Source organism: Corylus avellana, chromosome 1, assembly GCF_965113065.1.
Source record: "Corylus avellana chromosome 1, dhCorAvel1.hap1.2, whole genome shotgun sequence".
NCBI classification, from domain to species: Eukaryota; Viridiplantae; Streptophyta; class Magnoliopsida; order Fagales; family Betulaceae; genus Corylus; species Corylus avellana.
This window is the reverse complement of record NC_142490.1, coordinates 23,264,295-23,336,383: the sequence shown is the minus strand read 5'-3', so window position 1 is coordinate 23,336,383 and position 72,089 is coordinate 23,264,295. Positions and strand designations below refer to the sequence as shown.

General features: G+C 35.5%; 4 protein-coding genes across 4 annotated transcripts; 3 read left to right on the top strand and 1 right to left on the bottom strand.

Moving 5' to 3' along the window:
* The first annotated feature begins 14,047 nt into the window (after positions 1 to 14,047).
* On the top strand, positions 14,048 to 14,632 carry LOC148588132 (uncharacterized). The gene has a single exon (XM_088514278.1). It carries the CDS (start codon positions 14,048 to 14,050, stop codon positions 14,630 to 14,632), a length of 585 nt encoding a protein of 194 aa, XP_088370404.1.
* An 8,298-nt stretch (positions 14,633 to 22,930) lies between these two features.
* LOC132171962 (mediator of RNA polymerase II transcription subunit 19a) lies at positions 22,931 to 36,428 on the top strand. Its single transcript, XM_059583382.2, has 7 exons — positions 22,931 to 23,108; positions 24,581 to 24,648; positions 29,722 to 30,011; positions 30,192 to 30,389; positions 35,059 to 35,118; positions 35,249 to 35,347; positions 36,283 to 36,428. The coding sequence occupies exons 2-6, from the start codon at positions 24,618 to 24,620 to the stop codon at positions 35,291 to 35,293; spliced, it is 624 nt and encodes a 207-aa protein (XP_059439365.2). The 5' UTR covers positions 22,931 to 23,108; positions 24,581 to 24,617; the 3' UTR covers positions 35,294 to 35,347; positions 36,283 to 36,428.
* A 13,518-nt stretch (positions 36,429 to 49,946) lies between these two features.
* LOC132171402 (tyrosine decarboxylase 1-like) lies at positions 49,947 to 51,725 on the top strand. The gene has a single exon (XM_059582709.2). It carries the CDS (start codon positions 49,955 to 49,957, stop codon positions 51,524 to 51,526), a length of 1,572 nt encoding a protein of 523 aa, XP_059438692.1. The 5' UTR covers positions 49,947 to 49,954; the 3' UTR covers positions 51,527 to 51,725.
* Positions 51,726 to 66,409: 14,684 nt separating this feature from the next.
* LOC132171964 (tyrosine decarboxylase 1-like) lies at positions 66,410 to 68,181 on the bottom strand. The gene has a single exon (XM_059583384.2). The coding sequence runs from the start codon at positions 68,179 to 68,181 to the stop codon at positions 66,595 to 66,597; it is 1,587 nt and encodes a 528-aa protein (XP_059439367.2). The 3' UTR covers positions 66,410 to 66,594.
* Positions 68,182 to 72,089: the final 3,908 nt, after the last annotated feature.

The window sequence follows — 72,089 nt, the reverse complement described above, 5'->3', positions numbered from 1 at the left end:
TCTTTTAGAAGGGTAGGACGCTTGCAGCATTGATCATTTCACACATTCCTCTCTCTGTAAGGGATGCTATGTCAACTAGCTTGACATAGTCTCTTATCTCGAAACGCTCAGCTATCGATTCCTCATCTAGGACTATGTTTATAGCAAACCTTGCCATGCCAGCTCAACGAATTTTGAGTACTGTTCCACATTCATACTCCCCTACACTAGGTTCTAAAAATTCAATGGCCCTTAGTTGCGTTTGGGCCTTAATAAAGAATTGCATGCTATAATCTAATGTCCATCACCATTTTCACAGTGAGGTGCTTCATGATTCTCATTGCGAATGGAATATTGTCGTGGCACCATTGTTTCTTTATCAAACACCCAATCAACAAACTTTTTTTTTTTAAAAAAAAAACACAATTCATTCACAACATAACATAAATTGGCTTTTTGTATTCTATGGTGATAGTTGTTAGAATAATGGAGAGATATAGAAGAGCGGAAGAATAATAGGGAGAGCGGAAGCACACAATGGACTACATTGTATTGATATTCTTAATTATGATAATGAATACAGATGCCTCTATTTATAAAGAGGCAAATAACCTAATAGACTAAGGAAATGTAAACCTAGTAGACTAATAATACCTAAGGAAGTAAATAATAAATAAATAACCCTAACATAATATTCTTAACATCCCCCTTAAACTCAATGTGTAAACTTGAGTTTGAGTAAAAGAAAAAGGGAAAGAAAAATGAATTCGCCGAAAATGCTACTTGTGCCGAAAGAGTTGCCGGAGTAACGCCATAAAAGTTACTAGTTCAATAGTGGATTCTGCATTGAATTGAGCAATGCATTTAAGCTGGAGCTTGGTTCACTTGGTTGTAATTTGACTTGAAAACCATACACTAGTTCTGAAGAAGCTCGTCTGGTTGGCTGAGAAAAGCAAGGCCGGTTAAAAGGGGCTTGTTTGGCCCGTAACCCTTGGACCGTCTCGCCTGGTCGGCTAAGAAAAGTAGGGCTAGTTGAAGAGGTTAATCATGCGTAAAACCCTTGGACCGTCTCGCCTTGTCGGCTGAGCTAAAGTCTCACCTAAAAAAAAATTATAACTAGTAGACCGTCTCGCCTGGTCGGTTGAGCTAAGTAGGAAGAAAAAAGTGGCCAGTTGAAGATGCTAATTATGCCTGAAAACCCTGGCACCGTTGAAAGGTCTGACCCAAAAAATTCTCACTAGTAATGGATCAATGGCCTAGGAAAGGCTGCAGTGACCGGTGATGACAGCATTTGACAAGGCATAAGTGAGCCAGTTGAAAGGGGCTTGTTTGGCCCGAAAACCCATGGACCTGAGGAAAGATTGGTTTGACCCAAGAGTGCCTACCGCAAGAAGAATGTACCGGATTGAGCTGCGCCAAAGAAAAGGGCTGTGGAATCGAATTGAACAATGCTTGAACCGACTTGAACCGCATAAAACAAATGCCTAACTTTGGAGAAAAATCTTGTTTTCTGCCATACAGCGATGCCAAAAGCAAAAATAGACCACAAATTTGAAATCATAACAAAAAATTGAGTAGGAAACACCTGGTCACCTTTTAGTCAACGGTCAACACTGTAGAAAGTCAAAAGTCAAAGTAAGAAAAGTCAACTATGGCAAGGTGCTGATGTACATTCGCTGACGTGGTCAATGTGCTGACATGGCGGTGAAGCTGACGTGGAAGATCTAATTACGTGGCGCTGGATGACATGGCCTAGGGCTGACTTGGACAAGGGCTGACATGGCCGGTTAATGACCCCGGTGCGTGTGGTACACGCACGAAATGGGTGGAGGCACCGGAGCGCATGAAACTCATGCGCAGGAGCTACCACTGGCATGTGAAGGCGCGTTTGATGTTTGATGGCGGCGTTCTTGGTGGATTTCTGACTGGCGGCGCTAGATCTGTAAGGTGGAAGTGGAACCTTCTTGAATGAGCCAACGTGGCGGCTCGTGGAGGAGCTGCAGTGACGCGTGGGGAAACGCTTCATCTTTGAGTGGCACGTGGAGGCGCGTGGATCATCCAATGAGGTTGTGCTCAACGGCTCTAGACTTGTCTAGCCCTGATCTGTCGATTGGCGCTATTAGCAAGGCGATCGGCGCTGTGTGGCGGCGCATAAAGGAACGAAAAGATTCTTAGGCGAGTCTTACCGGCACGTAAACTACTTTTGGGACGCGCATGGAGGCGCGTTTACTGACAGACAAAGCCTTCTGGTGGCGTGTGTGAGCACCACCACGGAAGCCTAGATGCTTTAGATCTCTTTGGATTTGTACTTGGCGGCGTCTGAACTATTGTCAGCGGCAAAAGCATGTAGCTCTTGCAAGGGTAGCGACGGTGCAGGCAGAAACTGGCGGAGGCACATGGCGGCCTGTTGGAGGGCCGATGGCAATTCCAAATCAATAGACTGGCGCGATTTTGAGACTATGGGTAGTATAAATTTTGGCGGCTCTTAATGTAGGGCGATAAGACTAAAATTCGACAAAAGTAAAACAATATAAAAGACGATTAGTGAAGGCCACAGAAAAGTGGCTCGAATACCTTGTTAGGATAATGGAGAGATATAAAAGAGCGGACGAATAATAGGGAGAGCGGAAGCACACAATGGACTACATTGTATTGATATTCTTAATTATGATAATGAATATAGATGCCTCTATTTACAGAGAGGCAAGTAATCTAATAGACTAAAGAAAGGTAAACCTAGTAGACTAATAATACCAAAGGAAGTAAATAATAAGTAAATAACCCTAACATAATATTCTTAACAGTTTTCATACTTAGTTTATTATCAACTCGAAGACACACAACAGACTTCTACATGAAGTCTCCCTCTTTTAAAAAGTCCTACTATTTTATTTAGCAGGAGTTCTTCCCTTGTTTACTGTTTCCATATCAGTATCTTCCATAGGATTCCTCTCTACTTCAACAAAATCTGACTTGACTCCAATATTCCATTTAGTCTTTTCTTTAGAGGAAGAGCTAGGCATGTCTCAATATGGTATGGGGCTAGGGAATGCTTCTATCATCTTGAATTGACGATCGAGGTAGGGGTGTAAACGAGCCGAGCTTGAGCGAGCTTCCCTTATTTAGGCTCGGCTCATTTAAATTTTACTGGAGTTCGAGCCAAGCTCAATGATGAGCCAAAAACATTGAGCCCGAGCTCGAGCTCCTAATAAGTCGAGCCGAGCCGAGCCGAGTCAACTCACGAGCTGACTCTTATATTTAATTTAATTTATTTTTAATTATAAATTTAAACTTCAAGTACTCTTAAACGGTTCAAGAAGCGAGCTTGTATATGAGCATATGCTTAGCCTGGCCAGCCGAGTATGGAGCCTGAATCAATACTGCAAGGCACTTGGTTTCGAAGAAAGATGATATGCATCCTTTTATAATAAAAGGAAGCTATTAAAAAAAAAAAAAAATCATCAATTTTTAATATAAATATGAGCAACTACCAATTCGAGCCTTATATAAGTTGCTCACGAGCCTAACCGAGTCGAGCCGAGCTTACTTTGTTTAATATTCGTGCCAGTATTTGTGTTTACGAAATGATTCATTTAATAATCGAGTCGAGTACGAGCCAAACCCGAGCTTGCTCGCAAGGGTTTCGCTCACTTAACACCCCTGATCGAGGTCATTCCTTTGTTTCCTTAATTGGTCCAGCCAACCAAATGAGCCCCCTTGTTTCTTTAAGGATCCTATGTTAGAAGATGGGGTCTTGAAAGCTTTCTTTCTTCCTCTGTGCATTGACTTCCAAGCATGGTGCGTGCTATTCTTAACCATGATAGCTGTAGATAGAGGTTAATAACTCAACATTTATAATTTTTCAAACAAAGTCTTTTATAAATATTTTCAATAGCTCTTGAGTAAAATATTATCAAGAGAGGAGATATTTGGCCAAGATGCGTTCTGTAGCTTTATCATTGAACTTAAATAGAAAAGAGTTACACTTGTATTTGATCACATCAAGCTAACAAGATAAGCTTTGATGTGATAAGAAGATTTAAACAAAGAATAAAAGATAAAGAGATAATATAAAAGATTACAAACAATCAAAAGAGAAGTGATACAAATAAATAACTCTTATAAGAGATAAGTAAGAGTCCTAAAGTGATACAAATAAATAACTCTTACAAGAGATAAGTAAGAGTCCTAGCGCACTTCTCCTAAGTAGCAGCAGACTCCTTAACAGGCCCCCTCAAACTCATGGGAGGAGGAAGAATCATGAGTTTGTCACGCAATTCCAGAAACCGAGAAGAAGTTAATCCCTTAGTAGATGTTAGCACATTGATCAATGGTGGAGATAAACTGAATCACAATATCCTTGTGCATAACCTTTTCTCTAATAAAGTGATAGTCTATAGCTATATGCTTTGTCCGAGCATGATAGATAGGATTAGATGCCAATGCAATGGCTCCAAGATTGTCACACCAGAGCTTTGGTGGAGAGAAAAGGGAGATCCTCAACTCCTTTAGAAGCATGCGTAACCAATATAGCTCAGCAGTGGCAATGGCCATAGATCTATACTCCGCCTCTGTGCTTGAACGAGATACAATTGGTTGCTTTTTGGATTGCCAAGAGATTAAGCAATTGCCAAAAAAGACACCATAACCACTTATGGATCTTCGGTCAATTGGATCACCAGCCCATTCAGAGTCACAAAATGCTTCTAGATGAAGAGGTCCCTTAGTGAAAGACAAGCCATAATCTGAAGTTCCCTTGAGATACCTTAATACTCTCTTAGCTGCAGTAAAATGAGCTGTAGTAGGACAGTGTAAAAACTGACAAAGATGATTCACTGAGAAGGATATATCTGGTATTGTGAGAGTGCAATATTAAAGTGCACCAACAATATGCCTATACAGGGACTAATCTTCCAATGGTTCACCATCAAATTTAGTCAATCTTTTGCCCGAAGTGCTTGGAGCAGAATAAGATTTAGCTCCTATCATGTGAACTCGATGTAGAAGATCAATAATATATTTGGATTGATTAAGATACAAACCAGTAGAAGTACGATGTACATGTATGCCCAAGAAATATGGCAAATTTCCCAAATCCTTCAACTTGAATTCAATTTGTAGTTTTGAGATGAGATCATTAATGCTGGATAGATTATTTCCAATTATGATGATATCATCTACATATATAAGCACAAAGATGGTAAGAGAATCTCTATGAAGCAAAAACAAGGAAGTATCCATAAATGATCCTGTGAAACCGAGTTCAAGTAGAGCTTGAGTAAGTCTATGGAACCAGGCTCTTGGTGCCTGTTTTAAGCCATACAAGGCTTTGTGAAGCTTACAAACTGAATCAGGATATTGAGGATCAACAAATCCTCTTAGTTGTTCCATAAAAACTTCTTCATCAAGTTGTCCATGGAGAAAAGCATTTGATATATCAATTTGTTTCAAAGACCAATTATAATGAACATCTAATGCTAGAATCAATCTCATAGTTGCAGGTTTTATCACAGGACTAAATGTTTCTGTGTAATCTATACCATCTCTTTGTTCAAACCCTTTGGCCACTAGTCGTGCTTTATACCTCTCAGTGGTTCCATCTGGTTTTTGTTTGAATTTATACACCCATTTGTTTCTGATAACATTTCTGTTGTGTGGTCTTGGACAAAAAGATCAAGTGTGATTTTCCTACAAAGCTTGGAACTCACTTTCCATGGCAGCCAGCCAATGGGGATTTGAGGCTGCTTGAGTAAAGGTGCTCGGCTCACTAAAGGTAGAGATAGACGTATGCATGGCTTTTAGGGGATGTTTGGTAGAATAGTATAGCTTGAAATCAGTAAATGTTTTAGGTTTTAGGCTACCTGTTTGGGATCTAGTAACAATATGAGGTGAGCTTTGTGGATTAATCAAGGTAGGTAGTGAAGAGATGGAAGGAATATGATCTTCTAAGATTGGAAGAGATATGTCACAGGTAGGTGTTGATTCTGCAGGAGAATCAATGGTTGTAAGTGAGGTTGATATGGTTGTAGGTGAAATAGGTAGAGAAGGTGTAATAGAATCTGTTATCACAATTGGATTGGATTCTGTAGGTAAAGAGCTTGAAGTTGGTATTATTGCAATGGGAACAATTGGAGGGGATAATGGTTCAACAGAAATTGGTTCATTTGTGATCAAATCAGGTGAAATATTGTTAACTTCAATGAACTGAGAGAGTAAGGGAACAATACCTTGATTCAAAGAAGAGTCACTTGCTGAAGCCATGTGGGAGGCAGTACCTTGTGCCGGAAACAACTTATGATAAAAAACCACATACCTTGAGATAAAGACTCGTTTGGTGGAGGTATCTAGGCACCTATATCCCTTTGGATTTAAACAATATCCTAGAAAAATGTATTGTCTACTTCTGAATTCAAGTTTGTGTCTATTATAAGGACGAAGAAGAGGATAACAAGCACAACCAAATACCTTTAAATTACTATAATCTGGTTCCTTATTGTGAAGTTTAAAATAAGAAGTAGACCATTTTATAGTTTGAGTAGGCAATCGGTTAATCAAATAGACAGCAGTATGGCAAGCCTCAATCCAGAATTTAGAAGATAAATGAGATTGAGCAAGAAGTGTAAGGCTAGTTTCTATGATATGTCTGTGTTTTCTTTCTACTATCCCATTTTGTTGGGAAGTGTGAGGACATGTTATTCTATGAAAAATACCATGAGAAGAAAGAAAGTTTTTGAATTGATGAGATGTATATTCACCCCCACCATCAGTTTGGAGCTGTTTGATCTTTGTTGAGAGAAGATTTTCAAGTAAACTCTTAAATTTGACAAAACAATCAAATACTTCAGACTTTAATTTTAAAGAAAAAATCCATGTATATCTTGAAAATCATCTACAAATATAACATAGAATTTATAACCACTAACAGACACAACTGGAGATGTCTAGACATCACTATGAACTAATTCTAATGGAGAATTGGTAACATGAGTTGAATCCTGAAAAGGTAGTTGTTTGCTTTTGGCTAATTGACATGGCTCACATAAAGAAAAACTAGACTCTAAATGACTGACAGGTAGATGTTGAGATTTGAGAAGACGCTTGAGAACTTGAGAATTGGGATGTCCAAGTCTATTGTGCCAAGTGACTTCACCAGCTTTGACTCCAAGAAAGGCAGCATGATTGCTGTGTTTATTGACTCCAAGAAAGGCAGCAGGCTTGTTGTGTTTATTGATGAGAAATTGTTTCAGCTGAATTGGGTATAGACCATCCTCACTTGGCCCCTGCAATATTATCTCCCCTGAGAGGTTGTCCTTTACAAGAAAATAAGAATCTGTGAGTTTGCAGTTGCAATTATTATCCTGACAGAAACGATTTATTGAAAGGAGATTAGCTGAAACATCAGGACAATGTAAGATATGTTTTAAATGAACAATAGTGTTTTGGAGTTTGAAAGAAGAAGAACCCGTATGAGTGATGGGAAGAGAGCTACCATTGCTTACAGCAACTTGTTCTTCCCCATTGTATGGCTGTTGGATTGTGAGATTTTCCAAGTCAGCAGTGATATGGTTATTAGCCCTACAGTCAGCTAACCATTCATCATCTTCATGGAGAGCATTAGATTGAGCAGTTATGGCTGCAAACTCACTTGGAAGGTGTCTTCCTTGGTAGGCATAGTCCATGCGATGATAGCAGTCAAGTGCTTGATGGCTTGTCTTACCACAAATTTGACAAGGAATCTGATTAGTGCTATTAGAAAAGGTAGAATTTGTTCTACCTGAAATTGAAGCACGATTTGTTTGCTGAGGAGAATAGCGCTGACTAGCACTATTTGTTTGCTGAGGAGAATAGCGCTGACTAGCACTATTTGTTTGCTGAGAAGAATTGCGCTGACCACTAGGAGGCTTATGTGGTTGATTGCGTGCATTGTTCTTGCTGAATTTGGGCCTGTGAGTATTTGGCTTTTGAGAATAAAACGCAAATGAGGTGGTCTCATACTGTTTATTCTGCTGCAGTAGAAGACGTTCATGGTTGAGCAGGGCAGACTAAAACTGATCTAGAGGCATAGCATTGTTATTTGTAACAAGAGAGAAGGTAGTGATAAAGGCATTAAACTGAGGATTTAGGCCTCCAACAAGGTAAGAGATAAGGTCTTCCTCTTCAACTTTCTTTCCAACAAGAGCTAGTTCATCGACAAGGGACTTGGCTTCTTGTAGATACTCAAAGCAAGTCTTAGTTCCTTGATGAAGAGTTTGTAATTGGTGCCATAATTGACTGATGCGTGTCCTAGAAGGGCATGCAAAACGGGTAGCCAATGCAGTCCACACCTCATGGGAGGTATTCAAGCTGTAGACTGTTAGAACCACTTTCTCAAAGAGACAAGTGATAAGCCAGCTAAGAACATACTGATCTTTTCTTTCCCATATAGTAGCTTCAGGATTGATAACATCATCCTCTTCAGCAGTTTTGGGAAGGAATTTAGGTGGGCATGGTTCTGAGCCATCAACGATGTTCATAAGACCATGAGTACGAAGGATGGGACGAATCTGAAGGCTCCAGGCCAGGTAATTACGTTCACCCAATTTGCTAGGTGTAAAGCTAGTAAGATTGGGTATGGAGATAGTGTTTGGGGAAGAAGCCATTAGGTTGGAGGTGTTAACCTACAAATGGCTCTGATACCAAGTAAAATATTATCAAGAGAGGAGATATTTGGCCAAGATGCGTTCTACAACTTTATCATTGAACTTAAATAGAAAAGAGTTACACTTGTATTTGATCACATCAAGCTAACAAGATAAGTTTTGATGTGATAAGAAAATTTAAACAAAGAATAAAAGATAAAGAGATAATATAAAAGATTACAAACAATCAAAAGAGAAGTGATACAAATAAATAGCTCTTACAAGAGATAAGTAAGAGTCTTAAAGTGATACAAATAAATAACTCTTACAAGAGATAAGTAAGTGTCCTAGCGCACTTCTCCTGAGTAGCAGCAAACTCCTTAACAACTTGTGTTATACACCTTAGTTTCTAGGTATTGTCTATTCCAATGGCAGTCAGAGCAAAACGCTCTGATAACATACTATAACACCCTTGGTATTTGAACCAACAAAATCATAAGCAGGAACTTCAAGTTTGCACGCGACGCTACTACATCAAAGAAGAAATCTCGTAGTGAAATATATATATATATATATATATATATATATATATATATATATATATATATATATATATACTCTTTCCTAACACTTAGGAATAGATTACATAATACATGTGAGCTAACTGAATTACCTAGAATTATGTAGATAGAAAAAATTGTTTTAAATTACTTAACACATACACATTGCTTGTATCAAATATGTGCCACGTACAGGCCTCACTTAAAACACACATAATTAAACATTGTCAAATAATACATATCAAAAGAAATAGCATACAACAACATAAAAACAAACATAACATAAGGTTGTTTCCCAGAGACAACCATCAAGCCCGCAACAGATGGTTAAGTAACCATTGAAACTAGCAAAGAGATCCTCGCCCTTAATTTCAATCCCTGCATTATGCATTACAATTTATGTGAAATAGGCAAACAAGTGAGTCCCATGTTTTCCATAGAATAAAGATTGATGGTTTAGGCTTTTAAGGGTCGTTGTTTTAGGCTTTTAAAAATAAGGGAAAAATATAAAAAAGCTTTGCAAACTACCAGTCATTTGCAATATAAACCCATAATATTTAAAAGGTACTAAAGTAGCTCCCCAAACTACCAAAATGTATCCAAAAAACCACTTATTTTTTTTATATTCCTATAATACCCCTATTCTTTTAACGAATAAAATAATAAAATAATTGTAAAAAAAACCAAACAATTTTTTAAAAATTCAAAAAAACCAATGGGTGAATAAATACAAAAAAAAATGGAATAAATAAATAATTTAGGCCAACTACAGTGACTATTCATGTTGTATTAAAGTAAAATCAAATGTACGGTTCTTGAGATATTCCAAAAAAAAAAAATTAAAAAAAAAAAATTAGTTCTTGGAGTCAAATTCTGTTAAAAAATTATTTTTATTTGCCCATTGATTTTACTTTAATATGACATGAAGCAATTTGTGTTTTAGGCCAACTACAGTGACTAATTATTTATTTTTTCCCTTTTTTTTTTTGTATTTTTCACTAATTTTTTGTTTTTATACAATTATTTTATTATTTTATTTGTTAAAAGAATAGGGGTATTATAGGAATATAAAAAAATAAGTGGTATTTTTGATTCATTTTGGTAGTTTGGAAGGTTACTTTAGCACCTTTTGAACATTAGAGGGCTATATTGCAAACAATTGATAGTTTGGAAAGCTTTTTTATATTTTTCCCTAAAAATAATTAAAATTGATATATTGTTGTGTTCTATCACAATAATTGCGGTGAGCACGGAATAGAATAGGAAACCAAATTAACGGTCTGCAAAGGAGGTAAATAGAACTACTTATTAGGACTTGATACTTATTTTTAAGGCATGATATTGTTTGGTAATTGATCTTGATTATTTTATGAAATAATATGATCATTTACTTTTGACGAGTTTCAAATGTTTTAAGATGTTTTATTAAATGAAGATGTATGAAATAAAATGTTGTTAATTACTGCATGATTTATGAAAAGAAAGAAATGGATCTAGACTGATTATTTTATAAGATAATATGGTTGCTTAGTTTCCATGAGTTTTATGTTTTAAAATGCTTTTACAGTTTATGAAATGGAATATGAAGTGAATCATGATCTTGACATATTGCATACAAGTTGCATAAAATGAATAATAAGAAGTTAATATAGTGAGTGTAAGTCCCAAGCTTGGTGGAGTACAGTCCACCAGTGCCAAAAAGGAATTAATAAAAGGTTAAGATGGCTAGTCGAAGGGAGTACGGTCCCATATGAAGCTACACGTGGGGAGTACGGTCTCTCTTAGCAAGAGGTTATGTGATGCTCCAAAATACTAAACATGATTTATTAAAAAGTGATCGTTCCCTTGAATGTATAAAACCTTTTTAACCTTCAAAGAAATGTCTTATCCTCTGATCAAACCACCATTAGGAAATAGCCCAAAAAATCCAATCGTAGCTCTCTGGCCGAATGTTCAGTAGGGGATCATCGAATGTTCAACTATGTCCTTAGTACAAACGTTCGACAGGGGATCACCTCGAATGTTCATTGACCAATTTTAAACCATTGGGTATTAACCAAAAGTTCAACTTGCAACCCTAAAATTGTTGTGTACTAGTACACTGAACGTTTAGTGACAGTCTGAAAGTAATTTTAACATATTCTTCACCCTTAAAGAAGGCATCACGCATCACACCCCAATAAATACCTCCCATTCATCCCTAAGCATACCGTTACAACAGAAACACTAACCCTAGAATGATAGGAGATTTTCTTGAGAGAGAAGGAGAAGGTTTTGGGGGTAGTTTGCCATATTTAAGGTAAATTATTGTCCATTTACCCACCTTTCATGTTATTATTGTTGTTTTTATGTTCCTTGCAAGTTTTAAAGATATCATATTAGGTTTGTGTATCATTCCTCTTTGAAATGAAAAAGTGTTTTTCAAAGATGTTAGAAACACTCATTGTTTTCTTTAGTTTTCATAATATCATGTTTTACTTGCTTGCATGTACTTATTTAGAGCCTAGTTCGTTGCATGGTGACTTGAGGATAGAAGCCCAAGCATGCATTTCGGCCTTTTTCCACTACAAAAAAAACAAGATTTAGTGACATGATTATTTGGGGCGTTTGTTGCCAAAAAAAGGTCACAATTGATATCACAATGCTTGATTAGGGACACTTGGAAGACGTCAGCTAGGATGGCGACTGGAAAATATTTTCGAGGCGCTTTTTATTGAAAAACGCCTCAAAAAGGGGGTGCTTGCCTACTTGAGCGCCCCCAATAATTATTAATATATGAATTTTTTTTTTTTTTCCCATATGCCTTTAATTGTGTTTTAATTTTTTTTTTCTTGTTTGAAAAACAGATAACAAATCCAAATTCAATACTATACAATCCCATAATATATATATATTTGAATCAAAATTTTATTCAAATATTACAATCTCATATACAATCTCAATTACTCCCAATAAATTACAATTCCTCACAAAATACAAGTCTTCTTATAATTACATTCAAAACTCACTCTAAAACCAAAACTAAAAATACAAGATTTTCCTCTGTTGTCTGCTGCGCATGGGGGGAGTATCTGCAACAAAACACCCAAGAGCCAAAACACAACAAGCCGGTGTTCGTGGGTACCGTCTATGACGGTTGGATTGCAACAGATCCTGGACAGTGAGCAAAAAGATAGATAAATTCGGAGTTTGAGGGATAGAGAGAGAGAGAGAGAGGGAGAGAGCTGGGTGAAATTAATTTGCAGATTTGCAAGCAAGGAGCAAAAATTAAAATCGGAAAAATTAAAAAAAAAAAAAAAAAAAAAACACTTAAAAATGGGCAAGAACAAATGCCAGATCAGAAAGTTAGAAAGCGAGAGAGAGTACCTAGAAATTTAAGAAAAAAAAATAGAGCACTTGGTATCAAGGCAAGGGAGGAGATGGAGATGGAACTCCTCACAGGACTAGGAAACCCTTCTCAGGCGCAGTGGAGGTGATGGAAAAGCTTCTGCGAATTGGGTATATAATAGTCAATTATTTTATTTTTTGGGGCGCTTGGCTAGAAAGCAGCCCTAATTTGGGGCACTTGGCTACAAAGCGCCCCTAAATGAATGCAAAGCGCATCCAAGCGCCCTTATAATTTGGGGCGCTTGGCTAGAAAGCACCCCTAATATGCAAGCGCCCCTAATCTATTAAATTGGGGCCTGTCTTTTTGGAACGCCCCTCATTATTTTGGCATTTTATTGGGCAAGTGTTTCTAATATCTTTTAGGGTTGTTTGCACTGTAAAACGCCCCTAGATGGGGGCGTTTAATTAAAACACCCCTATATCAAGCATTAGTAAACATAATTTTCTTTTGTAGTGATCCGATCGTTCTTTCATTCTGGCCGAACATTCCCCCAAGCTCGAATGTTTGCTCCTTGGACAAAACGTTTGACCAAAGCCCAGAATGTGTAGAAGTAGGGTTTTGAGATATTTTAGCTAGTCGTATTTGATTAGGATCTTATGTGTCTTTAGTAAATTCTCTAATACTAACGATAATCATGTTTCATTATAGCAGAGATTCGAAATGTAGGAGGACTCGAAGGAGTCTACGAGATAAGTAAATACTTATGACTGCTTTCCTTAAAAACATGTGATATGTTAGTTGATTAAGCATGCGTATGATATGAACATATTTACTTTTTTTGCAACTTGGTAATTGTCTTAATAATTGATTAATGAGATGCATCGTATAACATGGTACACCAGTATGTGCGGTATAATGACCATATGCTTACTATATATACTTGATTCTATGGTCAAATGTGTGCGGGTGTATTATATGGGTCTTGGATCTAATGACTGTTTCATGACCGGCGTAGCCATGTTTGATTGGCGGGTCACTACATGATGTACATTATTAGTAGCGTGGGTCACCTGAGGTCAGACTTGATTGGGCTGCTAGTTTTGGACAGTAGGGTACATTGTACTACAAGTCTCTCAGGACAGCGCCAACCTTGCTGAGAATTGGTAATATCTCGGATAGACCATGATAGTTACGACCTATTAAAGCAATAGTTTTTCTGCATTAAAATTATAGGCGATTGCTACTAGACTTATACCTACTTCTTGTCAAAATAAAACCTTACTTTTATGATGTAATAATAGAGACAACACATAATTTAATTTTTTACTCGAAAATGCACGTTTATTTTATTCATAAATAATTGGCTCATTTCATACTCAATTATGAGATTTACTTATTATGTCTTCAGATTTACGCATTTATTACGGTTTGTAGGTTACTTATTTTTAGATTATATCTCTCATATCGTAACATCAAGTGAAAACCGGTAACTTTTGCATACGATTTTGTTGGTTCAAATATTGGGGCTCTTATGTCGCCAACTCACGTTGCCAACTCATATCATGGAGACTGCTATTTCCCAGCTTGAAAACTACAGCAAGGGGGAGCAAGGACGAAGGATGGTCAGTACAAAGCACCCAGAACCAGTGACCACGTCATGGTGCAAGCCTAATGCAGGTTTTATCAAACTGAACTGGGATGCGGCTGTTGATGTCCAAAGGCAACAAATGGGTATGGGTATCATAGCTCGTGACCATACGGGCATAGTCTTGGCAGCCCTAAGTGCTTCGAGATCTCACGTCGCTGACCCTGGCACAGCTGAAGCTATAGCGGATTGGAAACTGGCAGAAGTATGCACATCCTTGGGTTTTTCTAGAGTGATTCTCAAGGGCGACTCACTTGAGATAGGCAATGCTTTGAAAAGGGAAGGTCACTGTTGGAGCAGATTTGGAACTATGATAAATGAAGCAAAAATTCTCCTCAATAGTCTTCAGGAATGGCAGGTATGCCATGTAAAGCGTATGGCCAATAATGCAGCACACGTGCTTGCCAAGTTTGGGCTTTCGGTCCATGAAGATGAATTCTCGAATGCAGACTTTCCAGCCTGCATCCGTGATATTGTAATCTCTGATCAAGGAGTTCTTTGAGCTTTTGCAATAGAGTACCAATTCAAAAAAATAATGGGGCTCTCATCACCAAAGTGTTCGTGCTACTCTCTCCACTGTTGACCAATTTAAGCCATCCGACAGGAATCAGAAACAGACGGGGTGGAAGAAGGTGTAACAATCCTGCTCTTCTTGTAGGATCACTACATGAGTTAAATAATTTAATTTTAAATCTTACATTTCAGGAGAGTATGGCTTAAACGGAAACACCAAAATAATTTAATTTTAAATAATTAATTCGTGCGTAATTTTATTTCACATGACTAATAGGCGAAGAGTTAAAGGCAAACACCAAAATCATTAAAATCCGAAATTTGGATAACTGGAGAATTGATTGGTGGGCATTAATTCGGATTAATCAAACATATATAGGAGATATTGTTAGCCAAATCAGTTCTCATCTTAAGGTTGAATTACCGGCCATATATGGTCTATGATTTCATTAAGAAAGAACCACAACCATAGGATTTGTCACCTCAAAATGAGAAACATGCCGGATCCGGATCCTCTCAAATTCTTAGAGAATTCAAGTTTCTCAAATTATTAAATCTCCGTCCATTATATCTGAGGATTAAAACAAATACCACCTGTACTATGGCCTTATTAAGGAAACAAAATAACTCATTATATTCTCAAAATAAAAAAGCAACGCATAAATAGTCTTATTTTTTTTTAGAAGTGATTTATTTATTTCATTTCCATTTCAAAACAAAAAAACAATATACAACTCGTTTCCCTCTTGTTGTGCAAATTTTAATATACTCGCAAGTGCACGAATCGTTTGCAAATGCAAGGTCGAACCCGTGTTTTTGTGAATAACAACTTATATCTAAACTAATTAAATCTTATCATAGTTCCAAAAGGGTTTTGAATTTGAAAAATAAGAAAAATATAAAATAAATAAAATAGAAATAATCACAACATAAAATACTAAAGTTGGGGAATTCACACTCACCAAGTCGGAACAACACATTTCATGTTCATCAATACCATCTGAAGTTCTCACAACTTAAATCATATATATGTCTTACCATGCTTCACAATCTAATTAAAATATCTAATGTATCCATCCATTACACAAATCACAAAAGATATTCGGATTAAACCAAATCATCAATTGTATCTGTAAGACAAATCACAAAAGATATCTAATTTTATTTAAACAAAAATCCAAGCAAACAATTAATTGAAACTCTCCTAAAACATCACATGTATCCAGGAATCATAATAGATATCTAAGAGTAATCTCAATAATTGAATTAAGGTAAAACAATTGAAACTTAAAACCCATGAAATTGAATGAAATTAACTTACATGAAAGTGTTGTTCTTCATTGGAGAGGCTCCATCATCAATCTTAGTTGATAATTTAGCTCAACATGATTATCGAAAACTAAAACCTAAACCTAAAACTAAAATAAAAGGGAGAAAAACCATTCGGAATTGGTCTCCCGGCCCCCTTTTCTTGAGGCTTCGCCGTCTATTTATAGGGATTTCTAGGGTTTAAAACCCTAAAATCGGCGCTAGGGCTTACATGGCAGACGAGTGCGCTTGAGCGCATGGCCACTGCGCTCGATTGCACTCGAGCATGAAGCATCTTCTCCTGTAGCGCTGCACTTGGGCGCTTGATGCTTACTGGTGGCGTGGGTGCGCTCGAGCGCGGGATGGTGCGCTCGATCCTACTTTGATGGCACTTTTTCAGCTTTTTTCCAAACTCCGTATTTTTCACTTTAAATGCGCAGTTTTTCTTTAGAAACCTACAAAACACTAAAGTACCAAAACTGACACAAAACATCAAAAAATAGTAAAGTTAAAGGATTATTTTTTTATTTTTTATTTTTTGAGATAAAAGTTAAAGAATTATCAAATGCAAATTAAGAGGCCCAAATATGCAATATTTGGCACTCATCACCTCCCAAAACAAAAACAACTTGATGCTTCTTCTTCTTCATGTCAAAGTGAAAGAAAATTTTAGCTTTTTTAACTTCTTCCGGAAATTCTGAAAAAAAAAAAAAAATAAGAACATAATCTAGAAAAGAGTATTACACAATCCTCTTATTGGAAAGAATATTACATACATATGTTTGGAGAACATTCTCAAGAACGCCAACCTTTTCAATAAAAGAAATTTTGGAATATATATATAATCTTCTTCTTGAAAAAGTTGAATATATGTACGTTTGCTAGAGTGTCGTCCAAATTCAGATCTAGTAAGTTTATATTCACCTAGCCCTACGAATGATTTTATTTGTTGACATCAATGTGCTTGTCATTTATTTTCTTGAAGTGTAACGTTTTGAACTAGTTCAGAAACGTGGGAACAAATTCTGAGTTGTTTGGGGGCTTGGGTGTGACTCAAACCATGTAAGATTTTTTTCTTGAAGCTGCAATTTTATTTTATTTTTCAGAATTACTGGAAGAAGTTAAAAAAGCTAAGATTGATTTTTTTCCTTTTTTTTTTTTTTTTTTTTTTTTTTTTTTTTTTCACTTTGATATGAGGAAGAAGAAGCATAAGTTGTTTTTGTTTTGGGAGGGAAGCGAGTTGTACATTATTTTTTGTTTTGAGAGAAACAAAATAAATAAATCACTTCTAAGAAAAATAAGACCATTTATGCGTTGCCTTTTTATTTGGGAAATATAATGAGTTATTTCGTTTCCTTAATAAGACCATAAAAGGTGGCCTTTGTTTTAACCCTTAGATATAATGGACGGCTAGATTTAGGAATTTGAGAAACTAGAATTCTTTAAGAGAATTATAGGGGATCCGGATTTGAAACATACCTTAGGGATTTCAACCATAAGATTTCATTAAGAAACATGCTGGAAATTTCCTCCAAACTAGTTTAGAGGAAATATCTTCCAACCTATTTAAAATAGTGCCAAGTGTCTATAAATATTTAAAAAACATATTAAATTTAATCTAAGTTAGTAAACTACTATTAATGACGTTAAGATTTTAATGTGCATTTTAAATATTTATAGACACTTGGCACTACTTTAAATGGGGTGGAGAATATTTTCTTCAAGCTAGTTTGTAGAAAATTTCTGTCAATTGAAATATGCCTTTTAAGAGTTCTTTTTAGGCTTTGTTTTCATTAAAAACTACCATTTCCTTGAAATAGACAACCAAACTATCGTTTTAAGTTCAATTACGTAACACCCTGCTTAAATACATGACAATTACTTTAAAAATATAACAAAAATTTACAAACCCGAGACCTATAAATATTTTAAAAGATTATTTAAGAGTAAGATCCTCATCAAAATATAATAGTATATATACATGCATAAACAAGTTCTCAATAAATTGTATTAAAAAATGTTTTAACAATATAAATACTAAAATATTAATTTTGAGTCTCAAACAATCGTTGTATAGCTTTCATCATTCAATCGATATATCCTATCTCTAACGATCAATGTATAATTGCCATCGATCAATCAATCTATGTAAATCAAACGTTTTTGGGTTCCATTTTTTGTGCACAAGAGAAGTTCTATTTAAGGACCTAGGATCAACCTTAGGTCCCATTTCGCCTCATTTATGAGACCCACCCACATAGAAATTTTTTTGGGTTCCATTTTTTGTGCACAAGAGAAATTCTATTTAAGGACCTAGGATAACCTTTGGTAGACCCACCCCTACGCAGAGAAAGAGAGAGAAAGGAGGAAAGTGTAATGCCCATAAAAATTAACAAGTTAATTTTATTTGAAATAACTATCGAATTAGTATATAATTACATGAGAGTATCACAAAGAGAGCATAGCAGAGTGGGGGAGGGAGTTACGACTCCCTCCTCCCTACCCCCTTTTTTCCTTTTCCCTTCTTAATTCCTCCATTTTCTCGCTTCCACCATAGATCGATCAGGGCGTGTCTTGGGGTTGATTTTTTAGCGGCGCGTGGCTGGCCTGCGGTGGTACATGGAACACGTGAAGGTGTATTGGGGTTTTGTTCTTGTATTTTTGTTGTTTTTAAATAAGAATGTATTTTCTCTAAATCTACTTTTTGTAACGATGTATGTGGTGAATTTTTATTCGTTTTCTTAGATTTTGTTTTCAAGTAAGAATAACAGAATTAGTTTCTGGTTGGTCTTTTATTTTCTTATGTTTCTTTTTTTTTGGGAGTAAATTATATAGACCTATGACGGATGAGTTGTCAAACATAAAGAAGAATTGTCACTATGATAAAGGCATTGATTAGGATTGCAATTGATAAAGCACTAGTAGAGGAGATAAAAAATAAAAATAAAAAATAAAAAATAAAGGGAATCAAGGACCTAGCAGCGGATGGAGACGTGATTTGCCAGAATTTGCTATATATCTGAAACTGATTGAAACAATGACTTTTCATGAATATTGTCTTGTAATAGTTGAGGGACTATTGTATATATCCTAGATAATGTAATTAGAGATTATTCATCTTAGTCAACAAAAGCCCAAGAATCGTGCCTAAATTTTCATATATGATAAGAAAAGATTGTGATGTGGGTCAAGAAAAGATATGAAACAAAAGTCCAACAATCAGGTCCTTGCTTCCATTTATACCTTGAAGGCCTTAATGAGAGAAGATATGTGTGTTCAAAAGGAAAAAAAAAAATGTATAATATGATTCACTTCCTGATTTAGAATTATTCTACGCATGTCTCACTATTTCAATCATAACTTTCGGATCAAGCATCGGATTAAGATGAATGTTTTTATAGGGGAATGTTTCATATTTATTCATTGAAAATAGATTAAGAGTATAAAGCTCTTACATCAAAGAACATACAACTATAATAAATCGTAACCAAAGCTATGAGGTTACAACGTCATAGAGATAAATATAAAAATCTTACAATCAAGTCCTATCTATGACTTCAACATCCGCTAACCCATGTCCAAATTTCAGTTATAGAACATATCTGCTCTAGGCAGACTCAATCTAATACATAGATAGCCTATATTCCTAACTTTTATTTTTCCGGCCATAAAAGCAAAACCCTCACACCGAAACTAATACTTTTAGACCCAAAGGCCAAGGTAAAAACCTTCACCTCAAAGATCGCTCATGAAAACAGATTTAAGGAGAAGTCAAACCCTTATTTAAAAAAAATAATAATAAAATAAATAAAAAAACAATAAAAAAAAAAAAAAAAAAGCAAACAGCTACAACAGCCTAGGCGAGGGAGAAGAAGGGCACTGGCTGGCGTGTGGTAGACGAGATGGAGCTATTTTGCGCTGATGGGTAGCTAAGGAGCTGGGGAGCACAGTGGGCCGGCGCGTGGCTAAGTGAAACTAGTTGAGGAGACTATATCCAGATTTGAAAAACTAGATCTAAAGTCCAACCGATTCCGGAGAGGTGAAGAGCGGCGAAGGGCGGTTAAGGGCGGACGGAGGCAACACAGTATAAACAAAGGGATGGCTGGATCAACTTATGTCATTTAATGATGAACTCCGTTTATGTATAAGTCAATCATTATAGGATCGATCTTGTAATACATTTACTCTTCCTTGTACACGACAAGCGACCCACTTGACTTCTACCGCAGTAGCCCTTTCCAGAACATCTGGCACAATTCTTTTATAAGATTTCCTTTCACCGGAACTCCGATTGGCTTCGCGTATTTAACCTTTTTTCAAACAAACCTAGAACAAAATCTCTCTCTCTAGGCTCTCTAATTTTGCTCTCCAAAAAATACGTACAAATAAATGGCAAATTAGTTTGCTTAAATAGAAAATAAAACATAACAAAGCTGCCGTGTCCGGACATGGCTAATCTGGGGTCCGAACATGGCTAGGGTTACATATGCGTAACCTAGTGATGTCCGGACATCCAAGTCTTGTGTCTGGACAGGCCATATAAAATGGCTTGCTGGAAATTGGGTCCGGACCTCCCCCTCAAAATGTAGTTTCTGGAATTCAGGTCCGGACCCAGCTTCTGGCGGTCCGGACAGACATTCTGGAAATGTTGTCTAGTCTTGATCAACAGTTACGATTGACAGGCGTTTGTGGTCCGATTGAGCTAAATTTTGCAGGAACGTTCATGACACATGAATCTACATTATGAACGGTGGAGATTGCATTCTGAGTATTCTATATTAGTGTTTAAGCCTATGAACAGTAGCCTCTGCATTTTAAAATTGAATTAAGCCAACACAAGAACTAACATATAGGACGTACATCACTAGTAGCGTGCGCCACCCGAGGTCGGATTCGGTCGGGCTGCTAGTGTTATGGACGGTAGCGTACAATGGTTGGGGCATTGACATTGTATTACAGGTCCCTCTAGCGCCAACCCTGTTGAGAATGTGTAATATCTCAGATAGACCATATATACTAGTTATGACCTATAAAGTATTAGTTTTTTACTTTAAAACACTTAGACAATTGCCGTCGGGGGTACATCACCCTTATACTTTTATGGCATATTAACGGTGACAATATCTCCTTTCAATATTTATCAAAAATGCACATTAATAATAATGGACTCATGTCATACTCCATTGTGAGGTTTACTTACTAAGTCGTTAGACTTACGCGGTTATTACTTTTATAGGAAGCCTATTTCTAGAACCAAAGAGAGGTACGGTTGCCATTATAGACTTTGCTTTAAGATCTCCATGTTGTTATCATGTTTGCCTTATATTATTGTTAGTTGCTTCATGTCTTTAATTTAAGGATTATACTTGCCCCTGTAATGATTTATAGATTTTTTAGATTTATTTCACATTCTTATGCATTAATTGTATTGATTTTGATAATGCTTAGAGGGACGATTCTCTATTTAGCCACCAGTTGGTTAAACTAGAGTAATTGCCAATAACCCGGCCAAGCTGGTCAAGACCAATTTTGGGGGCCTTACAATATCAGAGGCATGATCCTCCAGAGTAGTTGCATTGAATTCTTTGCATCCTTTGCCTCCTCGTAGGCTCGGATCACATGCTATGCGATTTTTTATTTTTTTTACATGTCCGCATAAGAAAATAAAGAAGAGAGATTCGAATTAATGATATACGCTTCGAATTAATGATATACACTTCATGAGGCATTTGGGCTCACAATTCAGCTCAAGTTGGCGAGTGGATGCTCAACATATTAATTATTATTATTATTATTTTTTTAAAAGAAATACATTTCAATTTCATTGATAATAATCACGAGCATAAAGCTCTTACATCGCACGAGCACAAAACCCTGAAAATGCAAATTTTAGCCAAAGCTATAAGGATACAACATCACCTAAAACCTTCGCTAACCTATGACTGGTTTTCAATTGAAATAACAGATCTGCATAAGACAGACGCAATCCAATGCATAGGTAGCGCAAATTCTTCCTCGACCCAAAAGCCAAGATGAAGTTCACGTCCACAACTCGAAGGTTTGGACTAAAATTCACATCCACGACCTAAAAGATCTGGACCAAAGTTTAGTTCACATCCAAGCAAGCAGATCAAGTGGCCAAGCCTTATTACAAAACAGAAGCAAGAAAACCGAAATAAAACGTTGGCGAACCAAAGAGGCAGGGCCTTATTACAAGCAAATAACAGGAATGAAATGCATACAGGGAAAAAACATGAACAAAGACAATACAAGGAAAATAAAACAAACAGGAACAGGCACACGCAGCGTGGATGCCGATTGTGCACTCGCCGGAAACCAACACTGGAAGGGAACGATGGAAGCTCGACGCAGTGGGGACGCGGAAAAAGCTCAAAACAGTGGCCGGAGGGTGACGAAACCGATCGCCAGCTGGCCGGAAAACCATCGCAGCAGGGGACGTTGAAGCTCATCGCTGGAGGGGCACGAGGAAAGACCCAGCATCGAACGGTAGGCAGCAGAGCGGGCGGAGGAGATCGGCGGCGAATACAAAACAAAACAGAGAGCCCCGCTAAGGACAAAAGTGGAACAAAGAGGAAGGGGCGGTAGAGAAAGGGTAGGGAGGAGGCAACTTGGGCCAGAAACATCAAGTAAACTACTAGCACCCAGTGCAAGGACAAACAAGGGGGAGGGAGGCAACAAATGGCCATCCCTCCTCCCCTCACCATGGGGGAGGGGGCTTACCTGAGGCTACGGTGCTAGAGAGAAAGTTATTTTTTGTCTTATTTAATCTCTCTTATATATTAATTATTATTATTTTCATTACTTAGCAAGGGATTTCACTATTTTAAAATGCCTAAAATGCCCGTAAAAGTTAAAAACGATACTATAAGAAATAAAAAATAATGAGGTCAAATTAGTATTAGAAAGAGCACCATATGTCACAGAGCATCGTATTGACTATCGAGTATTAAAATTAAAAAGAAATAAATATGAGGCAGCGCCCAGGTTTCTCTCTCTCAACCGTGGGACTTTCTTGCTTCACAAATTCGAACCTCGCGTTCCCTCTCATTCCCATCAACGATCACTGGCAGCCAATCCCAACCGCTCCACCGTTCAATTCCTGGTTTTCGATTTCCACTCCGACTTGTCTTCCTCTGGTAATTACAGTGTGTAAGAATACATTGAAGCAAATTACAGAACTATGAGACATGGGTTTTTGTTTTGAAGCGTTGGTTTGATCATAATCATGTTATTTTTGGATGGGTATCTCGTAATTTATGTTGGGTCATAGGCTGTTGTGGTTTTCTTGGCCATATTTGTTCTGAGTTATATGTTATAAGGGTGATATTTGTCTTGGTTATACGTGCTGTATGTTTTTGGTTCAGTTGGTTAACAGGAAAAATTAATTCTCAGAAAATCATGTTTTGTGGATTTGAATTTATTATTATTTGGGTTGCTTTTGCTGGAAAGGTGAGAATGAGAAATTTGTGGTCTTTTAATGATTTCAATACGTTTTTTCGAGAATACAACTAGAAGAATGGAGATAGAACGATGATGTTGGCGCTTTCACATAAAGGATGACTGATTTAAGAGAGTTAGGATTTTTAACATGTTAAATTAGATGCTCTCTAGTTGATTTCTACTACGCTCATAGCAATATGGCATCCAATGTAACATAGCATACCTACTAGTCGAAACAAAGCTCGTCTATTTCATTATTATTATTATTATTATTATTATTATTTTTTATGTTTGAGCAATAGATTTCCACTCACTTCTTATGGTGTTGGGTCTTTGTTTATTAGTAATTTTAAATCTACTATTTGCAATTACATGTAAATCTTGATTTTTTCTTTTTTTTTTTCTTAAAAAAAAAAAAAAAAAAAAAATTCTTTTCTCATGTCTTAGGAAATAATATACATGCTCATCTATCCCAGTCCAAGACTGATGCAGCTTGTTTGAATTTATTTGGGGATCAAATCCTGACCACTAAATCTGTCTCTCTCCCCATGTCAGGTCACCCAAAGGGGGCATTATGTTATGAGTGTTTTGAAATCTCTAATCATTTTACCAGTAACTTTACTCAGTAAGTGGTTAAAAGTTGATAAAATTATTCAACAAAGGTTTTATAGGTCACTCATTCCTTTTTTTTTTTTTTTTTTAAAAACAAAATTTCTTTTTTACTTCAAATTTATGGAGGACTAGAGATTAAGCCACTGCGGGATGGTGTTAGGGCTAGAAAGCATGCTTGTTGTTATTTGTTTCCTTTTATAGGTGATTTTAAATTGGTAATATAGGACTTCTGATCTAACTTGAAATCACCTGCGTTAAGCCATCTGTTTTGCTTAGGAAAAAGGAGGTAGGATCATGTTTAAATTTAGTTTAATTACATTTAGCATACAATCTTTTTGACCATTTTTTTAGCATACCTGTTATCAATTTGGCAGATTTTTTGGTTGCAGAATCATGAAATGGATTGTCATACTTTTGGATCTGAAATTTTTATGAAAAAAGTATATGCTCAAATCTGTTTCTCTAAATTTGAGTAGTCTGGCTACTAGGCTATATTTTTGGACTAGACATGTGTGTATTTCCTTTTCTTATTATTTTTTTTTTCATTTATTGACAGATGAACTTGAACTTCACCTCATTCTGTCATTACAGTGATGGACCTTGAAGGCAGAAAGTTTGGAAGGGGTAAGAAGCTTAATAAGCTGCTTATCTGATTTTTTGCTGTACTTGTGTAGTTAAAGTCCTATAGATATTAGATATATGACATATGGTAATTTTCTTTTTTGGAAATAGATACTGTATTTTCCTTCTAAACTTTAGAAATAGGACAAATGTGAAAGGGTTGTGGAGTTACTTTATTTTAACATGGGAGTTTTGTCAAGTTGCTCATCGCAATAGAGCAACAATGGGAAGAAACTGTCTTTGCCATTCTTACTAGTGGAGATTCTGTTGATTCTTTGTATCATTTTAGTGGTTATCTTTCCTCTTTTCTTAATTATGTCTGGACAGAATGTCTTGATCATACCCACTACGGTTATTTAGTCTAAATCTTAGATATATGGAAAACTAATTCTCTCTTTGCTTTGAGAACAAGGGTTAAAGTTGATTGTTTATGTTCCCGTTTTGAGAGAGCTATAGATCCACATTCTATTATGTGGAGGCTGTTTCAACAGTTATGTAATGGTTTCTTTGTTTTGATATGCATAACATAAAATATGGAAGGCTTATCAGGCTTATCATGATATGCATAATCCAAAATATGGTATTTTTTACATACTGGATGGCCAATAATTTGGTTGCCTTTGGGCCCTATTCATGCATGTCCACATGTGTTGCCTTTTAAGTGCCTTCTCAACATGCAAAAGAATCATGAACCACCAAATGTTTATTATAACCAACAAATTTCTAAAGGCTTTTGTTCAGATAATTTCTCTATTCGCATGAGAAAAATATGATCAATCATATGCGATTAAGCCAATATTTAGACAACTTGTAACCGTTCCTTAATAGGCTTCTAAATAATTCTAGTTTAAGAATAAAAATTCCTACTACAACCTCAAAGAATGTTGCATCAATCATTGCTATTGGTCGGCTGCCATAGGAAAGATCCTCACCATGGATAACCCAAGGAAACAACATGTCTTAGTGGTTGATTAGTGTTTTATATGTAAGAGAAGTGGGGAGTCTGTGGATCATCTTATACTTCATTATGAGATTGTTAAGCCCTTTTGCAATGCTATTTCCAGTCATGGTGGGTTAACTTAGGTTATGGCCTTTTCGCTTGTTGGAGAGGGTTGTGTAGCTGTTTGAGTGTAGCAGTGTGGAAGATGATTCTGTTATGCCTAATATGGTGTCTTTGGAGGAAAATAAATGATAGGAGTTTTGAAGACCGCGAGAGAACGGTGGTTGAGCTAAAGTCTTTCTTCTTTAATACTCTTTACCACTGGACACTTCTTTAGACTATCTTAATTTGCCTAATTTTCATTATTTTCTTAATCTTCTTAATCTCTTTGGCTAGGTGTATCTCTTGTATACTTCATATGTATTTGAGTTGTGTCTTAGCGCCTTTTTAATGATATTTCGATTACTTATCAAAAAAAGAAATCATTTCAAAATTAGAGAATCCTTTGAAGTATAATCAATTGAAAAATTCGTGTGATATGAACTTAAAAGATAAACTAGTTAGAAAAGTGAAAAGCATAAACCATATTATCCTATCCTCTGCAATACTAATTGAAAACACAGAGTAACCAATATGGGAGAAAGAGAAAGGAGGGAAGATGGGGAATTGGGGGTTTACCTTAGAGGTCAGTGGGCCTTAATGTTTTTACTTTTGAGTTGGTTGTTATTGACCTGTTGCAAGCATGATTGTTAACCTTGTGTTGGCCTGGTCAGTTGAATTGATGAACTGGTGATCCAGTGATGTATATGGTAAAAAGGGGTTTATTGGTATTTCTTTTTTCAAATATAATGTTTAGATTGGCCAATTTAGGGTTTTTTATATAGGGCCTCGTGCAATATCTCATAGGGTTAAGTCCTCCACAACATGATGAATCTACGGTTTTTCTAGCAGTCCAATGTGCTTTCTTGTCTTTGGATTATCATTTATGAGTTGTCTTTTTACCTTGTCATATCTTCTATTTTTTATTTCAGTTGGGATCCAGTCTTATGTAGTTTCCATATCAGTGGAAGATTTTTAGTTGCCATGCAAGGCTACTAGTTTTTAAATGTGGTAAATTTTAATCAAACATATCAGAATGGGATTCTGAGTATTTGAGTGTTAGGTTGTCCAGTTTCTTACCTCTTTACGAAGCTTTGCTTTTTGTAGTCTGCCAGTAATGCCTCCCATCATTTGGTTGCCTCCTTCCAGTTATTCTCTCTCTTTAGTTCTCTGCAGGCTCTATTTTAACCTCTCTGCAATATCGCTCTATTTTGCTGTTTTCATCTTCACATCAAAGCAGTCCCTAGAATGCTATCCTGCTCATGTTTGTCATTGTGATAGCTATCTACTTTTATGCCACATTCTTTCCTTTTGCTCGACACCCTAAACTTCAAATTTTTCTAGGCTATGCTGCATCACTTGCCCAGTAAGCTGGTAATACCCAGGATAAATAAAAATAAAATAAAATTCGAAAAAATAAAAGACAAGAAAAATAAAATAAGTTGAAAAATTTAAGGAGAAATAAGTTTTTTAAGCAATTCGAAAAATTTAAAGAAAAATAAAAAATAAATGTCAGTAGATTGAGATTTGGGGCTTGATCGTTGGAGGCTGCCATATGAACAACATGAAGTGTTTGAGCCTGCCACGTGAGCTTGCCATGTGTCATTCGGGTGACATTTCAACATGCCAAGTCAGCACTACCATGAAGGCAAAACTGCACATGGCACCACGTCAGCAAAATGTGTCCAAGGCCGTGTCAAATTAGATGCCATGCTAGCAAAACCGCTTACGGTGCCATGTCAGCAAAACATGTACAGTGCCATGTCATACCACGTGTCAGTCAGATGTTATTTCAGCATGCCACACCAGCAAAACCGTGTCAAGTGCCACGTTAGCATGCCATGTCATCAAATCATGTATGATGCCATGTCATGCCACATGTCACTCGAAACCTGAGTTAGCCTGCCACGTGTCACGAGTTGGTTTTGCCACATCATATAACTCGGTTGACTGAGTGTATTGCAGTCGACTGAGTTAATATTCACTGCCAGATCATCATAGTTGTATGGCAGTCGTATGAGAGTCTGCTAATATCATTTCTTAATCAAAAAAGTCTCATTTTTAGTCATTCAGTAAAAAAGGATTTTCTTGCATTAACAAAAGAGGGAAAATCTTAAATTGCTCATGTACACATACAACATGGTTACTTGCATTTACATATTGAACCCTAGACTCCCAGTTCCAATTGTAAATTGTTTAAAAAAAATTACAGTAATAGGGGACAGAGACTCAGGAGAGCCAGATAACTTGGACTACTATCATTAGAGGCTGAGGAAGACACATGCTTTGTTTGTTAACGTTTTTTCATTTTCCCTTTTTTTTTTCAAAACTACTTTCATCTTTATGTCAAATTTTAATACATTTTCAAACAAAAAACAAAAAATATCCTCTAAAAAACATTAACAAACGGAACCATAGTATTTTGAAAACCCAAACGTAGCTTCACAGAGAACTGGTTAGGGTTGGGTTGTGATAGTATTGTTTGCTTATATATATATAGTTTTAGAATGTAAATATGAAAATATAGTTTTAAGAACCGTGAATAATGTAATAGTAGAATGTAAGTATAACAGAGTTGTACAGTTATGTGAATAAATAAATAAGAGGTCTTTAGTTAGTGTTCTGATATTATTCTTACAGTTACAGTTCAACTAATTTTCACTGTTGTTTTTAAAGTCTGCTTATAGTAGTAGTGCCTCATGGTATTCATGGATGTGGGAAAAAAAAAAAAAAAGGTGAAAAGTTGGGGCGTTGCAAAGCCAGTATGGCTCTTATGATGTCTGGACAAGTGATTAAATTGGCCAGAAACGGTCACAATGCAGTCCAACCATGGGTTTTAGCTAAAACTGGTAGGAAAGCTGATTTGGATTAAACCAATAACAATTTAGACAGAAAGGTTGGTGTTAGGAGGTGCTGAAAAGTGGTTTGAATGCAGTCCTAGCTAGCCATTAGGCTTTCTTTGTTCTCACTACAACTTACATGATTTTGATTATTTTTGGTTATTTTAGCATTAGACTACTTTTAACATGATGGTATGACCTACTGACCCATGGCTGTTCCAATGACTTGGTGAGGCACCATCTGCTGGTTGATGTTTTCTCTGGAGTAGCTATGTTGAATAGTTTTTCAAAACTTTTCTATCTTTATCATTTTGCCTTTTCTTCTTATTTTACTCCTTTGTAACTGTCTTGTCGAGGAGTCTAATTCTAGGTAATTGATATACTTGAGAAACAATGGAAGGCTTTGTGTCTCTCAGTGAGATACAAAACAATGCCCTTGCCTTTATATATTGGTGTACATTATCTATTTGTTTATTTATTTTTATTTCTCAGAATCCTTCAAGTTTTCTGAGTCACTGTTCATTAGAGCTTCACGCTGGAAAGAGTGTCTCGTGAGGTTTAAACACAGTGATATAGCAATTTGAGCTTCACTTAACCCTTCTGATCGTGAAATGATCACTTGGAACTTGGAAGCCTTGAGAAGTCAACAACTCAAACATATTAGAATTTTTTTGTGAATGTGTCCTTGTCTTTTGATTATTAATTGATGGTTTATTATGATTCCAGCTTTCATTCTTTATGCTTAGTCTTTGATGATATTTTTTCCTTCTATACACGAGGAAAATAAAATGGTCAACTATTGTGGGGAATGGGGATTTTTTCATTCTGTAATGGTAGCCTGCATAAATGACTGAGTCAGCCAGTTACTTATCAGAAAAACAGAAAAAAGGGAAAGAAATCAAGAAAAGGCTTAAAGAATGCAATGGTTTGGAGGGCAGCCACTGTGGTCCTAGTGGAGTGACCTTAATGGCTTAAGACAAGCCTTTCTTGCAGCCCTAGTTAACTTTTTTCTAAATGGTCATAGGAGTTCATGAAAATTTGTTTTCTTGATGGATTTGTAAGGGACTAGCTATTAGGAATCATGCTACTGGAGGAGTTTTGTATTTTCTTTATTCCCCCTTCCAATTTTCCTTCCCTTTATAAAGTTCAGTTTTCATTTAGATTTCATATAACCAAGGGCCCTTTCTTAATAATCAGGGCCTAGGGAACTTGGTGGTGCTGTTGATCTCATAAATCAGTTCAAGCTTTGGCCTCATCATGAATTCTTTTGCAAGAAGTCACTTCCTTTGTCAATATCGCAGACTCACTATCTAAACAATGTGGTGGGAGACACGGAAATCAGGAAAGGAGAGGGGATGGAATTGGATCAGCTCTTTCTGAATATTCCATATAGTAGACAGAGAAATACACATATACATGCTTTTGATTTGGATGTGCTCAGCGAGGCCTTTCAGATGAGAGAGACAACTCCTGTCTACCTGCCTGCTGTAAGACCAATTCTACATTTGTAACTGTATTCTATAATCCAACCTTGTCTTTCTCTTACCTAAAATTTTGGTTTTCCTTTGTGATTGCCTTGAGCTGGATGATTACATTAACTTTCTGACTTGAGCTATTCTTGTGTGAATTCAGTGACATAATTGTGTAATTTTGTATGGTGTGAACAGGCTGAGAAGGGGATCTCTACTGCAGTGGTGAAGTCAAATAGTGACTCCAGAGACAAGGAGAGGAAGCATAAAAAGCATAAAAACAGAGACAAGAAGAAGGACAAGGATCATAGGAAGCACAAACACCGCCACAAAGATGGAAGTGATGATAAGGACAAGAATAGAAATAAGCGTCATGATTCGAAACAGCAAGACAAGGTTTCCATATCATCTCTTTTCTTGTCATATCATGAATGCGTTGACTTCAATCAATCTTCCTACTCTTATTGGATGAAACATTTTCTCTTAGGTGATAAAGTATGGGATCATATTACGTTATGAACCACTGTTTTTTGTGTGTATGTGTTGGTGTGTGGGGGGGGGGGGGGGGGGGGGGAGGGGGGGGGTGCGGGTTGCGAGGGGTGCATATCCTCATTAAATTAAATCTAGTGTCTTCCTGTTGAGAGGCCAACTCCTACAGTCTGGTTCGGTTCTTACATTCCCCACTTTTAAAGAAGCACCAACTTTTGAATGCAATCTATAATTTATTTTCTATTGATCGTTCTATTGTGCACATGTAATAATTAATTAATAAAGAGGTAGCCTGGGGATTGTTACAAAAATAAAAAATAAGAAGCCTATTCCGCAATTAATTTTAAGCCGAAAAATGCAGTCTTAAGCTTAAACCTTGAATGGTAGCATAGTTTTATGTATTGGATCTAGGATTTTTCTTGAGTTAGAGGGCAATGAACAACTTCCCTTTTATTTATTTATTTATTTTTTTTTTATATAGGTTATCTCAGTAAAACTATTGGATTTACATGTGCTGCATCTATTAAAATGTTTTAAGCATTTTAAGAAACCTAGATAATAGATTTATAAACCTTAACCGAGTTGATAATTCTACTTTGGAAGTGTAAACTATACCTTCATATTGCTTATCGATTTATAATTGCCAAGCATTCAATGTGATAAGCAATACAAAGGTATAGTGTTCATATATAATTCAGTAGCCTTTGAGCCTAATGGCACTTCCACCCCCTATAACTACTGTGGTGGTTAAGGTTGTGCGTTCAAATTTGCATCTGGTGCATGAGTTAAAGAGCAACCAATATATATATGTGTGTGTAAAACAGATTAAAACTAAATTGTCCTTCATTTTCTAGGGTGAAAATACACAAAACTAATGAAATCATAAGAAAAACGGTATGCAGCCCCCAAATGGATAGCACTGATAAGCAAAGCTTATTCTCTACAGTTTCTGCAGAAACAACGCAAAGAAAATGATCATTCAGCCACAAACAATCAAGTTTTGGTACCAAGCGAAAAAAAAAAAAAGAACAATTAAAAGGGTAGAGCTTCTGGTCAGTTCGCATATCTCCAACTAGCTTGTGGAGTTGGCGTAAGCTGTTAAAATTGTGTGATAAGGCTAGACATTATATAAAATTTGAGGTTGGCAATGGAAAGGATATTTTCTTATGGTTGGATTGGTGGCATCCCACAGGTGTCGTCATTGAAAAGTGTGGATATCGTGTGATTTATGATGCTTGTAGCCATATTGATGCTAAACTTTGGAGTGTGTTACACAATGGAGTGTGGCTGTGGCGGCCTGCCAGATCTGAAGAACTGGTGGGAATTCAAATGAGATTGCCTGAATTCTGTTAGGAACAGAGGATAGGCCAGTTTGGTTGCTTTCCAAAAATGGGAGATATGCTAGTCATGAAACTTGGAATGCAATTTGAGTGAATAGCCCTATTGTTGACTGGTGGAAGGTAATTTGGTTCCTGCTAGCAATTCCCAAGCATCCCTTCATTATGTGGTTGGCAATTAAGAATCGTCTGAGAAAGGGTGATCGATTAATCAAACGAGGCTATAAAGGGTTCGTTGTTTGTTTGTTTTGTAGGAGTGAAATGGAATCTAGAGAACATACGTTTTTCAAATGTGGCTTTAGAGCCAGAATTTGGAAAGAATGTATGGCTCTAGGTGTACTGTTGCTCTTCCTTGGACAGAACGGGAGGATGTTCTCCACTGTGCTGTGCAGGAGTGGAGGAATGAGGCCTTGAAAGCCAATATTTGTCGATTGGTGCTTTGTGCATCATTATACAATATTGGTGTGCTCATAATGAATGAAAGTATGGAACCGGCCCAAAACAGAAGAGCAAATTATCAAACGGTTTTTGGAAAATCAGAACCAGGATTTGGGGGAAGGGGAGTTTTAAAAGATGTTATGAGAATTTTGAACTCTGCCGGATCTGGAATACCAATGAAGAGTTATTGGTATAGGAATTGTTGCTAGGTTTTTTTTTTTTTATTTTTAGTTGGCTGTTTCTGCATATTTTTGGTTTTTGCAGTTATTGTTTTGCTGGTTGCTTTCTGTGTACTTGTTTTGGTGTCTTCTGCAGTATGTGTGTTTCAGTTTTTACTGAAGTGATGTAATCGTGTTGTTTTGGTAATGAAGTATTCATTCATCAAAAAAAAAATATCTTGTCTCGCAAAACACAAATCTTTGTTTCCATTTTGTATGCACACACATATAGACACCGACTCTTGGTGCAAAGATTGAGAAGTGATGTTTATTATATAAAGATTCATGGTTGAGAAAATCTGAGATGAATTTTGGTGATATAGAATTCTTATAGAAAAGTCTTTTAGAGGAGAGTGGTGGCTGATTTTATTTTACTGATGCGAAAAATAAACAGCAAAACAAAGAGCGGTTTTTTCTTTACTTCTCTTTTAAACTCACTTTAATTTATTAAATAAACTCGCTCTCTCTTAAAATCTTCTTGATTTCCGCCTAACCCTTTTACAATCTTTCCCTAATATTTTAAAATAATCTTAGATTTTCTTTCTCAAAGTAATTGTTGGGGAAATTTGAAAATTTTCTGAAGACTTTAAAAATGTTTAAATTAATCCCATTAAAATTTCATTAATTTATTAATTTTTTTTTTTTTTTTCTTTTTTGTTTTGCATGATAAGTCTTGGACATATAGGTTCTTCTCGATCCCCACCTCATCCCTTTTACCATAATTTTCTAATATTTTAATTTGACCCCTGATTTTGTTTCTTAAAATATTTAGAATGTTAAATTGATCCAAGAACTTCATCAGTTTTGATTGGTTGTGGCTGTGCCCGGTTTGCCATTGTAAGTTGCAAGTCCTTTCATGTGAGATAAGAGTTCTCATGCAATGTATATCTTAGTATATAACTTACAATAGGTTTCTACCTGTAAATTGTTATCCTTTACATGATTATCTAGACTTCTTGTAAATCCTATATATATTAATGAAAGCCACATTAAGTGGTACTTGAGCATTATCAACTTTAGCCAATTGTTTTAGCAATCTTTTATGGTATCAAAGCAAAAATTAGACTAACTTCTTTTTGCCTCCATGGAAATTCCAGCCAATTCAACCGACTCCTCCACACACAATGTCATTTCTACCACCATGCCTCCCACGCTTCCCATCCCAACGTGATTCCAACCATTTCATCTCCTACCAATATTCCACCTCCTACCAATCCACCCCCTATTTTTACCATACCAAACATGAACCATACCCTTTATATCAAGCTCAACAAGGATAATTACACATCCTGGAAAACCCAAATCTTGGCAAACCTCAATGGCCAAGACGCTTATCACTGGTCCATCAACGGGTTTCACACCAAGTTATTCCAAATCCCAACACTGAACCTAGAGAATTCGCAACAACTGTCAATCCCGAATTCCTGCTATGGACTCAAAAGGATCAAATGATCAAAATGCTGAGGATCATTTGATCCTTTTGAGTCCATAGCAGGAATTCATGATTGACAATTGTTGCGGATTGTACAGGTTCAGTTCTGGGATTTGGAATAACTTGTTGTGGAACCCGTGATGGTCCATCAACGAAGTGATAGGCGTCTTGGCCCTTGAGGTAAGCCAAGATTTGGATTTTCCGGGATGTGTAATTATCCTTGTTGAGCTTGATATAAAGGGTATGGTTCATGTTTGGTATGGTAAAAATAGAGGGTGGATTGGTAGGGAGGTGGAATATTAGTAGGTGATGAAATGGTTGGAATCACGTTGGGAGTGATGGGAGGCGTGGTGGCAGAGATTGGCAGAGATGACATTGGGTGTGAAGGAGTCGGTTGAATTGGCTGGAATTTCCATGGAGGCAAAAAGACATTAGTCTAAGTTTTGCTCTGACACCATAAAAGATTGCTAAAACAATTGGCTAAAGTTGATAGTGCTCAAATACCACTTAACGTGGCTTTCATTAATATATATAGGATTTACAAGAAGTCTAGATAATCATGTATAGAAGAATAACAATTTACAGGTAGAAACCTATTGTAAGTTATATACTAGGATATACATTGCATGAGAACTCTTATCTCTTATTTAAGTGTTTGTTCTCATCTTGTATTGTAGAGTCCTTACTGACAGAAACTGAGAAACACTTTGTGGAAGAATTTTCTTCATTAATTTGAATAATACACAAAACGTTAGCTATATACATCAACCCTAGCAGCAGAAAAGGAAAACTAATTAGGTTATTTCAGATCCCATGATTTATGGGATATTCTAACATAATAGGACACTAAGCAAATCAGCTTAATTCTAGAAATACAGGCCGTTACAAAATTTCCTAAAATAGCTAACTATACATGTATAGAATACAAGTCATTAAACACGTTTTCCCACACTTACCACACCTCTTCTCTTGATCACTCTTATCTTGAAGAGTTTGAATTATCGATAGGTTAGGTGGTTTAACACTTTTGTGAACTTCATGAATTAGTCTAACTTGAAGAGTGCCCAAACTACAACCTGAAGTTAAATTTTAAATCCTTTCTTTTAGCATCTTGAATGGCCTAATATAGCTCTTTTAATTTGTTGATTCAGAAGAGGAAGCATGAAGGAAATGGAGATCTTTCTGATACACGCAAACATCAAAAAGTCCAGGTAATGAAGGGGACTTTGGGATAATCCAGTTTGGCAGGAATGTTCCCTGGTGCTCATTCCTTTTTCAATCTTTGTGCTTTGCATTTTACTTGCAATTTTGGTAGTCTGATGACAGTTCCTTTCACATCAGAACACTACATTAACTGTAACGGGAAAGTTAAAGTTGAGTGGCTGAAAACATCTCGCTTGGCTTGGTTGGATGTTACTCTATGTTCTCAACAACCTTCAGGTACGACTTACACACTTAAAATCTAGAACAATAATCAAGAAAACTACCAATTGACCAAAGTATATATAAACCAAAATTCTCATCCATGTACTTTAGCTTTTGTCCTTTAGAAGTTTGTAATTCTTCTTGATATTGACTGATGTGAAATCTAATGCAAAAGCAGTAAAAATATAATTTTTTTTTTTTTTTTTTTGTCTTTATTTGAAATGAATTACATACTTGTTTTAGAGTACTAGAAACAGACTCCATAAATCTCATTCATTTCCCTAAATGCAGGGAAAGCTCTTAAAAAGCCCACTACAACAAACTCTATTAGTGTTCCCTAAACCAAGAGAACCAAAAGTGTTACCCGAGATTTAGGGTAGCACTTTTGCTTCCCTTACCATTATTTTATTTAAAAAGAGGTTCTCTATTTCCTCTCTTTTTCTCCTAACATTTATTTGGAAGAATATTTAAATGGTATAGGGAAAAGATAAGGGAAGTTATTGTTATGGTTTCTTAAATTTAAAGAAAATTGAAGGGAAGTTGCTGCTAGTGCTCTAACTTGTTTTGTCTCAGCATTCAAACTAGCAAGAGGGCATGTGTAGCTTCTGTAAACAACTACACTGCCTGAGACAAAATTCTCTTTGTTTAAGTAACTTCCATCTTACTCAGGATGCCATAATGCAACCACAATGTTTCATCTGTCTCTTCCTGATATGCATACTGCAATAAGGCAGTGGTTTATCAGTTTTTCTTTTTGACTCATATTGCCCTCTTTAAATATGTACAAAAATTTTACCACTTGATTCCATCTTGTTGGTGCCCCAACACTGTTGTTGGTTAGGAATGGATGAGCAGAAAAGCTATATGAATTTTAGGATTAGTTTGAAAAGCCTTTATTCATCAAAAACATCTCCATGCTCTTTGACTGCAATTTTCTTCTCTTGATGCAGACAAGTGGCAGATCATGCTGAGGGAGCAATTGAAACTGAGAGAGATTATTGTTTGATGCAGTCTTGTTAGCATTTCTTTTTGCAATTTTCAATGGATGAATCTAACACTGTATGAGATTACAATTCATGCGCCGCAGCTTATGAGCGATAGCTTGGCTTAACCTTGAAAATTGCAAGATTTGGATGTTGGAAGTTTTTGGATAAATGAGTCTATTTGAAAGTGAAGATTAAAAAAAAAAAAAAAAACTGTCATTTTGGGTCACAACCTTAATAAGTTTTCGTCGTTAAAGATTATTTTATCGTTGTTTAAATTTAAATAACAATAAAAATAAAGTAAATTTACATTGTTTAATGCTTAAACGATGATAAAAGACATAATTTTATGGTCGTTTTATGTAAACGACAAAATTCTCGTCATTTAGTCATGAAACGACAAGAACAAAAAGATGTTCTAGTCGTTTACATAGAAACGACAAAACTGAGATATACGAAAAATACGTTCCTATTATCAAACACCAAGCCGCCCCTCTCTTTAGATCTCTCTTTTCCAAACAGCCAAGCCACATGATGCCATTGCCCATCTTGAACTCGACAGCCCCCTACTATTTTTATGAACCTGCCAACTATGTACCATTTTTATGAAATATTTGTGCGATGTCTGATGTTTGCATTGTTTGTATTAGAATATCTCATTTTTATGGGGTTGGTTGGCATTAATGCCAATGAGTCAGGCCAATTATTAAAGCTCTCTTGGTTGTCATCATTTGAGCTCAACTTCTGTCGTTTATATCAGAATTTTCCGCACACTAGAACTCAAGATATTTTGATTCACATGCACCTAATCTCAGCAGCGGGATGCTCTTGATCTTCTTGACGAACACAGAGATATCAACTAAACAAGAAAAGAAATTGTTCTTTTCTTGAGTCTGTTGCAGTTAGCCACCAAAACAAATTGTTCTTCTTTTCTTCGAATCTTGTTTCACCAAACTTCTGTAAAATAATTCATTGAAGTACAAAATTACTCTTAAATTAAAAATTAAGATTTTTTTTTTTTTTTAAGAAAAAAAAATAATATAACAAGAAAAGAAACATTGAAAGAACTAGTGCCAGCCGTGGGTTATCAGACCAACAACCAAGGTTTCGGCAACCCATGAGCTAAGGCCAGCAACCAAAAAATTGGTCGTGGGTTAGGAATATTTTGAAAAGGGAAATGTTAGGTGTTCTTCTAGTGTTTTTTTGATGTCCTTTCAATTGCGATGTGACTTTTAAAATTATCGTTGAATTTGAGATTATCATTATTGACTTTTAATCTGTTAGTGATTTTAAAAGCCACATCACAGTTGGATGGACATCAGGAGAACATTAGAAGAACACCTAGCATTTCCCTTTTGAAAAATAAGAATATTTTGAGATTTTTTTTTTTTTTTTTTAAAAGCTCATTCTTTCTTTTTCTTTTTTATAATTTATTTTTTATTTTTTTATTTTTTATTTTTGTTTTGTTTTGTTTTTTGTTTTTGTTTTCAAAAATAGGAATATTTTGAGAATTTCCTAATAGAGGGGGTGACATTGTAAAATTTATAGACTTAGGTACCTGATATTGAATTTTTTTCTTTTAACTATAAAAGTATGATTGCAAAAGCGCTGCAACATCTTAAAAATAATCTTAAAAGTAAGTGAAGTTTCCTATAAAATAAAACTAATTTTTTTATAACATAAAGACTAAAAAAAAAAAAAAAATTCTATAACATATATATAAAGATGTAAATGAGCTGAGCTCAGGCGAGTTGTGCCTGCTCAAGCTCGGCTCATTTAAGACTTTCACGAGCTCGAGTTTATGTTGAGTTTTAAAATTTGAGCTCGGCTTGGCTCACCAAGAAAAATTCTCTGTGCGAGCTCGGGCTCGCCTACTAGGCAAGCCAAGTACTCGAAACTCGGCTCGCTTAGCTAATGCAAACTTTATTATTATTATTTTATTTTTTTAAAAAAAAATCTTTTAACTTAAACCGCTCATCTTCCCGGATGAGACAAATTGAATTTAATAATATTTGTAAAAACTTTTTACCTCCCAACTAACAAATTGAGGGCAACATTGTAATTAATATATAAGAGAGGCCTGTATTGCATCCTTTTTATATAAGGGTAAAAATGTGGTTACGATTAATAATTATTGGCTAAAACTTAAAATCGCTAACCGTAATCGCTTAAGCAGGGCTGGCTCAATGTTTTCTAGGGCCTTAGATGAAACTTTTAAATGGGGCCTTCTTTTTTTTTTTTTTTTTTTTTTAACATTTATATATTAATTAAATAATATTTATTTTAATATTATTATTATATTTAAAGTTCTCATTTTTATTAATCCTTACAAAAATAAACACAACAATAAATAAATCAATTTTTTTTTTTTTTTTTTAAATGAATCAATCCAAGAACCGCACCAAATCACTGTTAACCACATGTTCCAAAACTGAAGCATACAAAAGCAAACTAACCAAAAAAACAAAACAAAAAAAATCCGCCATACAAAATTATATATATATACCATGGCAATAACTTCCTTACTTGATTCTTTGATACACATTTGTTTCAAACAAAACCCACCAAAAGAATTGACAAAAACTCACTCAAAACCCACAAGAAAAATCAAGCATAGAAATAAACATTACAATATATATATATACTTTTTTTTTTTTTTTTATATGAATCCTTACCTCATTGATACATATGTTTCTCTCTCTCGCCTAGCCTCTCTCTCTCTTTCTCTCTCTTCATCTCTCTCTATCATGTTCTGTTTTGAGTGAAAGTAAGGAAAGAGAAAAAAGAAGATAAGATGGGAGGCGGTTGTTAGTGGAAAAGAAAAGAGAAAAGAAAAAGAAAGGAAAGAAAGTGGGTGGTTAGGTAGGGTTAAAATGATCTTTCAATATCAAATAATTTCGGATGCATATGTAGATATGCTATTTTTAAGTATAAGGATATTTGCTTTTCTGGGTTAATTGGTTTTATTTTACCATGTGCTTACTATATTGGGGCCTTATTAAATTGAGGCATTTTTTAAATTATTTACTTATCATGATTAGAGGCCTTAAGTTTTTATGAAAAAAAATTGGGTAAAGTCCACATACCCTTCTCAAACTACCACCTAATTGACAATGTCCCCCCCAAACTTTTAATTGTGGCAATGTCCCCTCCAAACTACCAAAACATTGTCAATGTCCCCCCAAGGCTAGTAATAAGACAAAAATGCCCCTATAGATTTCTCAATAAGACAAAAATATCCCTATAAATTAAAAAAAAAATGATTTTTTTAAAAAACGAAAAATTTTCAATTTTTATATTAAAAAAAAAATCGATTTTTTTTAAAAAAATTTTTTCTTATAAAATTGATTTTAAAAAAGAAAAAATTGGCCAAGTTTGGATTTTTTTTTTTTTTGTTAGTTTTAGGTCTTTTCTAGAAGTTTTCGTATTTTTGTTTATATTTTACTAAGGGTAATTTTGTCATTGGGGGGAATATTGACAATTTTTAGTAGTTTGGGGGAAAAATTATCACAATTGAAAGTTTGGGGGGGACATTGTCAATTGAGTGGTAGTTTGAGGGGGTTATGTGGACTTTCCCCAAAAAAATTTTAGGCCTAATTAAAAAGGAAAATGGGCCCTAAATTACAAAAAAAAATTATTAAAAAATTTTTTGGCCAAATTTTTTTTTTGGGCCTTATTAATCCGGGGGCCCTAGGCGAGAGCTTCACTCGCCTAGTGATCTAGTCGGCCCTGGACCTAAACGGTTAGTAAAATTTACTAACTGCCTATGCGGCGGTTAGCGGTTAATAATCATAATAATTGCTAATCGCTTTTTAAAAAAATGGAAAAACTTCACTGAAGGCCCCCAAACTTCCATCTGTTTTGAAATACCTCATATAAACTTTAAAATCTCTTAATTTAGTCTTCTAAACTTTCAATTGCTCTCAATTTAGATCCATTCGTCAGATTTAACCGTTAACTTTTAATGGTAAACCCAAAAAAGACTGAAATACACCTAATTTTCTTCTTTTTTTAGAAGCAAAAAAAAGAAAAGAAAAGAAAAAAGACCACTTGGGTCTGCCGTGAGGCCCGTGACCCACGGTGGGTCTCCAGTAGACCCACGTGGGTCTCTGGCCAGAGACCCAGCGCTGGCCTCTGGGTCTCTGGCCAGTGCCCCAGCGTTGGGTCACTAGCCTGTAGAGACCCAGCGCTGGCCTCTGGGGCACGGGTCAGACCCAGCGCTGGGTCACTAGCCTGTAGAGACCCAGCGCTGGCCTCTGGGGCACTGGCCAGAGACCCAGCGCTGGAGCACTGGCCAGAGTGGCCAGAGACCCAGCGCTGGCCTCTGGGTCTCTGGCCAGTGCTCCAGCGCTGGGTCTCTGGCCAGTGACCCGCGTGGGTCGCGGCCAGAATATATATATATATTAATTTGAAAGTATGGGTAAATGTGAAATTTTTTAAAAATGTCAGGGGTATGAACGTTATTGTCTCACTTTCTAAATTGAGAACAATTGAAAGTTCAAGAAACTAAATTGAGAGATTTTGAAGTTTATGAGGTATTTCAAAACGGATGAAAGTTTGGGGGTCTTCAATGAAACTTCCCCTAAAAAAACTATAAAAGTAATTTTTTTTTTTTTTTTTTGAAAAAAAATCAAAACCACGTCGCTTTTATGATAATACCGTACTACATATGACATAATCTCTAGATTTTTATATATTTTTATATGTATTTAAACACAAAAACGATGTCGTTTTATATATATATATATATATATATATATATATAAGGGTGGTTAGCGGTGAATGGTTAACGGTTTTTTCAAAACTTAAAATCGCTAACCGTAACTGTCTATGTGGTTAGTAGTTTTTCTTAACCACCTTCAAAAGCAGGTAGTGAGGGGTTAATAACCACCCACTTTTTAACCCCTATTTTTATATATTACTTGGGTGAAGAATTCTTTTTGCTTTCCCCATGTGGGACGACAGGACAAGCTAATTATTCTTGTGATGGATGTGTGTTTGCTATTATTGGTGTGAGACACTTGTAAGTTGTAAGCAAACAAATACAAAGGAAAATAAAAGAGAGTTTACTCTTAAAAATAGCAAAAAAAGAGTTTAATATACATGGTTAATATATGAAATTGACTTTGATAAAAAAAAAAAGTTAATTATATATACATGGTTAATTATCTAACTTTTTTTTTTTTTTTTTTTTTTTTTTTTTTTTTTTTAATATTAACCAATTAACTCTCTATATATATCTAAACCAATTAACTAGTTAGTTAACTAAGTTTAATACACACAATACACTTGTTAATGATAAATAATTATACAACTACATTCTTAGTGTTTTAACTACAAGATATTTAGCATTTATGATATATATATATGAGTCGAGCTAATAAGCTAGTCGAGCTCTTATACGAGTATACTCACGAACTTTAAACAAACGAGCTAGATTTTATACGAGTATATATCGTTTAATAATCGAATATAATTTCATGTTCACGAACGACTCATTTAATGACCGAGTCGCACAAACCGAACTTTATTAAGCTGAACCCACCTAAACACGCTCAAAAATAACTTTGTTCCTTTAGAGCCCCATATATAAGGGCTCCACATGAGTAAAGTCAGTAGTTTGCATCTCAGCACAAATTCACACATTTATTCGTAATTAAAGAAAAATGCTAGATTTACACTTATTTTTATACGTGTCTGTAAGTGATTGGAAGATATAACATGATTTCAAACTTTCAATCGCCAACTAACACATATATTAGAAAGTTGTAAAAAAGCTAGAAGTTGACACGGGAGGGATCGTTACTCGACCACACAATAAAACCTACGAAACAAAACAACCCACTGACCACTCCTAGTGCAATAAAGATGCAGGAGTTGTCATTTCTTTCTCAGATGTTGTCCTGCAGCAGCACTAGTTACCACAGGCTTCAATGAATATTGAAGATGAAGAATTATAATCCCAACCTATGGGTGGAAGATGATAGTACAAATTAATTTGCATGGATGATATTAATCATGAGCAGAAGATACTTTGTTATAGGTCACTTTCTCTTTTATATACGTCTCTTTCTAACTTTGTTAGTTGGTTTTTAAGGGCCGGCGGGAGCTGCCTTAGGCAGATTAGGCGGCTGTGTAAGGATTAAAAGTGTGTTTGGTACCGTGATTAGATAAAAAATGTGATTTGAAAACAAATCATAGAAAATGAATTGTTTGGAGTTATGTTTTTAAAAAAATTGTGATTTGAAAAAGCAGAAAATATGTGTTTTCAAATCACACATAAGGAGATGCTTTTATGAAAACACAGAATCTGAAAGGCTAAACTGTAATTTTTAAAGGCCAAATTGCGATTTTGCCAAACGCTTAATTAATTGCGCTTTTAAAAATAATATTTTAAAATCATTATTTTGAAATCGCATTTTTTGAAATCACAATTAATAAATATTAATGAAGATTTATTCCATAAAATAATATTTAAGGCTCTAATTACCGCCAATATGTAGCAGCATTATTGGCAACCATCTTTGGTGGAAGAAATTTTTGTCCTTAAATATAATATTATTTAATTAGTATTTAAATTTAAGGAAAAAGCATCGCTTACATTCTCGCCTTAGAGCACACCAGCAACAGACACTCAATATATAGCTCATACCCTTCCTTGTATATACGAAAAATCTAAAAAAAATAACAAAAACTTATTTTTGCTTTTTTATACATTATTTTAAGATAAATATTTATCTTTTTCTCCAATTTTTATTTTTTATTAGAGATGGTATTAAAATTTTGTAAAAAATGTGAGAGTTAGTAAAAAAATTTTGTACTTTGTAAAAAAATAATATTTTAATATTATAAAGAAGATAAATAAAGATTGTAAAGTGTATTTAGATATGATGAGCCGGCCCTAGCAGTTGATTTGATTGAAGGAAAGGTGGAGAACCACTTTGGTTCGTTGATCTTAAGCAGTACGACATCTCACGAAAGGAGCCTGTACGTGTCTTTTCTGTTCACAATCTTAGCTCAATGCCACATAAATATTGGACAGTACCAGCCATCCGAAGCCACCGACACATGCAATCAAACCAGCACATGCCACGTGCCAGTCCTTTCTCCATTCTCGTCAAGAAGTACTATGCACAGTACTTTGCTGCGGGGTATGTCGCAATAATTATTCTTATTTTCCATTTTAGGAAAGGGGTAATGGTGGTGCCTTTTTAGTGTTTTTTTTTTTTAATTTTTTTTTTTTTTTTTATGGCCTTCTAATGCTATGTAGAAATTATTTTATAAAAAATAAAAAAAAAAGTTGCTCTTATTTTTCTTATTTTATTTTTATAAAATAATTTTCATTTTGAACAAAGAAGATATAAGAAGAATACCAGAAGAGCACTTAGCATTTTCCGAAAGAAAATATCTAGCATCACTGGCCACCATCTTTGGTGGTCGTCCGTTGTCACTGGCCACGTTTGGTGTTGTCTTTGAAAGCTCTCCGTGGTCCCCGGCCACCATCCACCGTTGTCACTAGTCGCCCATGGGAGACAGCGAATAGAAATGGTTTTCTATTTTTGCCTATATCAGGAAAAAAAAAAAAGATTTTTTCTTATACTAAGTAATAGTATTTTAAGAAATTTGGTTGAAATCTAATTACATTCAAGTTAAAAATTGGCCATTTTTGATTTGTCACCAAGTGAATGATTAGAAAATTGTCATTTTATTCTAATTTTTTATGGACATAAATTTCCTTCAAATCAGTCTGAAAAAAAATCCTCCAACCCATTTAAAATAGTGTCAAGTGTCTATAAACATTTAAAACATACATAAATAACTCAGCCAAATCCTAGCCAAGCAACACTTAATTACATAAATAACCCAAAATCAAGAACAACAACGTAGAGCTCCTACACTACAAGGTACAAATAACCCCTCGGCCATCACAAAGAAATTCAAACCCCAACCCATCAACTAATATGTTTATAAATTTTGAACCCATTTATTTGGGCACTTACAAGTTCTAAAATTATATAACTAATTTTTGAGAAACTGCATTAAGACCAAATTGTACTCATGTTCCCCTCCCACATGATCATGAAAAATTACCATTTTTTTTCCTCCAAGCAAGGCATTAGAGATTCACATTCTGCTCAACGAATATTTAACTAAAATTTAGTTAAAAAACATTTTTTTTTTTGAAAGTATCTATATCCGGCTCAACATTTTAGTTATTCACTTTCATTTTTTCATTTAATATATATATATATATATATATATATATATATATACTTGCCCTATTCCCAAAATTAAGAAAAGAGAGAACACAAATATATAACGAAGAATATATTACCTTAAGAATTTGTTGAGCTACCATGCTCGTCAAATTTGCTGAATACCATGGTAGCTTCAGCAAATCTTTAACGATTTTATTAAGCGAGATATAAAATATGGTGATCTTCAAACGGGTCACTGTTCATCATGTTTTGAAGTTACTGTGCAAAATCACTGATCACTTTTACTGGTCATTGTCCGGACGACACTGTACAGGATTACTGTTCAGATGCACTGTTCACTTCACTGTTCAAGATTTGTCTGCCGACACTACAGTGCTGACAGCAACTGTTCAAGATTGGTTACTTTTACTGTTTCAGATTGGCGCCAGACGTGCCTCTACTGTTCACATGTGACTGCACTGACGCGTCATATGCTTTCACTGTTTTGTTTATGATTGTATTTTGTTTTATGCAATGTAATCAGCCTATATAACGGGCTCCCCTCCCCCATTGTAAGGCAGAAGTTTTCCAGAGGTTCTCTAGAGGTTTTCCAGAGCTCAGAAACTTCCTTGCCATTCCCCTATCATTTCTCTTCTCTGTCTCTTACTTCAGTAAGTCCTAACACTTACTTTTGTAAGCTTTGTCTAAAATCTGTAACGATTTTAAGCTTTTTATCAAGCTTTTTATCAAGATCTGTTTATCTTATCAACTGTCTTTAATTTCAGTTTTATATTTTGATTATCAACTGTCATTACCGCCTTCTTGGACGGTTTTATTGCTTTGTTTTAAATTATCTTATTGCATGTATATCACTCTCCCCTATCTCCCTGCATCTATATGCATACTGCGCTTCCTCCCTCCATCTTATGAAAAGTCTCATAACAGCTCTTGATTGGTCCTTAACGACCACAATGTTCTCAAAGAAAAAGAACTGCTACTATTCCACTGACGGTTCGTTCTCAGTTCACTGGTCATGACGCTAGCAAAAAAAATTTGTGATCTTCAAACGGGTCACTGTTCATCATGTTTTGAAGTTACTGTGCAAAATCACTGATCACTTTTACTGTTCATTGTCCGAACGACACTGTACAAGATTATATATATATTCGAAAGAGGCTTTGTTCTCTCAGAATGGCTCTCTCTATGCGTGATCGTTGGTGGGCTGTAGCACCTCCTCTCCTTTCATTCCGCAAGTTTCTTACCAGCCAGATCTCCACCGGCCCACTGCCAGCTAGCCTTGCACCATGACGACCACGAGTCCACAACTTCCACCAGTGCCAGCCCACCGTCTTGAACGCACCAACCGTTGTTGAACCACCCCATCTTGTTGGCGTTGCCACCGAAGTCCCTGGAGCCGCGATCCGTTTCATCTCAGGCCAGATCATGTTTCAGAAGGTTTGTTTTGTGAAGAATTTAAAAATAATATTTTTTTGAAAAAACAATTTTTTTTTGTAACAAAATTTTTTAATTTTTTTAACTGAAATTTTTATTAAAAAAAAATTATTTAGTTTTAAAAAACGAAAATTTTTATTTTTTTTAGACGTAAATTTTTATTTAAAAAAAAAGAAAAATTTCAATTTATTTTTTTTTAAAAAAAACTGGCCACCGTTTGGATTTTTTTTTTTTTTTTTGTGGTTCGTTTTAGGTTTTTTTCTTGAAGTTTTAGTATTTTTGTTTTTATTTAACTAAGGGTAATTTCGTCTTTGGGGGGGAACATTGACAATTTTTGCTAGTTTGGGGAGGGGGGGACGTTGTCACAATTGAAAGTTAGGGGAACATTGTCAATTGGGTGGTAGTTTGAGGAGAGTATGTGGACTTTTCCCTAATTATTAAATACAAATACAGGTTGTACAAATACAGGTTGCACAAGTGACATACTTTCTTATTATTTCTTAAGACTCTCTGTCCAGCCTGTCATCACAAGGTGGTTTATGTTTAATCCATAATTTGAGTTTTAAGGTACTTCACTCCTTTTCATACAAATTGCATACGTTAGAAAGATCCACGTGATTCAAATAAATTGGGATGCTGGCACGAGGAATGAGGGTAACGTTGTAAAGAACATAATTAGTTTATTTATTTATTTATTTTTTGTGTGTGTGTATTTCTAACATTTTCAAGTCTTATTAAAAGGCCATTAAGTACAATATTTGTGCTATAAACTTAGCTTCCAATAGTGCAATTTAACATAGGAAGAGGTTCATATCTTTCTGCCTTACAAGAAATGACAATGAATAAAGACAACTTTGATTTTGGGAAAGGACCACCTTCTAACTTGGGGGGCTTGGCTATAAGGTAGTTCTGCCCATAGTTAATAGGACATTGCGTGGAAGCATGATCAAAAGTTAACTATTAAATAAAAATACAGGTTGAACTTGTGCCATGTTCTTAATTCAAACTATAATTAATAAATTTGAGCTCTAAAATTATTAAATACAAGTACAGGTTGCAAAAGTGACATACTTTCTTATTATTTCTTAGAACTCCTTGTCTGACATGTAATCACACGGTAGTTTAAGTTTAATCCATAATTTGAGTTTTAAGGTACATCACACATTTTTATACAAATTGCATACATTAAAAAGATTCATGTGATTAAAATAAATTGGGAGACTTGCAAGAGGAACAAGGGAAACGTTGTAAAGAACATATTTAGCCTTTTTTTTTTTTTTTTTGTATCTCTAACTTTATAAGTCTTATTAAAAGGTCATTAATTACAATATTTGAGAGGTATATATCTCTCTACTTAACAAGAAATGACAATGAATAAAGGCAACTTAGGTTTCGGGTGAAGACCACCTTATAGCTTGGAGGGCTTGGCTATAGGGTAGTTCCGCCCATAGTTAAAAGAACATTGCGTGGTAGCATGATCAAAAGATAATTATTAAATAAAAATACAGATTGAACTTGTGCCATGTTTTTAATTCAAACCATAATTAATAAATTTGAGCTCCATAATTATTAAATACAAACACAGGTTGCATAAGTGACATACTTTCTTATTATTTCTTAGAACTGCTTGTCCGAACTATCATCACATGGTTGTTTACGTTTAATCCATAATTCGAGTGTTAAAGTACTTCACTCCATTTTATACAAATTGCATAGGCTAAAAAGATTCATGTGATTAAAATAAATAGGGAGGGTTGCAAGAGGACATGGGACATGTTATAAAGAACATAATAATTTTTTTTTTTTTGTAATTCTAATATTATTTAAGTCTTATTAAAAGGTCATTAAATACAATATTAGTGCTATAAACTTAGCTTCCAATCGTGCAATTTATCAAAGGAAGAAATCCATATCTCTGTACTTAACAAGAAATGACAATAAATAAAGGAGACTTTGGTGTTGGGCAAGGACCACCTTATAGCTGGGGGCTTGGCAATAGGGTAGTTCCGCCCCTAGTTAATGGCACATTGCATGGTAGCATTATCAAAAGATAATTATTAAATAAAAATAAAGGTTGCACTTGTGCCATGTTTTTAATTCAAACTATAATTAATAAATTTGAGTTGCGTAACTTTAATAAATTTGAGCTCTATAATTATTAAATACAAATACAGGTTGCACAAGTGACATACTTTATTATTATTTCTTAGAACTCCTTGTCCGACATTTCAGCACACAGTGGTTTAAGTTTAATCCACAATTTGAGTTTTAAGGTACTTCTCTCCTTTTCATACAAATTGCATATGCTAGAAAGATTTATCTGAGTAAAATAAATTGGGAGCTAGGCTTGCAATAGGAACGAGGGACGCGTTATAAAGAACAAAATAATTTTTTTTTCTTTTGTATTTTTAACATTTTTCAAGTCTTATTAAAAAGACATTAATTACAATATTGATGCTATAAACTTAGCTTCCAATAGTGCAATTTAACATAGGAAGAGGTCTATATCTCTCTACCTAACAAGATATGACAACAAATAAAAGCAACTTTGATTTTGGGCAAGGACTACCTTATAGCTTGGGGGCTTGGCTATAGGGTAGTTCCGCCTTTGAGCTGCGTAATATTAATAAATTTGAGCTCTATAATTTAAATGCAAATACAAGTCGCACAAGTGACATACTTTATTATTATTTCTTAGAACTCCTTGTTCGACATTTAATCACATGGCGGCTTAAGTTTAATCTATAATTTGAGTTTTAAGGTACTTCACTCCTTTTCATACAAATTGCATACGTTAAAAAGATTCATGTGATTAAAAGAAATTGGGAGGCTTGCACGAGGAACGAGGGATGCATTGTAAAGAACATAATATATATATATTGCATGTTTAACATTTTTCAAGTCTTATTAAAAGCTCATGAATTACAATGTTGGAGAGGTCCACATCTCTCTATTTATGGCTCGTTTGGAAGTGCGATTTCAATAAGTGCGATTTTAAAAATTACGTTTTTAAAATCGCACATGCGTTTGGTAAAACATACTAAAAAGTACATTTTTTATCAATTGAGTGTTTGGATAACATTAGCATATAATTGCGGTTTCATGACCAAATTACCAATAAGGATGAACAAGACACAGAGGATGAAGAAAAAAAGAAAGAGAAAATAAGGGTTTTAATATATTTTAGGTGGGTATTCTTGGTATTTTTTTCATTCCCGTTCTAAAAAAGGTAACTATTGCGCCAAATATCTTTTTAATAGAAATCGTGATTTTGTTTTAAATTCGCATTTTTTCAAATAAGCACCCTCTAATCAGCTTATGGAAATCGTATATTTTTTTGCGATTTTAAAATTTGTGTTTTTAAAATCGCAATCCCAAACACCCTAAAGTTGCGATTTGGTTTAAAATCGCAGATTATTTTTTTAAAAACGCACTCCCAAACGCACCCTTAACAAGAAATGACAATGAAAAAAGGTAACTTTGGTTTTGGGCTAGGACCACCTTATAGCTTGGAGGGTTTGGCTATAGGGTAGTTCCGCCCCTAATTAGAGATTCACATTCGGCTCAACGAATGTTTAACTAAAATTTAGTTAAAAAACATATTTTTTTTGAAAGTATCTATATCCGGCTCAACATTTTAGTTATTCACTTTCATTTTTTCATTTAAAATATATATATATATATTTATCTACTTGCCCTATTCCCAAAATTAAGAAAAGAGAGAACACAAATATATAACCAAGAATATATTACCTTAAGAATTTGTTGAGCTACCATGCTCGTCAAATTTGCTGAATACCATGGTAGCTTCAGCAAATCTTTAACGATTTTATTAAGCGAGATATAAAATATTTTTTTACTACAAAACTAGACAAAATAGTTAGTTTTTAGCTATCTTGTTGAGCCGGTGAGTGCTCTAAAGCCTCTACATAATCTCTTCATTCGCTTCATTTTATCTCAACAACCAGCTGAACCTTTCTTTACCAAAAATGGCTAGCCTCAATTTTGGCAATGAACGCAACCACACTTCTACCTTTAACAACAATCCACTAGACCCTGAGGAGTTCAGGCGGCAAGGCCACATGTTGATAGACTTCATTGCTGATTATTATCTGAATGTTGAGAAATACCCTGTTCAAAGCCAAGTGGAACCAGGATATCTCCGGCAACGCTTGCCAGAATCCGCTCCATGTAATCCAGAGCCCATCGAAACCATTCTGAAGGACGTGCAGGAGCATATAGTTCCTGGTATAACACATTGGCAAAGCCCTAACTTCTTCGCCTACTTTCCAAGCAGTGGTAGCACAGCAGGGTTTCTAGGCGAGATTCTTAGTGCCGGATTTAATGTGGTCGGATTCAACTGGATTGCATCTCCGGCCGCCACTGAGCTTGAGACAATAGTCGTGGATTGGCTTGGAGAGATGCTCAGGCTGCCCAAATCCTTCCTTTTCTCTGGCAATGGCGGGGGTGTGCTACAAGGGACCACTTGTGAAGCCATTTTGTGCACACTCGTCGCTGCCAGGGATCAAATGCTAAGCAAAATCGGGAGAGACAACTTGAGAAGGTTGGTGGTTTATGGGTCCGACCAAACGCACAGTGCACTCCAAAAGGCAGCAAGAATAGCCGGAATCCACCCGAAAAATTTCAGAGCTGTCAAGACAACAAAGTCGACATCATTTGCACTGTCACCAGACTCACTGAAATCCGAAATTTGCAAAGACATAGAAGAAGGTTTAGTCCCGTTGTTTCTATGTGCCACTGTGGGGACTACTTCAACAACTGCCGTTGATCCACTGGGCGCGTTATGCCACGTGGCAAAAGATTATGGCATGTGGGTGCACGTCGATGCTGCTTATGCCGGAAGTGCGTGCATTTGCCCTGAGTTCCGGCATTTCATGGACGGCGTTGAGGGTGCGAACTCATTTAGTCTCAATGCTCATAAATGGTTCTTAACCACTTTAGATTGCTGCTGCCTTTGGGTGAAAGATCCGAGTGCCTTGATAAAATCACTCTCGACGAACCCCGAGTTTTTGAGGAATAAAGCCACCGAGTCAAGGCAAGTGGTGGATTACAAAGACTGGCAGATAACCCTAAGCCGGAAGTTTCGAGCCTTGAAGCTGTGGTTTGTGCTTAGAAGCTATGGCGTGGCTAACCTTAAGAACTTCTTGAGAAGCCACGTTGAAATGGCCAAGCTTTTTGAAGGGCTTGTAGCAATGGACAAGAGGTTTGAAATTGTGGTGCCTAGAAATTTTGCTATGGTTTGTTTTAGGGTTTTGCAAAAAGCAATGGGGATGCGTCAGCTAAAGCAAGCACACCAAAACGGTCACGTTGAAAATGGTCATAAGGTTGTAGAAGAAGAAGAAGGAAGCTCAAATGAGGTGAACCAGAAGTTATTGGAGTCCATTAACATGTCAGGCCGCGTTTTCATGACCCATGCCGTGGTTGGAAAGGTCTACGCCATACGGTTCGCCGTCGGCGCCTCTCTGGTAGAGGAACGGCACGTGATCATGGCTTGGAAAGTGGTGCAGGAGCATGCAACAGCCATACTAAGCACCAACTGACATTTGAGAGATCATCCTCATCCTCCAAGTTGTTTGTTATCTTTAATTCCGATTCTTAGAATATTTTATATTGTTCTAGTTTATTATGTTGCCTTATAATATGTTTTAAGGTTTAGTTTAAGGTTTCTTGCTTATCACTCTTAGCCTCTCTATATATAAAGGCCTATGTAATAATCGTAATATTATCAATATAGAAGAGATGTAGTCCTATATACTTCCGCTCTCTCTCACATTCTTCCTTTAATTACAATATATTCACCAATATATTTAACACCGATTGTTATGTTTTGTTTTATTTCCTAGTTTTGCAATCTTGTCGAAGAGATAGGTATGCTTCTATAAAATGATCGATGTTGTTGGACTCATTATTCTGTTAGTTTTTTTGGGTTAATTCATTACTTATTCCTTTAAAAAAAAAAAAAAAAATTCCAACAATATTGTGGTAACAATTCTACTCCCTCATGATCTTGAATTTGAGAAAGATAAATGCTATATACACCTATAACTCTTTTACAATTATTTAACATATGTTTGTATGATTGGATCTACGTTAGTTACTAAAAAATGTTTAACACCCTCTAATCATATTTTAACAAGTATTAACAAGTTATAAAAAATTTCTAAAATAATTGTACACCTAGCATTTTTGTTTAAGAATAAAAGTTCGAATTTGGGCTGTGATCCAAACTATGTACTAACTATTCTCATTTCTCATATAGAAGATAAACAAGGTTCCAAACGAGACTGAATGTTTCCGTTTTTTATTTTTTTTCCCTTTCTCTAAAAGTAAGGGCAAGGACAGTGGCAGAGTGATAATTTTTATCTTGGAGTGCGTGCCACAATTAAAATAATATAATTTCTAAAAATAAAGTTCGAATATCATACGAAAGAAAAAGAAAAAAGAAAAAAAGTCAACTAGATTCTTTTAGGCTGTGTTTGGGAAGGGGCTTGAGAAATGGAGTGAGCCGGTACAGATTTGGTTGATGTGAAAAAAAAAGTAAAAATGTTTTGTATGAAAAAGTAAAAAAATTTATTTTGTAGTGAATTTTTTATTTAAATAATAATAAAAAGTGATTAATATGATATAAAAAGCAAGAATATTTGAATTAATTTTGAAAAGAAGATTTTTTTTGAGACTTTGGGTCCTTGGGTCCATGGGTCCAGCCCTTCCCCAAACACAGCCTTATATACCAACGATTCAGACCAATTCCAACAACCTATGTACGCCCCATATCAATTATTAAATCTCACTTTGTTGAGATTTGAGTTCAACTTCTGTCGTTTAAAGTCGTACTGTGTGACATCAGCTCTTACCTAACGGTCTCTTAGTATTGGAGGGGAAATATGGCTCTGTTTGCCCAGCACTGTGTAATCAGGAATAGAGTCAAAAAAAAAATATACACACATTTCAAAAATAATACTTATCTTATTCACTTGCCAACGAACAATTTTTTTTTTTTTTTTTTTTTTTTTAAAAGGAAAATGAAAAATATTAAAAAAAAAAAAAAAAAAAGAATAGGAGAATATCGGGGTGGTTCCAGCCACTCCTTGGCCAAAGTGGGGTGGCCGGACCACCCCATTTTTGGCCACGGGGGTGGCTCCAGCCACCCCCTGGCCGATCTGGGGGTGGTCGAACCACCCCCATGGCGGACACCTCCTTGGCCAAAAAAAAAAAAAAAAAAAAAAAAAGGTGACCGGGTGCATTTGGGGGTGGCCGGACCACCCCCAAGGGGCTGGGGGTGGTTTTGGCCACCCCATACGGACCGTATGGGGTGGCCAAAACCACCCCCAGCCCCTTGGGGGTGGTCCGGCCACCCCCAAATGCACCCAGTAACCTTTTTTTTTTTTTTTTTTTTTTGCCAAGGGGGTGGTCCAGATCGGCCAAGGGGTGGCTCCAGCCACCCCCGTGGCCAAAAATGGGGTGGTCCAGCCACCCCACTTTGGCCAAGGGGTGGCTGGAACCACCCCGATATTTTCCTATTCTTTTTTTTTTTTTTTTTTTTTTTTAATTTTTTTTTATTTATATATATAAAAAAAAAAAAAAATTCAGTTGTAATTATCGGTTGGTTGGCAAGTGAATAAGATAAGTATTATTTTTGAAATGTGTGTATATTTTTTTTGATTGAATTCCCGATTACACCGTGCTGGCACTGTAGCTGGAATAGTGCCGTTCCAGCTACAGTGCTGGCCCGTTCCGTTGGCAAACAGAGCCTATGAGACCCTGATATTGTTAATCTTGGCCGTCCAATCTCATGATCCAACGGCCTACAACATGTTATGTGTCTCATTAAAATTTAAATAATAAAATATTATTTAAAATTTAAAAAAAAAATAAAAAAAAAATAAAAATGATAAAAAAACTAAAATATAATAATAAAAAAGTTGGGGTGGCCGCCCCATTTGGTGGTTCGGCCACCTCCTATGGCTAGATGCAAAAATTTAATTTTTGGGTTTTGGCCCTAGGGGGTGGCCGAAGCCACCCCCATGGCTCAGCTAGGGTGGTCGGCCACCCCCTATGGCAAAATGGGGTGGCCGGCCACCCCATATATATTTTTTATTATTTTATTATTTTGTTTTATATATTTTTTTAAAATTTAATAATAAAATATTATTTTTTAATTAGTGGGACACGTGGTAGCTTTTAGACCCTTGGATGAGATTCGATGGCCAGGATTTTTTTTTAAAAAACTAATAGGCAATTCCCTAGCTATTGATGAAGATCTCGATCCTAACTTTGCCTCCCTAAAAATGGAATATTTCAATAATATATATGTTCTTATAAAATAGAAGAACGACATACATTCATTATTCTTAGTATAAGCTTTCAACATCTGCCTGACAAATCTCATGTAAATTCTCAAACATGTAGAAGAAAATTGTGTTTTGTGTGTGTAGAAAGACTATTACTCTCGGCCATAATTTTCACACAATGACATAATGAAGCCTAATGAGCAAACTTCACTCATATATAAATAGGGTGAGAGAAAATGGCTTCCTCATGTGTTCATAAAAATTGGCTTATCCCATTATGGGCTCAAAACAAAACAAATAATTATGCTCGCTAGTCCACCCAAAAGGAATAAATACAATAATCTCCCGCTTGGACAACATAAGTCATTTAGCCACAAAACAATCCGATTCAAATGTGTTTGCAAGTAACAAGTTAAGAATACATCGATAGGATGCATGACTAATACACAATGTCTCACCGAGACTCATACACAATGTCTCGTATCACAACATCAATGTCATAGTTAATATAAATGCGTACAAAATAATATATGGCAACACAAAAATACTCACGATATACACAAATGCACATAACTTCCACTAACTCAATAGAACAATAGACTCTAACAACTTCATATGAGTCGCATGCTTCTGAAACACTATAACAGCAAAATACCTTGATTATTGGGTCCACCAACATATGTTATGTGGGTGTATAAATCACACAACTGTGAGATTCAGCTACCTTCCTCGCTAACAAACAAATATTTTTATGTCAATATGCTTGTATAGAAATGATCTCCTAGTATTCCGAGAGAAATTAAAGAAAATTGATACAGAATCAACACGAAATATTTCCAACAGCATCACAATGGTATCTAGAATACCCAGCCCTAAGAGAAAATTTCGTAGTCATGTATCCTGACATGTAGCCTTACAATAAGCTACACATTTTATCTCTATAATTGTGAAAGTTATAAGTGTTTGTATGACACTTTTCCACCAAATAACTCTTCCCACCATAAAAAATACACAATTTGAATAACCCAAAATATCTAACTATATCAAGAATGTCAGATTACTAATGCGCTAGCACAAAGTCCTTAACAGCTCGCAAGTACCTTAGTACATTCTTTGTAGCTTTCTAGTGACTCAAGTATCTCCTAAGTACACAAATAATATAATCATATCGATGTTATCTATGTACTTAAAGTGCTCATCAAGCTACACATAGTTGGCCCAAATAGGATTGCTTGGGGCTATATATATGCAGACTCAGTACGTATCACACACTTGCTGCAAATAGGATTGCTTGGGGCTATTGAGATTCAGAAGGTATCACATAGTTGGGGCAAAGAGGAAATCATTTTTGAGGAAAACATTGTCAACCATGCAGCAAAAAAATCACGTGGGAATGCAAGAGTGGAAACCCAACAGGAGAAATCGAAGCAAACGGAAAAGAAAACAACAATCTTTTGTAACAAAAGAATTCTTTTGTGCAGAAAGAACTTATTGAAACCTGAAAGCCAAAGCAAATTGCACCACCCGAGAGGGTTAAAAGAATTGGAAAGCAAAGCTATCTTTCAAAATGCCAGCGTGTGGGAGTCCCAAAGAAGGAAAAAGCTCCAGCACGTGTGAAGAGAGTTGAATTGGAAACTGCATGTATCGAAGAGAAAAGCCAACAGGCAACAAGCAAGCAAAACATAGCTGCAGAGAAGACCCAATGGCCTGAAACGTGAACACCTGTTGCAGGAGACAAAGAGCTGCCCATTAATTTCTTTTGCAAAGAAGAAGTCAACTCAAGAATCAAGATGCATGGGACCAACAATTAATAGGACAACCTTTTTGGCTTTATTTTTCTTTTATTGTGTTTAATATCTAGCATTTTGATGATGGAATTTATTTTCATGATTATGAGTGGCTAATCTTTTAGCTAGGCTATATGGGTGAAGCCTAATATTTCTATTTTTTTGTTTAAAAACTATTTTTGATGCCCTTCATAAATTAATGATTGAATGGTGGGAATGATTTTAATTTGAGAAATATTTCGTGTTGACAAGTTTTTGATTCATTATTATTTTTGTTTATATTAAATGCTTACTTTTTGTTTGATTTGTTATGATTCCAATTTATAGTAAACGCTTAATCTCTCTTAATATGTCATTGAAATCAATTTTTTAATCAAATCCATGCCCAATCTACTTTATTTTTAATTAGTGCTTTATTGTTAAATCCTCCGACTAGGAGAGTTGATACTCTACCTAGTTGAGTTAAGGATGTGTCGAGAATATGTAATAGAATATTAGGTGGATTCTTAAAGGCCTAGTATTTTCCTATTAATTTTTCCTTGCTCTATTTTACTTGATTTAGTTTTGTTAATTAAATCACTCAATTGCTCTACTAAGAAAAAACAAAAACCAAATCATTTTATTCTTCTTTGCACGATAATAGAAATTTTACTTTAATGTCTATCATTCCCTGTGGATCGACCTCGGTTTTACCAAAATTTTACAATTGCCTGGACATGAGTTTTGCAATCTTTTTGACGCAGCAAAAAACGCCACCACCCGCGCGAGAACAAAAACAAAAAAAAGAAACCAGAAGAAAAGATGGGCTGCAATTTCACAGCTTTTCAATGAATATTAGAAAAAACAAAAAGCACGAGTACCCACCAACGCGAAAGTTGGACAGAGTTAGCACTCCCATCCAACTTCCGTCCAAAAAATGGATGAAAGTCCATGTCAGCCAAATAAAAAGCTAACACGTGGCAATGAGTACTATTAAAAATGAAAAAATTAATAAAAAAAATTAAAAAAATTAAAAAAAAAAAAAAAGAAGAAGAAGAAGAAAAGTGTGGCTCCAACCACCCCTTTGGGTAAAAATGGGGAGCCTTTAGGCCAAAATGGGGTGGCCAGTTAGAGGGTGGCCAAAACCACCCCCATAGGCTTTGGGGGTGAACCATTTGGCTTGGGGGTGGTTTCGGGCACCCCCTACGGCCGGTCTGGGGGTGGCCAAACCACCCCCATGGCAAATTGATTTTTGGGGGTGGCCGAAACCACTCCCATAGGCTTTGGGGGTGGCCTGACCACCCCCATTTGGCCTGATGGTGATTTCGGCCACCTCCTATGGCCGGTCTGGGGGTGGCTCGTCCACCACCATTGACCCTAAGATTTTTTGTTTTTTGTTTTGGGCCTTCTGGGAGTGGCTAGACCACCCCAAGGACCATGAGGGTGGTTCGGTGATACATCGTAACTTAGTGGGCTGCAAATGAGAACAACAAGAAAGAGTGGATAGATATTTTTAGATTTTGATACGATCAAAAAATCAAAGAAATTTTCTTTAAACGCTAGATACTCTCTAGGGTTTGAAAGAAAATAAAGAAGAAACTCAACCCTGAGACTTTTTATTGATAAAAACTCACATATAATCAAAAGTTACATTTCTAGAGGCTATAAACATGTATTTATAACCCTAGAGTCCTAACCTTACTTGTAAAATGAAATTAAGTCGAGTTAGACTTCTATGCTGGCCATTCGAACGGAACAAACCTCTGTTCGGACACTCCTAAAGAAAACTGAAATTAAAGTACATAAAACAACTGAAAACGAAGTAAAAACTAAAACATAATATAGGGCCGTTCGAATGGCATGCGAACGGGATGTGAATGGATGTCTCGGGTTTTACTATGGTGACTTCTGGAAGAAGCCCATTCGGATGGCTTGCGAACATAAGCTCTTTTGACCTAGTAAACATCGAAATTAGCAAACCCTCGTGAAATATGACTTTGTAGATCTTTGAGTTAGATTTCCAACACTTTAAAGATTGCTCCAATCCGAAGTTTAAAACTCTACCTATGGCCTTTTTAGTAGGACTTGTCAGGTGCGCATCATTGCTCTTCTTTGTGGAATCCTTAGCTTTCTGATATAAATCATTCGGCCACCCTAAACCGGCTATAAGGGGTGGCTGAAACCACTTCCACGACAAATGGGGGTGGCTCAAAGCCTATGGGAGTGGTTTTGGCCAACCCCAAAAATCAAATTGGGGGTGGCCGAACCACCCCTAGGCAATATGGGGGTGGCAAAGCCTATGGGGGTGGTTTCGGCCACTCCCTAGCTAGCCATGGGGTGGCTCCAGCCACCGCTTTCTTCTTCTCTTTTTATTTTTTTATTTTTTTTAGTTATTAATTGTTTGATTTTTCATTTTTAATAGTATTCTTTGTCACGTGTCAGCTTTTTATTTGGCTGACATGGACTTCCGTTAGTTTTTTGGACGGGAGTACTGCTAACTCCGTTTTAATCAATAATAGAAGTACCATTTGTGAAACAAATTGAAACTGAGGTGAGTAAAAATAAAGGCGTTAAACCACACGGGTAACATTGTAAAGTTTTTAGATTTGATTACCCAACATTGAAAATATTTTTAGCTTTAAAGGTGCGATTACAAAAGCACTAAAACATCTGAAAAATAAGTGAAGTTTAACTAATTTCTATAACAAAAAAGAGGTTCCGCATATAAGTACAACAAGTTTTTGCTTCTCAACATAAATTCACACATTTATTCATAAAGATGCCAGACTTATGCTTTTTTATTTTCTATATATATATATGTGTCAGAATGTAATTGGGGTATGTTAAATTTTCTTTTAACGGTTAACATGATTTCAATCCCCTACTAAGCTAGAGGTTGAGAGAGAGGGGGATCGTTACTCAACTACACAATACAAAACAAAACAAAACAACCCACAGACAACTCCTGGTGTAATAAGATACAGCTAAGGATTTTATATAGCCTAGCCCCAGTTGTCATTTTCCTCTCAAATCTTTTCCTGCAACTAGCAAAAGCTTACTTTTAGTATGTGGTTAGCAAGCTGCTGCACAGCTTTCCAAGCCGTGATTGCAAGAAGTTGTAATGCAATGGATTCTTCCTTGTCATTTACATTGAAATGAGCTAGGTATTATATACACAAAATGCATATGTGACCGTTGCCTTATACAAGAAGTAATAGCTAGGATATATTGTATGCACTAATTTTCTTTCCTTGCATTGTACAATTTCCTTTGCTATTGCAATCTTTTCCTTTTCACCATGAGATGATGTTGCATGATGAATGCTAGTTGATGATACGCATGACACTTTCCATTGATCATGTGCTGTTCCTTTACCAGAGTTGCGCCGACAGCAAACCGTTTGGCGTAGACATTTCCAACCATGGTATGAGTCATGCAAACGCGGTCTGACATGTTAATGGACTCATTTGAACTTTCTTAATTCTTCTAAAACCTTATGATCATCATGAACGTTACCATTTTGGTGTGCTGGCTTTGGCTTATGCTTACCAATTACTGTTGACAAAACCCTTGAAGGCTGAAACAAACCTCTTGTCCACATATTACTACAAGCCCTTCAAAAAGCTTGGCCATTTCAACATGACTTCTCATGAACTTCCTAAGGTTTATATTCTAAGACTCAAACTAAATGGCGACTATGTTGCATATTCAAGCATTCATTAATATCTTTGTTATTAAACTCCTTCATTATTTCTAGTTCTTTTTAATTACTATGAAAACATAAGACTCACTTATTTGTGTATGTAAAAATAATAACGTCATATTTACAAAGACTTTGATGTAGGACCTGAGGTCAAGTGGGATGGTCCTTTTACCAGATTTGATGGTTACTAAACCATTTGTTGTATATTTTGTACTAGTCTCTAAGGAGCAAGTTTTTAGTAATGTTAATATTATTGTCTGTAATATGCCTTATACATTGTCTATACTTGATATGTATAATTATAGGTAATTATTTGTCACTTGTGGTGCTTACTTGGTGCACCTAATTTGCATTTATTATGTAACTTAAAATAATGTTAATATAATTATTCTATATATAATAATTTATAGAATTTATCATAGATGTATAAGAACAAATCTAAATGTCCAAGCTCTAGTAAAAAGTCCGAAAGACCAAACTCTTTTAATTCAAACAAATACTAACGATGCAAATGTTAAAGTTCCTAAATCTATCATATGGAAAGAAGTAATTAGGTATTTTTAGGTATTGCAATTGCTCCGGCAGTCTTTTTAAGTATTTTCACCAAACTGCCTCACTAAAATAACTAAAAAATGGTTTTGATGAGGCCGTAAATAATGCTCTAAAGAAAGTGAAATATGAAAAGTAGTTGAACAAAATAATTATACAAACCAATGTCTAAGTATGATAGAAATTCAATTTGACAAAATTGAAAATAATTAAGTTAGACCCAAACCAATGTCTAAGCACTGTTCGTAAATAGTTTATAGACTAACTAATCTTTTCTGCATTATTTCTAACATTATCCCTTAATGCTAAATGTTTACAACTTCTAACAAATCTTTAAATTGAATGAATTTATTTGAAAGAATGGACTTTATGAATATATCTGCAAGCAGCTCATTTGTAGCTTTCTGTTGATGTTACTGCATGTCTTCTAAAATTATTTTTAGCCAAACAACTTGACAAGCTGTGAAAGTTACTGCAATATATTCAGCTTCAAAAGATGACAATGCAGTAGATGGTCTCCTCTTTGAGCTCCAAGCAATTGCTCCTGAACCAAGGTTGAAGACGTATCTCGTTGTGCTTCGACAATCATCCAATAAATTAACCTGCTCAATTACTATTAGAAAAACAACATAGTTCAAAACTATTAGTGTTAGTATACCAAATCATGTCCCCTTCATATATCTCAACTCCCTTTTGACAACACCATAATGATGCTTGGTTGGACTTTCTTGATTGCTTTTTGGCAAGGATCCTATGGAGGAGTTCAAGAAGTTTTTAATAATATCCCTATTGTAGAATGGGTAATTAATGGTGATCCTCAAGCCTTCTCCTCTATCGTCTATTACAAAGGCGGATACTTGACTTTTCTATAATCAAGCAGCTATCACTATGGATCACATTTGGTTTGTGAAGAATCGGCTAGTGCATGATCATATTCAATTCAAGCCAACCTCACTCAGTCCTTACAGCATATTTTCAACTTAGTGAAGGAACATAAAGTAGCTTGGAATGATGCTACCTCCATTTCCATCTGGTCTCCTTCTCTCCTAGGTAATTTCAAGGCTAATTTTGATGTTGCGGTCAAGAGTTATTTCTTAGTTGCAACTATGGTTCTTAATGACTATAATGATAAAATTATCCATACTGCTACCAAACGTCTCTCTACTACTGATGCCACTATTGGTGAAGTTCATGCTGTGCTATTAGCATCTCAAATTGCCTCTAATCTTGGTATTTATTCCTTAATTTTGGAAGGTGACGCTATCAATATTGTTCTTGCCATTCAACACCCAGATCTTTTTGAAGACTGAAATTACTGTTAACTTGTTGTCCTTATATAACTAGAAGGCTTGCAAAGTTTCTAGGAGTGCAAATTATCGTGCACACTGTTTAGCTTGATGGGCCGCTTCTAACCTAGTGTTTGGAAGCATTCCTGATTGGTCTGACAATCTCTCTTCCATTCGGATCAAGAGTGGGAAATAACCCCTTATAACCTTTCCCCTATTAGCTTAGAAAAAAAAAAAAAATGACATGCACATTTTTGTGTTGGTGCATAGGTTGTTATGAACATAGGGGGTGCGTCGAAGGCAATGGCATAGCATCACTTCGACATTACCCAAAAAAAAAAAAAAAAAAAACCTGCCATTTTGGGAATTTTCTTTTATTTTTATTTTTTATTTTGAATAAATGACATCAAATTATCATCGGTTATTTTTACAAACGAGGATAACCTTAGTAAGTTCTCGTCGTTAAAGATTATTTTATCTAGTTTAAATTTAAATGACAATAAAATTAAAGTAAACTGACATTGTTTATTGCTTAAACAACGATAAAAGACATAATTTTATGGTCGTTTTTATGTAAACGGAGAGAATGACATTTAAATGACAAAATTCTCGTCATTTAGTTATGAAACAACAAGAACAAAAAATGTTCTAGTCGTGTACATAGAAACCACAAGAATGGGATATACGAAAAATACATTCCCATCATCAAACACCAAGGAGAATTCCTCGTCTTGAAATTAGCATTTATTCATGACCAAATATTTCGGAATCACAAATATTATGAACAATTTATACAAAATAATACGTGTATACAGAATAAACAAATATAAACATTGTTTGCTTCAATATAAATCATGTAACACTTTCTTTTTATTTCTCAAATATGCATATTTTCTGTATTAAAAGTGAGCATTATCATAACTGCATGCATTTCTCTTGAAGAGATGACCCAAAGGCCTGAAAAGTGAACACCTGCGGCAAAAGACAGAGAGCTGCCCATTTCTTTTGTAAAGAAGAAAGTCAACAAATTCTGAAATTATGCATGTCTTGATGCCATGGCAGAAAACTAATTGAGAAATAGACAAAAGTCAGCCACCGGGGGGGGGTGGTGGTGCCGGGGATTTTTTTTTTTTTAATTAGTGCTTTATTGTTATATCCTCCGATTAGGAGAGTTGATTCTCTACATAGTTGAGTTAAATATGTCTCGAAAATACCTAGTACAATATATCAGGTGGATCCTTAAAGCCTTAGTGGTTTTCTATTAATTTTTCCTTCGTAGCTCTATTTTACTTCATTTAGTTTTGTTAATTAAATCACTCAATTGTCCTACTTCTTAGCGAAAAGCAAAAACCAAATCATTTTATTCTTCTTTGTACGATAATAGAAATCTTATTTTAATGTCTACCATTCACTGTGAATTGACCTCAGTTCTACAAAAATTTTATTACTTGCGATAGTTTGAACATGAATTTTGCAATCTTTTTTAACACACCAATAAACACCTCCACCGACAACAAAAAGAAAAAAACAAGAAGAAAAGATGGGCTGCAATTTCACAGCTTTTCAATGGAAACATTAGAAAAAAGCAAAAAGCACGAGCACCCACCATCACACACATTTTCCCAACGTCTGTACGAGCACTCACGTCTTGTGGCTTGAATGTGCCTCTTACGCGGAAAGCACCAGCACAATAAGTTAATAACAGTAGAGATAGGACTGACAATTTGCCCAACCGTGTTCACAACTTTACAGAAAAACTGTTCAAACTCACATCTAGATCTGGTTTTTCAAAGGAAAAAATATTAAAATGATATTTATTACGGGCATGAAAAAACTAATCATAGGCACTAATACTAATTATTAGAATATTTTAATAATTGTTAGAATATATATATATATATATATATATATATTATTGTTAGAATAAGCTTTCAATTTCATGAAGATTCTCAAATATATAGAAGAAAATTATATTTTATGTGTGTAGAGAGACTATATATTACTCTTACTCTCAACCCTAATTTTCATGTAATGACCTAATGAAGCATCATTAATGGGTAAATTTCACTTATATATATAGAGTGAGAGTAAATAGTTTACTCATGTGTCCACAAAAATTGGCCCATCCTATTATGGGTCAAAAATAAACAAATGACTATGCGAGTCCACAAAAAAGGAATAAATACAACAAAAATTTCTCTTAAATTAAAAATTAAAAAAAAACAAAAGAAGAAAACATGAAAAACAAAAAAACACTGAAAGATCCCGTAGCAGCCGTGGGTGGTTGTGGGTTAGTTGTGGCTCATGTTGCAGATAGTCAAATCGTTTTTTTTTTTAGCAGTATTTTGAGAATTTTTATATTTTCTATTAGGATTTAACAAAAAATTCTAACGGAAGTGATACCATTGTAAAGTTTTTAAACCTGATTACCCGACATTGAAAATACGTTTAACTTTAAAGTGATTACAAAAGCGCTAAAACATCTAAAAATTAAGTGAAGTTTCCTGTATTATATAACTAATTTCTATAACTAAAAAGAGGATCCACATATAAGTACAATAAGTTTTTTGCATCTCAACACAAATTCACACATTTATTTGATCATAAAGAAAAATGCTAGACTTAATACTTTTTTACATTTTCTTTATACGTTTCAGAATGTGATTGGGGTATGTTAAATTTTCTTTTAACGGTTAGCATGACTTCAATCCCCTACTAAGCTATCTAGAGGCTGACAGAGAGGGGGATCGTTACTCAACCAAACAAAACAAAACAAAACACAGACAACTCCGGGTGCAGTAAGATACGCATGATACTTTGCATTTGAGTGTCACAGTCCTTAGCTAGTAGTGCTGATGAGTGTACGTAGGTTAACAGTGATCACGTGCCCTTTCTCTACCAGAGTCGCACCGACGGCAAAACCTTATGATTATCATGAACTTTACCTTTTTGGAGTGCTGGTTTTGGCTTACGCTTACCCATTGTTGTTGGCAAAACCCTGAAAAGCTGAAACAAACCTCTTGTCCATATATTGCTACAAGCCCTGGCCTTCAAAAAGCTTAGCCATTTCAACATCATGACTTATCATAAACTTCCTAACGTTTTTATTCTAAGACTCAAACTAAATGGCCATTATGTTGCATATTCAGGGCCGGCTCAATGTTTTCTGGGGTCTTAGGCGTAACTTTTAAATGAGGCCTTACTTTTTTTAATATTTATATATTAATCAAATAATATTTATTTTAATATTATTATAATATTTAGAGTTCTCATTTTTATTAATCCTTACAAAAATAAACACAATAATAAAAAAATTATTTTTTTAAATAAATCCTTACCTCTTTGATACACCTGTTTCAAACAAAACCCACCAAAAAAATTGACAAAAACTCATACAAAACCCACAAGAAAAATCAAGTACAGAAATAAACATTACAAAAAAAAAAAAAAAAAAAAATTATGAATCCTTACCTCATTGATACACATGTTTCTCTCTCTCACCTAGCCTCTCTCTCTCTCTCTTGCTTCATCTCTCTTCATCACGTTCTGTTTTGAGTGAAACTAAGGAAAGAGAAAAAAAAAATAAGATAAGAAGGGAGATTGTGGGCAGTGGAGAAGAAAAAAGAGAAAGAAAAAGAAAGGAAAGAAAGTGGGTGGTTAGGTAGGGTTAAAATGATTTTTCAAAATCAAATAATTTCGGATGCATAAGTATATAGACTCTTTTTAAATATAAGAATATTTACTTTTCTGGGTTAATTGGTCTTATTTTACCATGGGCTTATTATATTGGGGCCTTATTAAATTGAAGCATTTTTTAAATTACTTACTTATCATGATTAGAGGCCTTAAGTTTTTATGAAGGAAAAAAATTTAGGCCTAATTAAAAAAAAAAATTATTATTAAAAAAATTTTTTGGGCAAAAAAATAATTTTTTTTTTTTGGGCCTTATTAATCCGGGGGCCCTAGGCGTGCGCCTCACTCACCTAGTAGTCCAGCCAGCCTTGATTCATGCATATATTCATTATCTTTGTTATTAAACTCCTCCATTATTTCAAGTTTTTTTATTATGAAGACTGAACACTCACTTGTTGATGAAGAGGAAGAGGGGCGTATACTTTTTTTTTGGTAATTACCTTTTTTCTCATAAATTATAACGCATTGTCATTTTGCCTCAATGAATTGACAACCTTATTACTCGACTCTATCAAACTAACATTTTGTGCCCAAAACCCCAATTCCGTCAGTCAAAGGCGTTAACTCAGATGATCAACCTGTTACGTGTGCCCCACATGCCATCTTGAAATTTTCTATCCCACATTTTTTTTCATCAACTGCAACGCATTGTCATTTCAAGATGGCATGTGGGGCGCACGTGACAGGTTGACTATCTAAGTTAACGCCTTTGACTAACAGAATTGTGGTTTTGGGCACAGAATGGTAGTCTGATAAGTTGGGTAGTAGGGTTGTCAGTTCATGAAAAAAAAAAGTGACAATACGTTATAGTTGATGTGGGAAAAGGCAATTATCCTATTTTTATTTTTATTTATTTTTATTATTATTATTATTATTTTTTATGCGGATGGAGATGGGGGATTAAAGGGGTGAAAGCTGGTGTTTTTACTATTTTTCTTAAGTTGTTCGTTGAGATGTCAACCTCTTGGTGACGGGCATAATTAAAATGACGAGTTTAATTTATGCCACATTAATCCCATAGGCCATAGAAGTTATATATTCTCTAATACAAAAGGTAATACGTAGAATAATGTAAATATGGTAATCAAATCAAGATTTGATTATAAATTTATAATAATACATGAAAGGTAAATGACTTAATAAGAACAAAACAAAAGATATAAATCGGAAAGAAAACAAACAATATTGTGACAAACAACTGGTAGGATAAGGATGATCCTCTGGTTGCTGTTATTCATCATGCAGTACTGTAGGTAGTTGAAAACAGTTGATAGGTTCTAACTGACGACAAGCTGGACTCCGTAATTAACTAACCAAAGCTTACTGTGAGTTGGTGCTTAGTATGGCAGTTGCATGCTCCTGCACCAGTTTCCAAGCCATGATCACGTGCCGTTCCTCTACCAGAGTCGCGCCGACGGCGAACCGTATGGCGTAGACATTCCCAACCACGGCATGAGTCATGAAAACGCGGCCTGACATGTTAATGGACTCCAATAACTTCTCGTTCACCTCATTTGAACTTCCTTCTTCTTTTTCTACTACGACCTTATAATGTCCATTCTCAGCGTTACCATTTTGGTGTGATTGCTTCGGCTTTCGCATACCCATTGCTTTTGGCAAAACCCTAAAGCAAACCATAGCAAAATTTCTAGGGACCACAATTTCAAACCTCTTGTCCATTGCTACAAGCCCTTCAAAAAGCTTGGCCATTTCAACATGACTTCTCATGAACTTCCTAAGGTTAGCCACGCCATAGCTTCTAAGCACAAACCAAAGCTTCAAGGCTCGGAATCTCCGGCTTAGGGTTATCTGCCAGTCTTTGTAATCCACCACTTGCCTTGACTCGGTGGCTTTATTCCTCAAAAACTCGGGGTTCGTCGAGAGTGATTTTATCAAGGCACTCGGATCTTTCACCCAAAGGCAGCAGCAATCTAAAGTGGTTAAGAACCATTTATGAGCATTGAGACTAAATGAGTTGGCACCCTCAACGCCGTCCAGGAAATGCCGGAACTCAGGACAAATGCATGCACTTCCGGCATAAGCAGCATCGACGTGCACCCACATGCCGTAATCTTTTGCCACTTGGCATAACGACCCCAGTGGATCAACGGCAGATGTTGAAGTAGTCCCCACAGTGGCGCATAGAAACAATGGGACTAAACCTGCTTCTATGTCTTTGCGAATTTGGGATTGTAGCGAGTCTGGCGACAGCGCAAATGATGTCGACTTTGTGGTCCTGACAGCTCTGAAATTTTTCGGGTGGATTCCGGCTATTTTTGCTGCCTTTTGGAGTGCGCTATGGGTTTGGTCGGACCCATAAACCACCAACTTTTTAATGTTGTCTGTCCCGATTTTGCTTAGCATTTGATCCCTTGCAGCGGCGAGTGTGCACAAAATGGCCTCACAAGTGGTCCCTTGTAGCACACCCCCGCCATTGCCGGAGAAAAGGAAGGATTTGGGCAGCATGAGCATCTCTCCAAGCCAATCCACGACTATTGTCTCAAGCTCAGTGGCGGCTGGAGATGCAATCCAGTTGAATCCGACCACATTGAATCCGGCACTAAGCATCTCTCCTAGAAACCCTGCTGTGCTACTTGTGCATTGGAAGTAAGCGAAGAAGTTAGGGCTTTGCCAATGTGTTAAACCAGGAATTATATGCTTCTGCACGTCTTGCAGAATGGTTTCGATGGGCTCTGGATTATATGGGGTGGACTCCGGCAAGCGTTGCCGGAGATATCCTGGTGCCACTTGGCTTCGAACTGGGTATTTCTCAACATCCAGAAAATAATCGGCTAAGAAGTCGATCATCATGTGGCCTTGCCGCCTGAACTCCTCAGGGTCGAGTGGGTTGTTGTTAAAGATGGAAGAGTGGTTGATTTCATGGCCGTCAAAATTGAGGGTAGCCATTGTTGGTAACTAGAGAAAATTAAAGAAATGGTTGAGTTGGTTGGTTTCTTTGGTTTTCTCAAGGAAGAGTTGATGAGTGGGAAAGAAGCGGATGAAGAGTTTATATATAGAGACGTCCAAAGCCCCTTCAGAATGAAATTGAGTTATTTAAGGGTTAACAACTTTTTTGGTATTTGGGTTTTGAGGTTTTTATAATTTTCTCTCCTAAGTTTTAAAATATGACTAATCTAGTACCTTAGATTTTGGAAAAGTTCGAGTCACCATTTCTAATTTGAAAAATTCTATGAGGACGACCGAACTACCCCCAATTTGACCTTAGGGGTGGCTCCAAGGGCCAAAAAGTGGGTGGCCGAAACCACTCCTTTTTGGCCCTTAGGCCACCCCCAGACTGACCTTGGGGGGTGGATAAGCCACCCCTAACTAAGATCAAACTGAGGGTGGCTGGCCACCCCCATAGAATTTTTCAAATTAGAGGTGGTGATTCGGTCTTTTCTAAAATTTGAGGTACTAGATTAGTCATATTTTAAAACCTAGGGAGAAAATTAAAATATCTCAAAACTCAGGTACCAAAAAAGTTATTAATCCTTTAATTTTTTTATCGACATATATTTCTTCAAAACCAGTCTCAAGAAAATATTCTTCAATTCATTTAAAATAGTGTCAGGTGTCTAAAAACATTTAAAAGGCACATTAAATTCTTAACGTCCTTAATAGTAATTTACCAATTTAGAGTAAATTTAATGTAATTTTTAAATATTTATATACACTCAACATTATTTTAAATAGATTGAAAAATACTCTTTCAATTTGGAGGAAATTTTGTCATTTATTCGAATCACCATTTCTTTCTCATTACATGTTGCCAACAATAATATCTTTTGCTTTAACGGCGTATCGTTCCTTTTTAATATATTCTAGATCCACGTGAAGCAAAAGTCGGCGGTCTAGACCATTAGATCATGACATTTTGGCAAGGTCGCTTGATTGGAGACCTAGCCTTGTGAGAAATTAAAGGCATGAGTTAAATGAGTTTAGCAACCTTTCTTTGTCCAACTAGTTGCTCCTATCTTTGATGCCAAGATCTTCTAGGAGACGCTGCTACCTATAGCTGACATAAAGGTTTGTTTAAACATTATTTGGTTAATTATTGAGATAATTGGATTCAGTATCGACTGATTTTTAATAAAAGAATATATTTTCTTTGTCCTTATTCCTTGTGTGTTCAAGAATCCAAGAGATAGGCATGTTCTCTTTTCTTAGTTTTCTATCCCCCTTTTATTACATTAATTACCTGCCAAATTAACGAGAGAACCTAGATCGACTCTATTTACGTACTACATGTTCCGAAAGCCATATGTTAGACTTTTAAGGAGGACCAGGCACCGCAGACATGCGGTAGTTTTGTCAACCGGCCAGGATGTCTTTTAACCCTTAGAAGAAAATTACCATGAATTAAAATAAAATAAAATAAAACTACCGTGAATTAAAATAAACTACAGGTAAGTTTGTTTGGTTTTTTTCTTCTCTCTTTTGGCCGTGAACTCCCATTCAAAACAAATAATTCTCTTCTTCTTTTTGGGACCAAAACGACTCCAAGCCATTAGACAAATAATTCTTTTCTTCTTCCGAATCTGTTTCCCAAACGACTACAAATAATTCTGTTTTGGCCGTGAACTCCCATTCAAAATAAATAATTCATAACGCGATCTGACTCAACGTATTAGACTAGAAGTCTGTCATATGGAAGGTCAGAAATTAAATCTTTGAGGGGACCAGAGGATAAAAGTAATATTTTTATAAGTCATTTTAAAAAAGTTTGGGAGATCTTCGGCAACCTGGAGAGAGATGGAAATTGCGTATTAAGGGACGAAAGGATGGAGATATATAGTAGTGGCCGAGCAATGCTAGAGCATTTACTCCGGTCCTTCTCTATCATTCCTTTTTTAAAATTAGCCATTAAATTATCTTTACTACTAATGGCGGAGAAGGAAGGAGGGACCGACTTATGAACAATGTTGAAAAAGAACAGTAATTAACAGGTGTTTTTTAAGCCGTAAAACACAAGGCTGGCAGAGAAGGGGAGGCTATATATCTAGATCCACCGCTAAAAGGAAAAGGATGTTTGGATTAGTCCACCTCCCACCACACATCTTGCACCGGCTTCTTTACCTGCTCCTGTCCTTATCAACAACATCGTACTACACTCGTACACTTTAGTCCCCACACATGTGGGAAGATGACCATGAGCATGATTTTATTTTTTTTATCTTACGATGATTCATTCATTTGTTTCCATCAAAGGAAAATGATTATTCTATCCTAAATTTTTATAATCCTAAATTTTAGAGCTGTAAATAAATTAATCTGTTCGACAATCCGCTCGGTTTAACTTGATCCATACTTAAGCTCGATACTGTACAAGTTTACTCATTACAGTAGAAACCCCCTCGATTAGTAAATGATACATACTCGACTCCCTCGAAAAAACTCGATAGCAACTCACGAGCTTAGCTCGTTTAAAGCTTAACCAACTTGTTAATTCATTCACACACACTATTAACATATACTAACTAATAGAGCAATATCTAAACAGAATAGCCAAACTATATATATATATATATATATATATATATATATATATATATATATATATTTGTTTTTCAAGTATAACTATATACTATACTTGTACTATATATAGTTACTATATTAATAAATTGCTCACATTATGCATATACTACAGTTTCTATTATCTAGTTATATATAATAATATTATATTGTTTTTTTTTTTTACATATCTATACAAGAAAAGAGGGAGAGAGATTCGAACTAGTATAATATATTGTTAATTTGCTACTGATAGACTATAGTTATATGGTATATTGTATAATATGTCTTGTATAGTTATGTATTATATATTTATACTATACAAAATGTCAAAAGGTTGTTTTGAAATTCGAGCTTGAACTTTGCTCGGAATCCTAATAATAATCACTATTATTATTAGGTTTATGAAATTAAACTTCTTTCTCTCACTTAAGAAAAAAAAAAAATTAATAACATAGAATTTTCTATTAGAATTTTTGTCCAAGTTAGGATTTATAGCTTACATAAAGGTTTGTTTGAACATCATTTCGTTAATTATTGAGATAATTGGATTCGGTATCGACTGATTTTTAAGAAAAGAATATATTTTATTTGTCCTTATTCCTTGTATTGTGTGTTCAAGGATCCAAGAGAGAGACATGTTCTCTTTTCTATTCCTTTCATTACATTACCTGCCAAACGAGAGAAACTAGACTCTATGTACTATATGTTTGAAAAGCCGTATGTTAGAGTTTTAACTCTAGTATAGTGTCCCACATGGGCAACACAAAGAACAACATCTCTCCAGCAAGATGAACCTGGCATGCATTTGCGAAGCAACTTACAAAACAACAATACAAAACTCCTCCCAATCTTCTAAGAGAAACCAAGAGAATTGCAACAAATTAAAGACTATACAACTCAACTATTACAACCAAACACATTGAACAAAACTGAACTCTACATTTTACACAAAAGAATATCAAAAACTAGGGTTGGCAAAATAGGTACATAGCAAATAAATAAGTACTCATTTATCCTATGCATGTAACTATTCTTTATAATGTCTAGAAGAACCTTATTATAAAAATACATGCATAAGATAAATGGGTCGTAAACGGGCTATGTCAGGTATCTATTTTGCCAGCCCTACAAAAACATCAAAAGCCAGCTAAAAGCAACAAGCTAGATAAATTGTTACGATCTTAAGTATGCCACATGGTTTAAGTATAATCTTAACCATGCGTATGTAAGTTCTTGGAACATACTCCAATTGCAAGCAAGTTTTCAAGGGTAAATTATATCCAATGTTGTATCATTTGGTA

Coding starts and splice junctions, on each gene's coding strand:
- LOC132171962 (XM_059583382.2), top strand. CDS start 24,618: ATGGACCTTGAAGGCAGAAAGTTTGGAAGGG. Junction 24,649..29,721: donor AGGCAGAAAGTTTGGAAGGG/GTAAGAAGCTTA, acceptor CTTAATAATCAG/GGCCTAGGGAACTTGGTGGT. Junction 30,012..30,191: donor CTCCTGTCTACCTGCCTGCT/GTAAGACCAATT, acceptor TGGTGTGAACAG/GCTGAGAAGGGGATCTCTAC.
- LOC148588132 (XM_088514278.1), top strand. CDS start 14,048: ATGGAGACTGCTATTTCCCAGCTTGAAAACTACAGCAAGGGGGAGCAA.
- LOC132171402 (XM_059582709.2), top strand. CDS start 49,955: ATGGCTAGCCTCAATTTTGGCAATGAACGCAACCACACTTCTACCTTT.
- LOC132171964 (XM_059583384.2), bottom strand. CDS start 68,181: ATGGCTACCCTCAATTTTGACGGCCATGAAATCAACCACTCTTCCATC.